Raw genomic sequence first — 72,089 nt, 5'->3', positions numbered from 1 at the left:
AATATAAGCACAAGCATTTTTTACAAGGCAGTAGTCGGAAGTCTTATATCAGTAAGCGAAAATAAATATTCAATTACGTACTACATTAATAATTACGATTTAAGTGTAACTTGGAGAATGATCAACAATGCATTCATTGCTCTGGGTTTCAATCTCTGAAGACTACTTCTTCCTCCTCCTCTCCCACACCTCCTTCTATGAACATGACGGTCGTATATGAGAAGCTACATGGGCGTTCCCAAGGAATGTCTGTTACATCTTGTAAATTGTTATGTATTCAGTAAGGTAAAGAAATTCTGCGAGGAAAAATACCGATTATTCGGTGTCCGTAACATCTACTGGAATTGAAGAGAAGTTAAATAATAATAATAATAATAATAATAATAATAATAATAATAATAATAATAATAATAATAATAATAATCATCATCATCATCATCATCATCATCAACTGTTTACCCTCCAGGTTCGGGTTTTCCCTCGGACTTAGCGAGGGATCCTACCTCTACCGCCTCAAGGGCAGTGTCCTGGAGCTTCAGACTCTTGGTCGGGTGATACAACTGGGGAGTATGACCAGTACCTCGCCCAGGCGGCCTCACCTGCTATGCTGAACAGGGGCCTTGTGGAGAGATGGGAAGATTGGAAGGGATAGGCAAGGAAGAGGGAAGGAAGCGGCCGTGGCCTTAAGTTAGGTACCATCCCGGCATTCGCCTGGAGGAGAAGTGGGAAACCACGGAAAACCACTTCCAGGATGGCTGAGGTGGGAATCGAACCCACCTCTACTCAGTTGACCTCCCGAGGCTGAGTGGACCCCGTTCCAGCCCTCGTACCACTTTTCAAATTTCGTGGCAGAGCCGCGAATCGAACCCGGGCCTCCGGGGATGGCAGCTAATCACGCTAACCACTACACCACAGAGGCGGACATAATAATAATAATAATAATAATAATAATAATAATAATAATAATAATAATAATAATAATAATAATAATAATAATAATAATGACCACCTCTGTGGTGTAGTGGTTAGCACAATTATCTGCCACCCCTGGAGGCCAGAGTTCGATTCCCGGCTCTGCCGCAAAATATGAAATGTGGTACGAGGGCTGGAACGGGTTCCACTCAGCCTCGGGAGGTCAACTGAGTAGAGGGGCTTTCGATTCCCACCTCAACCATCTTCGAAGTGGTTTTCCGTCGTTTCCCACTAATTCTCCAGGCAAATCCCGGGATGGTACTTAAGGCCACGGCCACTTCCTTCCCTACTCCTTGTCAATCCCTTCCAATCTTCCTATCCCCTTACAAGGCCTCCATTCAGCATAGCGGATGAGGCCGCCTGGGGAGGCACTGGTCCTCCTCTCCAGCTGTATTCCCCGACCCAAAATCTCACGCTCCAGGACACTGCCCTGGAGGCGGTAGAGATGGTATCCCTCGCTGTGTCCGAAGGAAAAAACCAACCCTGTAGGGTAAACAGATTAATAATAATAATAATAATAATAATAATAATAATAATAATAAATTTAGTATGGATATTTCTCTTGTAAGACAGACTCGTGTTACTGTAGTAGAGGATAGTGCTGTGTGGTGTGAGTTGCAGGGATGTTAGGGACAGCACAAACACCCAGTCTCCGAACCAGGGAATTCACCGTTTAAGGTTAAAATTTCCGACCCTAAATTGAACCTGGGGCTCTCTCAAACGAAGAACACTAAGCTGACCCTTCAGCCAAAGGTTTTTGTATCCGTCTCTTGGCACAGGCCAGCGCAAAGTGTAGCTTCCACCGAAGTCCCAGTCTCATCCATGGCTGTGACAATATGGAAGCTGCTGGGGTATGGGTGGTGCTGGGTAATGATATTTGGGGCACAACTAGTGTCCGAGTGTTATGAAAGGTGTTGTTCATAGGATCAGTCGTGCTGCAGTGGCACCTTCTGGTCCAGTGAGGAAAGCAATGGCAAACTACCTCACTCCTCATCTTGCCTAGTACGCCTCATTTGGGCTCTGCCATTGGTTTTTGTAGTTTCCCTATAACTGCATAGCCTTTGGTGATGCTATTTGAGGATCCAACCAGCCTCTGGGCTGATGACCTTACAGACAGACAGCCGAAAATAGTGCAACAGGTAAGTTATTCATCGTCAGTTTCCGACATAGTAGGTTCGATCCTAGCTGAGGCCGATGATACCTGAAAATAATTAAATCTTACAACTCCATGTCTTTGGCCTTAGGCATTGTTAAGAAATCTTCCAGCTCAACATTCAGTCTCTTAGATCGGGCGAGTTGGCCGTGCGGTTAGGGGCGCGCAGCTGTGAGCTTGCATCCCGGAGATAGTGGGTTCGAGCTCCATTGTCGGCAGCCCTGAAGATGGCTTTCCGTGGTTTTCCATTTTCACACCAGGCAAATGCTGGGGATGTGCCGTAATTAAGGCTACGGTCGCTTCCTTCCCACTCCTATGCTTTTCCCCTACGATCGTCGCCATAAGACCTATCTGTGTCGGTGCGACGTAAAGCAAATTGTGAAAGAATCATTTGAAACAAAAGGGATCTTGAAAATTATTTTTATTATTACTATTTTCAGACCATTGTTGGTTATGAGTGGTCACTGTAAGTGATGCTTACACTGTATAAGAAACAATCTCTAACCATTGCAAAACAAATCTTTCACATAACTCGACCACTAAAGCAAGCATATTTCTAGTTTTACTGCCTGATCATAACCACAGGATCTACAGTTTTACGTGGAATACGAACCATAGAGAAATGTTTTGTTTAACTTCAAAACACTCAATTGCATTGGTTGGAAATAGAATCGCAGCCTCCTTTGCGAGAAGCTAGTGGCAATGCCAATCGGCTGGAACGCTCCACTGTTTTTCCTTTTGACATCGCTAGGGTACCACCATACCTCCCTCCCCCCCCCCCGAGCGTGAGTACTAATTCCACTCCCCCGTCAGTCAACACTCGTGTATCGTATGTTGTACCTGACGAAGTAGAACTGTGCCTAAAACAAGCAAAATTAAGGAGCAAGGTACTCATCTGACATATTTACCTTCACCTGCAGTCACTCCCATAAACATTCGGCCACTGATAAAATCAGCAAAAAAGTAATGACAATAACGCAGCCATGAGCAGAATGTGAAACCAAATGTGTCGAACTAATGGAACTACATGTGGTTGCTTATGCCGAAGCGGAATCACGGAGCATTGATGTACAGTATGCTGTAAAAGAAAGGTCATTGCGCACATGGGTGAAATGACACGCCTCAAATATATTCGGTCACCCGGAAAGGCTGGGATTTCCGTTGTGTTCATCGACAGAGATAGGGCGGATTGCGTTGCAAAACGTTCAGTTTAGTAGTGTGGTGCCGCAGACACGCCCTGCCAAAGTCATTTGCTGCAGTGTATCAAATGGGGTGCAAAAGACAACACAATACCACGTTTGAAGAACGCCAGCTCGTGATATTACATCATGCTCGAGGTAAATCGCATAGAAAGATATCGCAGATGCATAACATAAACAGAATAATGGTTGGAGGTATAATCAGACAATTCAAAAATGAAGACAGAATTGATTCACTTCCCCAGACAGGCAGATCAAGATGGGTAACAGAACGAAAGGAGCGGTTTGTGCTTCGGAATGTGAAAAGAAATCCGAACATTAGTGCTCCGAAACTGGCAGCAGCTGTTTTAGAGGAGTGTGGAAAGAAAGTGGGTACTGAAACAGTGCGAAGAGCACTGCGAAGGAACGAATTCTCTGGGAGAAGAGCTAGGAGGAAACCATTCACTAGTGCGATAAATAAAAAGAAGCGGCTAGAGTTCACAAAAACCTACGTAAGCAAATCCAGTGCTTGGTCGGAGGATGTGTTATTTGTTGATGAGTCAAAGTTCAACGTCTTCGGGCCGATAGAAAGCAATTGGTGTGACAGAAACGTCACGAGAAACTGAAAACAGCAATTTACAAGCAACTATAAAATATGGTGGAGGAAGTCCAATGGTGTGGGGGTGTGTAGCATCGAACGGGGTTGGTGCACTGAGTTTCGCTGAGCTATCCTCAAAAAATGATTTGCGACAGTCTGCGGAACAACTTAGTATACAGCGTACTTTCAAGTTCTACCAGGATAACGACCCCAAGCACAAGTCGTAACTTGTCAGGGATTGGCTGCTGTACAACTGCCCGAAGATTTTGGAGACTCCACTACAATCGCCCGACCTAAACCCCATCGAGAATGTGTGGAGACAAATGAAAGAAGCTATGCAATTGCGGCCGCCAAGTTCTCTCACAGACTTGAAGAGGAGACTGTTACAAGAATGGGCGGCATTAAGCCCTGATTATGTTACGAAAGAAAGTTATCGCCAGTATGGCGAATCGACTGGAATAGATCCTAAAACATCAAGGTGGACCTACAAAGTACTGAGTGTGTAACAGTGTTGTGAATTATACGAGTTTATGTTGCCTTTTGTATAGTGGCCGAATATTTTTGAGGCGGCACTGGAATGATTACTTTTATTTAATTTACGACAGATGGCGTACTAATGACTGTCAGAAGAGTTCGACTTACATCACAATATTTGTAGACCGTGTTATTATGTTTTCCTACACTTTTCGTTGAATTATACATTATTATTATAGTGTAAGAATAATTACCAAATAAAAGTGTATGTCTCGTCTAGAGAAGACATGTACTTGATCTTTGAACAGTGATACAAATTCTTTTCGTACAATGAATTTTGGCAACACAAAGTTGAACCCGGAACTTCAATTTCCTGTCAGGCTTACAGATTAAATTTTCTAATTGTCACATCATGTTATAAGAAGAAATTTTATACTTTTCACAAGTTACAAGCATATAATCAACATTTTCCGACTAAATATTGAACTTGAACCTCAAGTTCCTTTTGATCAAAAGAGAGCTATCTTAAAAAACGGTATGCAGTGATTCAAGAAATGGTGTTATACTTTTAATTAATTTGTAACTTAGTGTTACGTTAATTCATTTAAATTAAGTCATATGTTCATTTCTATTGTGTATTGCTTTGTATGTTTTTTTATATGTCAATGTCTGTTTTTCTAAGTTTTTTGGCTGAAGATGACGCAGAAAAATAATTGTTGAAACTAATTCCACTAATTAATTAAAATGTTGTAATTTAAATATTATAGCATTGTTTTGTATTGAAAAGGCGGACCTATTAGTTTGTTCTTATTTCAAATAAAAATGTGTCAACAATCAGAGTAACTGAATATTTATGGGAGTATCTGTACATTACCTTTGACAAACATCAGTTTTGTCCTTGATACATCATTATAGGTAGCTCACTGTTGTCGAATATCCAAGAGATTAAACGATGAATCACAATAACATTCTCACACACTTCATTAAAGTCACGAATAAATTATCTTGTAACTGGTCTTGAAGAGAGCTCGTTCACGGTGTACTTACTGTAAAGGGTCAAGTAATAGAGGTCTGACCTCCGTGAAAGGTAAACTCGTAACCTTATACAGACCATGAATGAACTTCACCATAAAATGAATGTGGATTTTCCACTTAACATCTGTTTCACTTGGCTTGAAATACAATTAATAGTGAACATTCATGCTAATGACTTCTTATTTGAAGCACCTAACACTGTTTAATTGGCCTAGTGGTCCCCACTGAAGATTATGATAATGATGATAATTTTATTGTTTTAAGAGGTCTAACATCTAATTCATCGGCCTGTTTGTGATTACTGCTTCTAAAATTGAAAATTAAGCTAAATTAACTATGTAAAACGGTATAAAGACCGCCTCTGTGATGTAGTGGTTAGTGTGATTAGCTGCCACCTCCCGAAGCCCGGGTTCGATTCCTGGCTCTGTCACGAAATTTGAAAAGTGGTACGATAGCTGGAACGGGGTCCACTCAGCCTAGGGAGGTCAACTGGGTAGAGGGGTTCGATTCCCTCCTCAGCCATCCTCGAAGTGGTTTTCCGTGGTTTCCTCATTTCTTCTCCAAGCAAATGCCCGGATGGTAACTAACTTAAGGCCACGGCCGCTTCCTTCCCTCTTCCTTGTCTATCCCTTCCAATCTTCCCATCAACCTCATGAGAACCCTGTTCAGCATAGCAGGTGAGGCCGCTGGGCGAGGTACTGGTCCTCCTTCCCAGCTCACCCCCGACCGAAAGTCTCAACCTCCAGGACACTACCCTTGAGGCGGTAGAGATGGGGGTCCCTTGTTAAGTCCGAGGGTAAACGGATTAAGAAAGAAAGAAAGAAAGAAAGAAAGAAAGAAAGAAAGAAAGAAAGAAAGAAAGAAAGAAAGAAAGTAATAATAGTAATCACATCATTGGTTTTATGTCTTACTTATTATTTTTACACTCTGAGCCGGAATGTAGTCCCTTAGAAACCGTGTATGTCCGTTTTAGCCCATACCATTACCTATGACAATATGAGACATTTTAGTTAAATCGTACATTTGAACATAATATACATCTCAAATAACTCGTGAAGCGTTGAAGATATGGACATTCTCTTTTCACGTTCAGTAATGTTACCAAGGGACTCAGAATCGAACTCGCAGTAGCCTCGTTTTGTAGGGTGTTAGTATCTGCTGAGATACGGATACTAACTTGAAAATTAGAAAGAAACTGTTTTTCATACCTAACTTTAAACTTTAAAAAGTGAACGCTGTGGTAATTTTGAAAATCCGAGAAGCAGCCTACTTCTCGACAAAATGGAATATATTCAAACGTGCTTCATTTGCCAGGCGTGGGCCACGCAGCCAAAAGACGCGCTTCGTATGAAGGAAGCCTGAGCTGTTGACATACAGATTTCCTTCACTTTCTTCTGCCAACTAAGTATTAGCTCTACTGTGTCCATAATGGTGGGAGTGGAAGTAAGGTAGGGTAAGGGCAGGTGCGGTAGGGTGGCCAGTTCCTTTCCGCTCCTCTATTCCCTTACTTCCCCCCCACCAACAGCGCGTGGCAAACGCATCCAAACCTTGACCACGCCCAGTCTTGCTTAACTTCGGAGATCTCACGGGATTCGGTGTTTCAACACGGCTACGGCCGTTGGCGGAGTGGAAGTGATTAATGTTTGAAGAGGAAGTAACCTACAACTAGGCACCACCCCATCTCACACTAATGAGAAGGGAAGAAGACAAGAGTTTCGACTCTTCAAAGAATGATAGCAAAAGAGGGCGTGAAAATAAAATACTCCCTACGCCTCGCAAACCTAAATACGGTCGGGGTCGGAAAAGAACTTGAGCTAACCAACGCACGTCGGATAGGAATGGAAACCCATCGCATACCGTATCCGTCTTTCCTTTCCGTATTACCTACGACAATATGAGAACTGTTAAATCCTACATTTGTTATACTATATTTATATGCAGTAGAGATAATAACTAGCTGTCAGATGAAAATGAAGGAGGTCTGTATATCAACAGCTCATGTATCATATATAGCGTGTCTTTTGGTAGATACAGTAGTTTGTGATTCAATCGAACAGTGAGAACCAACGCTGGCAAATTATTCACGTTTGAATACATTCCATTATCTCCAGAAGCATTTGTCCGGTTTTCAAAATAATCATAGCGCTGAGTATGTAATGTTCGTAAGTTTAAGGCCAAGTGTAGAAAACAGTACAGTTTCGTTTAAGAAAGTTGAAACTGTTGTCTTAGAATATATTGATTCCCTGGGAACGTACTGCAGAGCTGACGATGAGTCCTTCGGAAACATTACTGAAAGTGAACAGGTTAATGATCTCAATGTAATGTTCTAAAACACAGAAAAGTACTAGAAAAAAAATGATGATGAAATGTTGGAAAAGAAACGAAGTTTGTACGTTGACCAATTGTAAACCAGGTGAAATACTACATAACCCCACGACAAGATCATTATTATTGTTATCATTATTATTATTATTATTATTATTATTATTATTATTATTATTATCTGATTCAATTAAAGGGAATTTCAAGTGTCAGAAAAGTATGACTATGAAAGCATGAGTAAGTTTCAGGGTACGTATGTACGGCGTTCCCTTGTGTAAGACCTCACATTTGAATTTCAACAAAAACCAATTTGGCAGCATTATAAAATGGGAGGTGTTCTGACTTAAAATCCAAATGCTTGTAATCTTCTTTTTTTAAAGAAGGATGAATACTATGTACAGTAAGTAGTACTGGGTTTCGGAATATATAATATATTTAAAATTGATATAAAATACTGTATATAGCCTATTTGATAGGCCAAAACTTTAAGCCTGAATATTTGTGCAACTGATAAGAATAGCGTGTGTTACTTTATAATTAATGACAAAAAACGAGATGAATGAATATCAATCTAAGTAAAGTGATTAATGCAACTTTTGAAAAGCTACTGTATATACTTGTGAAACAAGAGGTCCATTACATCAATCTAAGGGAATTCAATTTGGATAATTGTACGTTCAAATTCTGAAAGAACTTTTCCTCACATAGATCGGCAGTACTTTGATTTGCTAACAGTAGTATACTTCTTTGGACGTATGAGTTAAACAAGAAAAGATCGTCTTAAAAACATTACGAGTTAACATCAGCATTTTGTCTGAAAGTGAACTGCTAATTAAAGTATTCGAACATCGCACATTCGATTTCTGAAAGGAACTAAGTAACATAATAAAAAGTAAAATAGAAAATTGATTTTGTTTAACAAACACAATACACGGTAGCTTAAATTTGAGAAGCATACTGAAAAGAAAAATTAAAACGAAATAAATTTAAGGACTCCCCGCACTAAATATGCATACCTGACAGAGTTTGAATGTACAGAAATGATATCTATGAATAAATTGAAATAAATAATAAATAAAATGTAGAAAGAGAAGGACAAATGGCAAGAAAATTACCAAAATATTGCTTACTTGCTCATGGAACATTTGACTTACGAGAGATGACCACCATCAACCCAGAGAAGACCGGTCTAATTCGCTATAGATACACGGACACCTAAACACCACACAGAATGAACTACAATGAAAACTACCCGTTGGGAATGTCGTTGCACAGATTTTCATGTAATGCCCAAGATGACAGAAAGTTCAGGCGGAGCACAGTTCAGGTATAGTCCGCACACTTTATGTTGGTGCATTTGTGTACGGGGTTGAGGAGTAAGGAGGGAGGTGACCCGGTATCGATAGTGCTACCAACCGAAGGAAAATGAAATCTGAATTGAATCGAGAATATGATCGATCGATACGAAGTTTCTAAACCGTTATCATCTTAAGCCAACAACTATGTCACATACACATTATATAACATTATAAAACATTTCTGGATGCGAATCTTGTTCCTAGCATGAATTCTATACTTTGGCTTTGTTGTGTAAACAACAACAGTACTAGTACGTAAAGTGTACGCCAGATGTCGCACAACGATGCGTAAGCGATTCATAGTTTGTGTTTCAAAGGTTGCCAGTACGAATCTCGAAGATCGCCGAGGTCGACCGATTCAGTACTAGGGTGTAAATGCACCAACATAAAGTGTGCGGATAATATGAAGGCTGGAGCTCGCTACGTGTGCAAGCTGGTGCACGAATGGCTCATTCACTCCACTATTCAAACGCCGGTAAACAACATGACGCTGCTATTTACGCGTTTACAAAGGGCCTGGATTATAAGACCAATAAATACATCTTCGAAATGCTGTAATTACTGGTAAACGTAGAACTCCAAGGAATAAAATGCATTTTTGTGGATCAAGGGACTTGCTGATATTCAACACAACGAAACAGTAGGCCTCCCAGCCAAACAGTGTACAGTATGGCAGAAACTCACTCCGAACAATCCTATACAGAATTCCTCCCTATTATCCGTAAGAAAGCTCACGAGAAGTGGTCGACCGAATGGACTACAAAGGTTCAAAGGACTATATTATGTTACACTTCAAACCAATATACTTACAAAACCATGGTTCTCGAGCATCGATCTCAGCAGACATCAGCTTACATCACTAATAGGCATGAGATGCCAAACATCTTCATCGTATTAAAGTGGTGGGATCCCCCAGGTGTGAACATGATCCTCCGTGTGTTACAGATTTGTATTTCTTTGTACAAAGTACAGTGCCGCACGAGCAGTGTTGTTCAAATAACTGATAGAAATCGAAACTCAATTTCCTGCAAGCCTAGCTGTATTGCTTTCACCTTTCAGCCATAGTGTATGCTAAATTTTAACTGAATTTTTCAAAAATAACAATAATAATTTATTTTCGGGTATATGACATATGTGTTCACATATTGTCAGTGGGTTCGAATCCCACTGTCGGCAGCCCTGAAGATGGTTTTCCGTGATTTCCCATTTTCACACCAGGCAAATGCTGGGACTGTACCTTAATTAGGGCCACGGATGCTTCCTTCCCACTCCTAGCTCTTTCCTATCCCATCGTCACCATTGTGTCGATGCGACGTAAAGCAACTAGAAAAATAAAAGACTAATGAATCGATATCTCAATATAGAGTATATCCCGAGTCAAACGAAGACGGCAACTAAAATTATCATTATTTATTTCTGAATTTCCACACCTCAGTCTAAATTTTAAAACAGTTTAAGAAATGTTTCTGAACGGTGTAAGCCGTCAACTCTGAGAATACAACCAGGGCCTAATTGTTCATCTTTGAATCTCAGATATTAAGTTTTTGGTAAACGAGCTTCCTATATGACGCAGTTGATTTAAGAAAATCAAGTTAGATTTCGATACGAGCTCATTGATAGTACCCTGGTTTTTATTCAGCTTTTAGCCCCAGTAGGCACACAGCTAGGAAATTATTATTTTCCCACTCCCACGACTTTCTCAGCATATTGTTTGAATTCTTGACCGGATCCATTGCCTCTCGTATCAAACAGCTTCTTAGTTGATATCTCGCAGCTGGATGAACCACGCTCCAGCGCTATGAAATCCGTCGACAGGACGGGAATCGAAACTGCGATTTCCGGGTTAGACGTAGGCACGGTGCCCTTACACTACTTGAATGGCTTAATTCAATAAAGATGGGTTGAAATCCCAATTCTCAAGGCATCCTCAAAATGGTTTTGGGTAGTTTTCCACTTCAAATCTTAGTGAATGCCGGAATGCTATCTAACATCAGACCATGGCCAACCTAAGAAATCCCGATTCCCAGAGGCTCAAAACTTGGGAGCATGGATTAGCGACCAGGGGTTCCCTAGCTGAGCTTGCACTTATTTGTGTCAGACTCCTCGCTTTCTTCATTCACGTCCATCACCTCTTGGTTAAATCTTCTTCTTTTCCGACCCAGACGCTATTAACTTCGCGAGGCATAGCCAATCTTTCATCTTCATGCCCTTCATGGCCTTCCCTTACGCGAAATCCTCGAAATCTGGGAGGGTATCGGCCGTACCCTAAATAAAGTACCGAGCTCGATAGCTGCAGTCGCTTAATTGCGGCCAGTATCCAGTATTCGGGAGATCGTGGGTTCGAACCCCACTGTCGGCAGCCCTGAAGATGGTTTTCCGTGGTTTCCCATTTTCACACCAGGCAAATGCTGGGGCTGTACCTTAATTAAGGCCACGGCCGCTTCCTTCCCACTCCTAGCCCTTCCCTGTGCCATCGTCGCCATAAGACCTATCTGTGTCGGTGCGACGTAAAGCAAAAAAAAAAAAAAAAAAAGAAATAACAACTAAATAAAGTATTTAAAGGATGCTATATCCCATTATTATCCAGTTCCGTCTCCAAGGCTGAATGGTCGGCGTAGTGACCTTCGCTTCGTAGAGCTTCGGGTTTGATTTCCGGCCGGGTCGGGAATTTTAATCTTAAATGCGATCCACTCTCATCGGCGGGGTGGGGTCTGCCTTACAAGAGTTATACCAGGCTAGCAATAGCGGCACGATATTATATTATTTACATTATCCAGTTTTCTAGAGCTGATTTTATGTTGTAAAAACCTTCATATTAAACACTTTCAGCTCGTAAACATACGGCTAAGTGCAGTACATCCCGTGTTAATCTGGTATTGGTTGAGTAGTCTGACATTTTTTCCAGTTCTTCTATATATTATTGAGAATAACTGACTTGATTCTGGACGGTAAGATCAGTAGAAGCAGACAAAAGCGGCGATGGTTAGACACAGTTTTAAATTATCTATTGATAAGAAGCGTGTAACGAAATGAGGCAGCAGAGCTAGATGGAAACAGAGGCTTGCAGACTGAACACTGAAAGGCCTAACATTCTATAATGAAGATGTATACATATTATTATTATTATTATTATTATTATTATTATTATTATTATTATTATTATTGTTTTCGAATGGGTCTACTATGGACCACGTTAAGCATCATTCATTTACTGTTCTTCCTCTTTCGATCGGCCCAGTACTTCTTCATCCTTTCGGAGTGGGCTTCTTTACGTTCTCGTGACCAGTTGTTGCCGGTCCGTTTTTTTGCTATTTTGATCTTGGAATCCCTTAATTTTGTTGATGATTTTTCTGTATTCCTGTCTGTTGTATACTACCTGCTGTGATACATTATTTTCTTCCATATCCTCCTTGACCCCTTTAAGCCAGCTAGTTTGTGTCTTCCTGTTCTCCATGTATTCCAGAATTCGCTTGACTGTTCTCTCTGGTGGCATTCTTTTAATGTGTCCGTAGAAGCAGAGTCTTCTCTTCTTGAAGGATGTTGTGATTTTTTCGGTCCTTTTGTATAGTTCCTCATTTGGTCGCAGTCTAAATTCTTGACCAACTTTCCTGGGCCCTAGTATCTTCCTCAAGATCTTCCTTTCTGTCTTTTCAATGTTTTTTAGTAAGACCTTCCTGTTATTATTATTATTATTATTATTATTATTATTATTATTATTATTCGGTCTAGAAAGCCAAGAATAACAGCCGAGAGGATTCATCGTGCTGACCACACGACACCTCGTAATCTGCAGGCCTTCGGGCTGAGCAGCGGTCACTTAGTAGTCCAAGGCCCTTCAAGGGCTGTAGTGCCGTGGGGTTTGGTTTGGTTTGGATATTATTATTATTATTATTATTATTATTATTATTATTATTATTATTATTATTATTATTATTATTATTATTATTAGAGCCTACCTCCATCCTGATTCTATACACCTTCGCTATTCTGGCTAGGTCTCAAACCTGCTGGGCTAATCATCTCGGTATGAAACAGTGAGCACTCATGTCTTGTAAGCATACAATTCATTAGCGATGTTCTGCAGAGTGAGAGCGTATTTTCTCGTCTCATTTGCCTTCTCTCTATCACTAAGTACAGCTTGAAGAGAGTATAGGTTCTCACAAATTCCATCTAACCTTGGACCACAGGGAATTTAAACCCAGGAACCTTTTACGTCTCAACTGAGCTACTGAAGGTTGTAGACATAGCCTGTAGGCTTCCTCACGCTTTACCGTTCTGACTCGGCTGCAAACCATCTATCTACTCCTCCGAAGAGATTCAAGTCATGGCCAGACCATCCATAGCTGCTTTTCCTTTCATTTTATTCATTCACTCCAGACAGATGCTTAAATTTTCAAGACAGTTTTTTCATTAATGACCACTCTATGAATAAAAACATGCTATCAAATAAACTAACCAAAGAAAACTTCATATGCTCACGAAATTTAATTATTTCCTTATCTAAATGGCTTGAAAAAAGTGTGAGTTCTCATTTTGATGTTCTGTATGGTTATGGTCTTTATACTATTGGGTGTAGTTATAAATAATTGACGTTTGTATTGGAAAAATCTGGTAGCAATGGTATGAATAATGTTATTTTGCTTGACGTCCCAATAACTACTTTACGGGTTTTGGAAACGCCGAGATGCCGGAATTTAGTCCCGCAGTAGTTCTTTTACGTACCAGTAAATCTACCGACACGAGGATGACGTATTTGAGCACCTTCAGATACCACCGAACTGAGTCAGGATCGAATCTGGCAAGTTGAGGTCAGAAGGCCAGCGCCTCAACCGTCTGAGCCACTCAGCCCGGCTGGAAGCAAAGGAGGAGGATGCTGAAAATAAACAGGACAGAAAAAAGGTCAAATGAAAGAGTCCAGAAAGGGAGTTGATCACCACAATAGAAAAGAGGAAAACCAAATTCCTTGGCCAGACACTACGTTGTAAGAAATTCCTCATGATCATGTTGGAAGGAAATGTTCTGGGGAAGAAGGGAGAGGAAGAAGTATCTGTATTCCGTGACGGACAGACTGAATTTCAAGACATATGCTGATCTGAAACGCTCAGCAGAGGAGAGACAAAAGTGGTTGCAGCGATAAGGCATTGCCTTCAAGACATGAATGAATTAGAAAAACTACCTTAGTTAACGTCTAGGACAAAAATGAATAAATAAATAATTTTAAAGAAATACAATTTAGAAATTGGGTGGAAATAGTTAATAAGTTTAATTGTAATGTTTAATTTAGTAATAGATAAACAAATAGTACATAATAATAATAATAATAATAATAATAATAATAATAATAATAATAATAATAATAATAATCGTATGGCCTCAGCTACCGTGTGCAGACATTTAAATTTGACGCCATCTGGCTGTCTGCTCGTAAATTTCGACGTTTTGTTTTACTCTAGACCTACTAGATGGTAGACCGAGTAAACCTAAACTCTCCTGGGCGTCTGTGGCTGAGATTTAATTCATTTTGTCGGGTAAACACCAAATGTGTCATCAGAGATCTTTTAGGTGGCCACATCGTGCGGCATGGAGTGTTGAATGGACTTTTATTCCGCCCTTCAAAAATCCGACTACTTCTGCTGGGTTTGAACCCGCTATCATGGGATCCGGATTGACACTCTACCACTGATCCACAGAGGCAAGAAATGCATGTATCAAAACACATTTTGGAGTACAATAAATTATTACTCCCTCCCCAATTTCAGGTGATCCGAAAGTGGGGGGTGGAAGTATTGTAGTCTATTCTAAACACTACCTTGTCCTTTTGATATATTGTATTTACGGTACACTGTTCCAGGTGATTCCAAGTTCCTGCTACACACTTACAGGGCTTGTAGAGAGAACCTAGCAGTTATATCTGGAAAGGCACCGCCTCCGTGCTACGAGGAATCGAATCAAAATCTACTTGCACAAGAGATCCAGTACACACCAGGTATTTCTGAGAGACTGCACCAGAACATGCTTCGCAGATATAGTGTGCACACTGAAGTTGGCGGTCGCCTCGTCGAGCATCTCTTGTAATGTAGACGAAGTGAGAAATTGAAAGAGTGTGGAAACAGTGGACCGAATAGAACAGGAGTGCATCGAAATTTCAGCTGTGGATGCCGAACTATGAGAACATGAGAGTATTGCAGACATGGCAGTGACGGTTCGGACAGCACAAAGGTGGAGCAATGTAAAAGGTGTGGCATAGCCTCCTTCCATGTTCGTCGACGTCTGCTTCGGAAAGAACGGCTGCACGCACTTCTTTACGGTCGGTTAACAATTGCGCGACAAACTCCTGCTACATCGAGCGAGTTCACTGCCCGGTTACGATCACATAGCTCTGAGTTTGAATTGGGAAGATGATGGATTCGAATACCAGCATCGGCAGCCCTGAATATGGTTTTCCGTGGTACCCCATCTTTACACCAAAATTCTGGGGCTGTACTTTTATTAAGGCCTGTACCGCTGACTTCTTAAATCCAAGACCTTCCTTGCGTCGCTGAAAACTTTCTGCGGATTAGTGTGACGGGAACACCATATAGAGAAATACTTGGTGACACACTGCACGTCACGATAAAAGAAAGTTACCGTACTAATTGTCTTACTTAATAGGAGGCTCTGTCTCCGTGGCTCAGGCGGCCGCTCGTCGGCTTCTCATCGCTGGGTTCCGTGGTTCAAATCCCGGTCAGTCCATGTGAGATTTGTGCCGGACAAATCGGAGGCGGGACAGGATTTTCTCCGGGTACTCCGGTTTTCCCTGTCATATTTCATTCCAGCAACACTCTCCAATATCATTTCATCTGTCAGTCCTTAATTATTGCCCCAGAGGAGTGCGGCAGGCTTCGGCAGCCGTTACAATTCCTACCCTCGCCGCTAGATGGGGTCCTTCACTCATTCCATTCCTGACCCGGTCGAATTACTGGAAACAGGCTGTGAATTTTCATTTTTTTAATAAGAGGCTCTGTATTAACGTTATTTAGTAACATTTATTTGTTTCATTTTCTGGACATAGGATCAACAGGAAATTAGCTACAACAATAGATTGTGTAATTCACTCCGCGATTAATAGTGCAAAACATTAACATTATTAGAGCCCTTGCTGGTGGGACCTAGTGTTTACAGTGCACGATGTCTTCTGGTAGAGGCTCTGTATTAACGTTATTTAGTAACATTTATTTAATAGATTGTGTAATTCACTCTGCGATTAACAGTGCAAAACATTAATATTATTAGAGCCCTTGCTGGTGGGACCTAGTGTTTACAGTGCACAATGTCTTCTGGTATGGGCTAGAGAATGTTATTACTTCCATTGACGTGTCTCAGTCTCATCCTTGGCTTTGACAATAAGAAAGTGACCGGGGTACGAGCGATGCTAGTAATGCCATTCCTTATGCAGCCAGCCCCTGTTATGAATGATGCGAAAATATCGCTCATTGGGTCAGTTGGTGCATGCATTTCAGTGGGCTTGGCAGGTTGATATCCAATAGCAACTTCTGGGTCGGTGAGGAAAGCAACGAGAACTACCTCACTCTTCATTTCCCTAGTATGGCTCTTCAGTGACGCCTAGGCTGTCTATGATAGCTTTTGGTGGAGCTGTGGAGGATCGAATCAGCCTTCGGGCTGAAAACCCAACACACATACAACATTATTTTTAAATATTTTAAGTATTTTGAATATGTCCTAAATCAATTATTTATTACTGTCAAAATTAGAATACAGTAGACTATATAAATTATCTGAAGGAACAATGATGACTTTGTCTTAAAATATGGAGGAATTAAAAACATTTTTATTGCCCCATATCATAAACATAAGCCACAATAAAATAATGATAATAATATCTGTAAATTAAATGCATTAACACTATTACATATTTTCTGAATATTATATATTTCACTGATATTTACTACATTTTCATGTAAACATTTCGTACTTTGATATGACACAAAAATCAGGGCCCTACTGATAAGAACGGTAGTGATCAGCTCTACAGTTGCCGGATTCAAATTCAGAACTCTATAACTCGTAAATCAGGCAAGTTGGTGGTTTATGTCAACAGGATTTTGCTCCACGATGGAGCATTTGGTCGCGATTTTATTTTCTCCCTGTACGTCTAGCGTGATAAAGTTAGTTGAGGCCGTCAGATAAATAATTTTGCGACTGAATTATGCATACCAAGGCGACAGCCGTTGCCACGATAGGTACGTACACCGCTGTCACGGTCCATGACAGCTCCTGGGTACAAAAACTCACCCTAGTTTCTCCGGAACTATTCATCAGAGCTCGCGGCCTTGATATATAATAAGTCAGCTCATTAGTTTATTGATCTCATCAAGATAATACCTCTAATACCACTGATCGTCCTCGCATCAGTGCGTTTTTAACGTGCTGTTTGTATGCGTGTTCATCTGCGCATTAAATGGTATTACGAGAAGAGAAAATATACTGGCATATTTTTATATGTCGTGATAGATCACTGAAGCTATAATCAAGAATACTTATTACTACTCTTAAAATAGTTCGCTTCTCGTAAGTGCGATGCTTTGCGAACTTCAAGGAAATTCTGCTGGTCTTGTAGACCAAGTTGTAGACGAAGGCATTGATTATTCAAAACTCATTGTTCGCGAGGATAAATTGTTTCACTAAGCTTTCAGTATTATCGGACGCTTCTTAATTCACCCTGCGGCTATACATCGGGGTTACTAATTTGTTCGGTCATGTCGAGAGTTAAATGTATTAACTGCCCATCTAATTGCCTCGGATTTGAGGCCGTGAAGGTTTCAAACCTTGGTATATATAATTTCGTGTGGCTATTACTAGCCGAGTGCAGCCCTTATAAGGCAGACCCTCCGATGAGGGTGGGCGGCATCTGCCATGTGTAGGTAACTGCGTGTTATTGTGGTGGAGAATAATGTTATGTGTGGTGTGCGAGTTGCAGGGATGTCGGGGACAGCACAAACACCCAGCCCCCGGGCCATTGGAATTAACCAATGAAGGTTAAAATCCCCAACCCGGCCGGGAATCGACGCTGACCATTCAGCCAACGAGTCGGACTCAAACCTTGGTATGAAAGGAATGTGTTTCACTAAGCGTTGCTTGGGCAATTGAATTTTTAGGGGCCGTGATAGCCGAGTGGCATAGTCATTAACTTCTCACCAGTCCAGTCGCGGTTCGAGTCCCAGCTAATGTATTTGGGAGTTTCGAAGTAAAATGACATATTACTGTGGTTCAGATTCCACGTAAACTCGTGGTACTGCGGCCGTGATCACAGTATCAACAGTCACTCAAAAATATGTTTGTGCGAATTAATTTAAATTTATCAGCTACAATTTGTTATGGAGAATAACGAACCAATTTATGTAGCGTATACATTTCTTTTTGCTTGCATTCGGGTGATAGTGGGTTCGAACCCCACCGTCGGCAGCCTTGAAGATGGTTTCCCGTGGTTGCTCATTTTCACACCAGAAAAATACTGGGGCTCTACCTTAATAGACCACGCTCGGTTCCTTGACACTCCTAGCCCTTTTCTGTCCCATCGTCGCCAAAAGACCTATCTGTGTCGGCCTAAAGCAACTTTAAACAAAACATTTCTTCCTTGTTGCTTGATCTTTCCCCCAAAATTTTCGGTCGGTACCAGAAGCAATGCTATCTCCTTATAGGCCATGAAGGCCCTTAATCTCGGCAGTAACTGGAGAGTCGTTATCTCTATTCCCGGTCATCATTTTCCCCCTAGAGTTGGTTTAGGCAGAGAGGGTCGGTAATACATGTGTATGAATTCAAGTTTTACTGCCGGATGCCCTACCTGATGTTCGGGGATGTATTCATTATTGCGTGTTTCTGTGATAGTTGGTAGTGTGGTGCTTGAAAGAGAAGATGCCGATTAAGACAAGCACAACAACCAAATATCCGAGCTAGAGGAAACCATACGCAGTTAAAATCCCCGACCCGGCCGGAAATCGAAGCCGTGGCCCTCTAAACCAACGGTTACTACACTCACCATTCAGCCAAGGAGCCTAACGTTTAATTTACTACTACTACTATTAATACTAATAACACAATACTTCACAATATTGCAATTGCTTTTTTATTATTCACTGTACCTGATTTTTTTTTGCATGTTGCTTTATGTCGCACCGACACAGATAGGTCTTATGGCGATGATGAGACAGGAAAGGGCTAGGAGTGGGAAGGAAGCGTCCGTGGCCTTAATTAAGTACAGCCCCAGCATTGACTTGGTGTGAAAATGGGAAACCAAGGAAGACAATCTTCAGGGATGCCGACAGTAGGGTTCGAACCCACTATCTTCCGAATACTGGATACTGGCTGCACTTGAGCGACTGCAGATATCGAGCTCGGTACTGTACCTTTTAAAAGAAGAGACACTATACATGCATCCCTCCTACTGCAGCTTTTCTCGTACCCTGGTGGGGTTGCGGGTTTAATCTGGCAACCAGCGCGTGTGTGAAAATGGGGTCCTACCTAATATGAATTTTGCATCGAACTGTTTGTATGTTGCTGCTTTGGTGGTTGATGTGCAACATATTGTGTGGAATTCATTCAAACAAGCACACAGGCCTACACCTACTCGAAATATACCTAGTCTCCGAGCGGAGAAACCAACCAGGCGCGACTAAAATCCTCAGCCTGTGCGAGAAACGAACCCAGAATCCCCCAAACTGAAGGTCGCTATGCTCAGCATCCAGCCAAAGAGATCTACGGGTACTATACATGCTACTGACATGAGTCATTTTCTAGTGTTAATTAATACGTTGGAAAATCCGCAGTGGATGTCATATCCAAGACCGTCCGAGTGATATGCCAGGTGCCCAAGATTTGCAGTTGAGAGGATGCAAGTTAACAGTTTTAAGACTGTCGCGCCATGTATTAGGAAAATGACCCATCGAGCTCGATAGCTGCAGTCGCTTAAGTGCGGCCAGTATCAAGTACTCGGGAGATAGTAGGTTCGAACCCCACTGTCGGCAGCCCTGAAGATGGTTTTCCGTGGTTTCTCATTTTCACACCAAGCAAATGGGGGGGCTGTACCTTAATTAAGGCCACGGCCGCTTCCTTCCCACTCCTAGCCCTTCCTTGTCCGATCGTTGCCCTAAGACCTATCTGTGTCGGTGCGACGTAAAGCAACTAGCAAAAAAAAAAAAAAAAAAAAAAAAAAAAAGACTACTGCACATCATTACCATAGCCTTGTCCGACTCGTGGGCTCAATGGTCAGCGTACTGGCCTTCGGCTCAGAGGGTCCCGGGTTCGATTCCCGGTCGGGTCGGGTATTTTAATCTTAATTGGTTAATTCCAATCGCCCGGGGGGCTGGGTGTTTGTGCTGTCCCCAACATCCCTGCAACTCACGCACCACACATAGCACTATCCTCCACCACAATAACACGCAGTTACCTAGACATGGCAGATGCCGCCCACCCTCATCGGAGGGTCTGCCTTACAATGGTTGCACTCGGTTAGAAATAGCCACACGAAATTATTATTATTACCATAGCCTTTGTGATTACTTTCTTGTCTCTCCAAATTGCCTTACATTTCAAATGACAAATTGGTGTACTTAGATTATTTTTCTGTGCGTGTTGCCTGTGCGTTGTGCCAACTAGAGGGTGAAATATCACTGATATGGAAGGTTTGTTATAATTTAAATGTTAGACAGCCTTAATTATTTATAAGACGTTAGGTATTGATTCTTATTCTTCTTCTGCCACTTTTTCCACAAGTGTGGGATCGCGGGTATGAACTGTGTCGCACGTGTGGATTTGACTCTGATTTACGGCCGGATGCTCTTCCTGACGCCAACCCTACGTGGGGGGCAGTAATCACTATTGCGTGTTTCTGTGGTGGTTGGTAATATTGTGTGTTGTCTGAATATGGAGAGGGACAAACACAAACACCCAGTCCTCGAGCCAGAATTATCAATCAGAAGCGATTAAAATCCCCGACCCGGCCTGGAATCGAACCCGGGACTCTCTAAACCGAAGGTCTCAACGCTGACCATTCAGACAATGGGTCGAACACGTAACATCTTGATTATTTATAGTAATTCATTGTTTTTGCTAGCTGTGTAGTGGGACCGGGCGAGTTGGCTGTGCGGTTAGGAGCGCGCAGCTGTGAGCTCGCATCCGGGAAATAGTGGGTTCGAACCCCACTGTCGGCAGCCCTGAACATGGTTTTCCGTGGTTTCCCATTTTCACACCAGGCAAATGCTGGGGCTGTACCTTAATTAAGGCCACGGCCGCTTCCTTCCCATTCCTAGGCCTTTCCTGTCCCATCGTCGCCATAAGACCTATCTGTGTCGGTGCGACGTAAAGCAAATAGCAAGAAAAGCGGTTTAGTGTTGATAGTTTTGCGTTCAACTAACTATATTTAACATTGAAAAGGCTAGTGAATTCAGTGTTTTGGTATACTTGAACTTTATTGACTGCAAACAGGCTTTCGGTACCTTCAAATGGAGCCATCTTTGGAAAATTTTGGATGATAAGTGTTTGCCACTCCATCTGATCTATCTCCTCAAGTCTCCGTATATTAAAATTCAGCCATTGTGAAGATTCAAAATAAACAGTCCTAACAGTATGAAAGAAGGCTGGAGTTCGTCAAGAATATAGGCCCTATCTGTCACCACTACCGTCTATGGTTAATACACAATGCGAACTGCACTAGATGACTGCAAATAATAATAATAATAATAATAATAATAATAATAATAATAATAATAATAATAATAATAATAATAATAATAATAATAATAATAATAATAATAATCGTATGGCCTCAGCTACCGTGTCCAGACATTTCAATTTGACGCCATCTGGCTGTCTGCTCATCAATTTCGACGTTCCGTTTTACTCTAGGCCCACTAGATGGCAGACCGAGTAAACCGAAACTCTCTTGGGCGTCTATGGCTGAGATTTAATGAATTTTGTCGAGTAAGCACCAACTGTGTCACCAGAGAACTTTTACATGCCGACATCGTACGACATGGAGTGTCGAATGGACTTTTTTCCGCCCTTCAAAAATCCGACTACCTGTGCGAAAAGGGATTTTTCATTGGGTGGTGCAAGATCAACAACTTAAGATTTTCCGAGAGCACCACCTTGATAACATCATCTGAAGAGGACTTGACAGAGCTCATCAAGAAAGTGGAGAAAGTAGCGCTAAAATCTAGATTACATTTGAATCGACAGAGAACGAATGGCATGGTTGTTGATCGTAAGAGTAACAACAACAGTCCACATATCCAGCAGATTAGAGGGTGTAAAGTTGTAAACCAATACCTGTACCTCGACCGAGTGAGTTGACCCTGCGGTTAGGGGCGCGCAAATCTGATCTTGCATTTGGGAGATAGTGAGTTCGAACCCCGCTGTTGGCAGCTCTGAAGATGGTTTTCACACCAGGCAAATGCTGGGGCTGTGCCTTAATTAAGGCCACGGCCGCTCTTGTCCTTTTACTATCCAATCGTTGCCATAAGACATACCTGTCGGTGCGACGTAAAGAATTGTAAAATAACATTAAAAAACAAGTGAATCTACGCTCCTTATTATCCGCTTCTGGTGGTTGCACATATTAAATACAACGAGGGATCGAAATAGCAAAGATAGCAATGAAATGAATGGCCTATGGCTTTTAGTGCCGGAAGTGTCCGAGGACATATTCGGTTCGCCAGAGGCAGGTCTTTTGATTTGACACCCGTAGGCGACCTGCGCGTCGTGATGAGGATGAAACGATGATGAATGCGACACATACACCCAGCCCCCGTGCCAGCGAAATTAACCAATTAAGGTTAAAATTCCAGATCCTGACGGGAATCGAACCCGGGACCCTTGTGACCAAAGGCCAGCACGCTAACCATTCAGCCATGGAGCCGGACAAAGGTAGAATGATACGTCTGCAGAAGATTTGGAAAGATGATAACATTACCATCCATGCTACAAGGAAGCTTCTTAGATCTCCATACTTCTTGTACTCCTCTTATGTGATGCTGGGACGTGGACCATCCTACAACGCGATCCTGCACGACTAGAAGGTTTTGATATGTGGTATTGGAGGAAAATGCTAACAAGTCCTTTGGCAGCTCGTTGAATATCTCTATTCTGAACCAGCTTCAAATAAGAGTTCGTCTGTCGTGCAAAGTCTCTCAGCGGATCGTACGCTATTTTGAACATGTAATGGGCCGAGAAAATAGCCTTTAAAAGTTGTTTGTTGAGGGTAAGGTCGAAGGAACCAGAGGTGGTGGTGGTGGTGGTGGTGCTGATTATTGTTTAAAGAGAAAGTACTAAAACTAGGCAACCATCCTCTAACAGTAAACAGAGGAAGAATATGGAAGGTGTCCGACACTTCCAAAATGTAGGTATCGGCCAGAGAAAGACAAGGACCATGAAGGGCGTACAAATGAAAGAATCCCTAGGTCTAGAATGCTGTAGGCTAATAACGTCGGGTCTGAAAAGAACAAGAGTTGGCCAAGGGAGTTGGAATAGGATAGATGAAAGTGAAGAGTCTGGAACGAGTAGCCTAAGGGTCCCAAGTTAAGAGCCTCTGGGCCTTATTTAGTCACCTCTTATGGCAGACAGGGGATACCGTGGATGTAATCTGCTACACCCACAGGGGGCTCCAAGGAACCAGTCCGCGAGGACGAGTGCCAACACGATTCACGATATGGTGAATGGTACCTTACAGGTTTCTCTCTGAGTAGCCATGCTGAAGGTTTTGGACAGAGAAGAATGACGGAGCATGGTCCATCAGCTAGCTGGATGAATCACGATAGCCAGTACGCATCAGGCACGCGGCAAAACGATCAAGAAATGTCTTTTCTGGAGACGCCGAGAGCCGAAATCTTGTTCAGCAAGAATTCTTGTACGTGCTGGTAAATCTACCGAAATCACCTCCAAATGTTACTGGACTGAACCGGGATCGAACCTGTCAACCTAGACTTAGAAGGCTACCACTCTGCCCTCTGAACTACTCAACTGGGCTGTTCATGGATTAATGTCGCTTTAACTGAGGTTTTCGGTGTCAAGGAGGTAGCAAAAGCTTAAGCTGGGAAGGAGGCGGTTATGGTTTTAATTAAGCTACATCCCCAGCATTTATAACAATGTGTTTTCATCTGTGGTCTTGCTGCTTCTAGAACACGGCGTAACTATTTTGCGAGGGCGAGTCAAAGGGAAATATTTTACATGTATTTTATTGAGTGGAAATGGTACACAGCTGTATCAGTTTTCTACGTAGTCCCCGTTACGTTCAATAAAGTCCTCCAGCGCCTACAAAAATGCAGGGGTTCCTCTGGAGAAAAAAATATCATTTAGTTGTCTGAGTAGCTACTAATCCACTGCCTTCATCCTTCATCTTCATTCGAACAGAACCTTGTCCTAGTGTCTCCTTGAGTTGACCAATCATGTGTAATCACTAGGGGCGAAATCTGGTGAATATGGTGGATGTGGAAGACACTCAAATAAGAGATCTTTCATCTGCCGATCTGATAGTATAGAGTCAAGCATTGTCATGTTCCCGCTGTGGGATGAATTTCAATAGGTTTCACAACTTCACTATTAAAAAAAAACAACAACGTAGAGATGTTATTCCATGGCTGAAAGTGGGGGGGGGGGGGGGGAGCCGTTCTCGCACTGATACGTGAATCATGTTTGCATGTCTACACGATGCTGCCACCTATAGGATACTACTTGGAGCCTAAGTATAAGCACTACCAACAGACAGAACCGTGGAGTAATATTTCGTATTTTTATTACAGTTTAAAGTTTTCGTCTGACTCCCGCACGCTACAATGCTCACCCTCATGGACTGGGAAACTTCCTCTAAGTTTACATCGCATACTCCCGATAAATGTTGTGGTATAATCATGTGTAAAAATCCAGGATCATTTTCCCTAGATGATCCCAGTTGGACCGAAGACAGAACAACAACGTGTAAAAAAATTTGGCGATGGCTGGTCATTATTGTAACGGCCGCAGTGTTTTAAGGGTTTCGTAGACTTACTTATTAGAAATAAAAGACAAATATGTGCATAATAAAGTTACTTATTGTAAATTGTTTTCTCTGTTTCAGTTTATCAATTCTATTCCTTCATCATTCACTGTTCTCGTTTCAGCTCTTTCCTTTGCACGTTTTTTGCCGAATCCGAATCAAATTTTTGTTTTCCACTATTAAATTTGTTATTCTATACAACTGACCACGATGTATTCACAACGACAGCTGACCTCCAGCTGAGCGCACGAGTCAACACAGCGCCATCTTATAACAGACTATGTGTGTGACGTCACATAGCACAAATTTTGCCATAATATGAAACGCTATTTCACGAACACTACGTTTTAGATTTTCGTTATTTTATATTTATTTATTTATTTATTTATTTATTTATTTATTTATTTATTTATTTATTTATTTATTTATTTATTTATTTATTTGCAACAGGTAGCGTCCTCTTTTATCTTTCAATTGAGACATTAAACATAATCGTAAGTTAAATGGTCTCGGCGAAATACGCGTTCTACCCAAACATTAACCCTCAATTCACCACCTGAAAACCAGTTACATACATACCTACCCTGAGTCCCACGGACTCACTTTTTGAAAATATCAAAATAAAAATGTAAATGAAAACGTCGTTAACTTGATAGTAATTTTTATTGTTAATGCACTTATTTACGTATGGAATAATACTGAAATATTTAAAAGTAATGAGATATTTTCCTAATGTACCCTTGTGTTATCAACCTATCACTCCTACACACTAATGTTTTCAAAAAGCATGATATTTTAGAAACTTCTAAAGCTACAAATGTCAACAGCATCTTATATAAAACAACTATTACTGCTTTAATCAACACAAACAAAATATTGCATGTTATCCTATGAAAATCAAGAACCAGCAAGTGTTCAACTACTTCTCTGTAACATAACATTTGCATATTTTCTTCGATCAAAACAAGCATACAGTTTTCAAACACGAGCAGCAAAGATAGGCAGTCTTTGTTCTTTTCTTATAATTACATAAATAGCAGTACTTTCTCTCACTTCTGGGTAAGTTTTGCTCTACTTCTGGTTGTTCACTGTCTGCAGGAATAAAAAAAATTGACGATTGACGACACCATTGAGCGAATCTGACGTGGCAAATTGGTGTTATATAAACGTGTCATCAAATTATTCTTGTTGAGATTTGTAGCAACAGCTTTCAAAATCTGCAGTCTGGTAAGCTTAGGTACATTTGATTGTCTTTCATAATCTAATTCTACAATTCTGAAGAATACAGCCAAAGGCCATCGAGTCGTTCGGCGATTGCATGAGTAAACTGAGCTTTTCTGGTCAAGAGTATCAACGCCTCCTTTGCAACTGTTGTAGTGGTCAGTGATCGTAAGTTTCCCAAAAAAAAAAAAAAAAAAAAAAAAAAAAAAAAAAATCAAACTTACGTCGTCATCGTGTTGCATATGTTGTATAGAAGAGTACAATATCACTGCTCGATTTTTCCATGGAACAAAACTAACCACTGTACAATCTTTAAAAGCCAAGTGTCTTAAAATTTTTCTTTTCACGTACCCGTTGTCGAGGAACCTAAGTCTACGTGTATAAAGGTGTCATTTCTTCATTCCTTGAGGCGGCTAAAGCATCTCGTTCCTTTTATATTAAAAATAAAGCTTGGTCAGACACTCGTATTTCCTTTACTTGACTACTGTGACATTGTACTTACTGAACTAACAGAAGCTACAACGAGCATAAAATACATGTGTCAGATGTATTTATAAGCTACGACATGGTGCGCATGTAACTCCTGCTTACTAAGCTGGCTAAAATTGCAAGAGAGAAGGAATCTACGTACAGTCATACAAGTATGTAACCTGTTAACTATATACCTGGCATCCAGGTTTCATCCTCTTTCATCAGATCATAACCGCATTACACGTTCACGTTCAACTGCTACCCACACCATTCCTTTACACCGAACTGCTTTGTACAGCCATTCTTTCACTGTCGTTGGCTCTAAATTACGGAACTGTCTCCCAGGAGGTATCAGAACATCAAAAGTGCTTGCCATGGTCATTTCCTGGAGAATATCAAGTAACATATTCCAGCTGTTACTGGAATGAATGAATGAATGTAATGTGTTCGTACGTGCTTCAGAATGAATTTTTTTTGTCACAAATTTACCAAGTAATGAAATAAAATATAACAATCTTCCTTTCTGCCTCCGTTCACTCTTAGTTAATAGGTTTGTATTTGCATTTGTAGTCCTCCTCTGTGGTGTAGTGGTTAGTGTGATTAGCTGTCATCCCCGGAGGCCCAGGCTCGATTCACCGCCACGGAATTGGAAACATGGTTCGAGGACTGGAACGGGGTCCACTCAGCCTCGGGAGGTCAACTGAGTAGAGATGGTTCGATTCCCTCCTCAGCTATCCTCGAAGTGCTTTTCCGTGGTTTCCCACTTCTCCACCAGGCATATGCCGCGATGGTACCTAACTTAAGGCCAACAGCCGCTTCCTCCCCTCTTCCTTGTCTGTCCCTTCCAATCTTCCCACCCCCCACAAGGCCCCCTATTCAGCATAGCAGGTGAGGCCACCTTATCGAGGTACTGGTCCTCCTCCACAGTTATACTCCGACCCGAAATATAACTGCCCTTGAGGCGGTAGTAGTGGGATCCCTCCCTGAGTCCGAAAGCCAACCCTGGACGGTAAAAGGATTAGGAAAGAAGGACAGATTTGCATTTGTAGTACATTTCATATTGTGTTGTTAAATATATAATTTTGCCACTACCGAGCATGGTATGCAGCAAAGCTGTCTGATTGAACATGACCAAGCCGTGGCAGTCCATCATCATCATCATCATCTGTTTACCCTCCAGGGTCGGCTTTTCCCTCGGACACAGCGAGGGATCCCACCTCTACCGCCTCAAGGGCAGTGTCCTGGAGCTTCAGACTCTTGGTCGGGATACAACTGGGGAGAATGACCAGTACCTCGCCCAGGCGGCCTCACCTGCTATGCTGAACAGGGGCCTTGTGGAGGGATGGGAAGATTGGAAGGGATCGGCAAGGATGAGGGAAGGAAGCGGCCGTGGCCTTATGTTAGGTACCATCCCGGCATTCGCCTGGAGGAGAAGTGGGAAACCACGGAAAACCACTTCCAGGATGGCTGAGGTGGGAATCAAACCCACCTCTACTTAGTTGACCTCCCGAGGCTGAGTAGACCCCGTTCCAGCCCTCATACCACTTTTCAAATTTCGTGGCAGAGCCGGGAATCGAACCCGGGCCTCCGGGGGTGGCAGCTAATCACGCTAACCACTACACCACAGAGGCGGACCGTGGCAGTCCACTGTATTTTTACTTGACAGATGTGGGCTCGTGTAGAAAAAAAAAGCAAAAGCTTTCTTATTTGTACGTTCATGTTTATTTCCTTGACAATGGGCACTCAATTGTAGACATATTTAAATGTTCAACTCAAAAAGTAATGTCAGTTTGACAGGTAGTAAGATTTCAGTGATAGCTACCTCTTATCAGCGGAAGAATACGTCCTTCCGACAGAAATGAAGTAGATGATATTAGATGTAACAATAATAATTATTGTATATGGAGGATGTGTTTAGCTGAGTGGCTTAGTTAGTAAGGCTGAGGTTCGAATCCTGGTCGATTCTGTGTTGACATTATCTTGGAATCCCATTAGAATGGTGCATTCTGAGCATCAACCGATTTTTATACTGGCAATTCATTCGCGTATATACGTATACCAGAACAACACGAGAGTGAAACAGGCTACTGGGATGTGCCGTACTAAGTAGCTCAGGCGGTATAGCACTGACTTTCTGAGCTGAATTTGGCAGTTCGATCCCGAGACAATCCGGTGATATTTGAATGTGCCATCCTCGTGTCAGTAGATTTTCTATCACTTAAAATGTCGGGCCAATGACCTACATGTTAGGTCCCTTTAAACAATAATCATCAATATAACTTAAACAATTTCATGCGCGAAAAATCTCTGTCACCTCGGCGTCTCCGAAAATTCTAAATGTAGTTAGCGGGACTTAGAAAAAAATAACGATATTATTACCAATTCGTGAGCACAGTAAGCAAATTTAAAATGTATACCTAGGTTCCAAGTGTAAGAAAGTGGTTAGGTTCGTGTCTTCGCACTTAGAGATTAATCCGGTACTTATTTCTGTCGCAGACTGAGCTATGTCTCTCTTCAGAAGTGGTAGTCCCGTTTCTGAATTTCTCGCCTTTCCGGGAAGGAACTGACCTCACATACTTTCTGTCGAAAGGAGTACCTACTCCTCCTTTTTCATGATCCTTTTTCCCATTTTATTAGGGTCAGCAACTGATATAGACTTGGCCCATTTTATGGTCGGATGCCCTTCCTGACGACAACCTTGTGTCGAGGGATGCATTTACTATGTTTAATTTTCTTTACAAGTTACTTTACGTTGCATCGACATAGATATGTCTTATGACGACGATAAGATAGGAAAGGGCTAGAAGGGAGAAGGAAGCGGCCGTGGCCTTAATTAAGGTGCCTGGTGTGGAAATAGGAAACCGCGGGAAACCATCTTCAGGCCTGCCGACAGTAAGGTTCGAACCCGCTATCTCCTGAATGCAAGCTCACAGCTGCGCGCCGCTAACCGCATGGCTAACTCGTTCGGTGTATTCACTATTGCTTCTTTCTCTGGTATTTGGAAGTGTGGTGTGTTCTTTGTAGATTAAGAGATGCGTATTAAGATGAACGTAAATACTCAATTCCGCAGCCATAGGACTTAACCGTAAGTAGTTCGTATCCGCGGCCCGGCCAACGATCGAACCCGAGGCCCGCCGAACCGATGACCAGTACGCTGACCATTAAGCCAAGGAACCGGACACGAAATAAGCACCCTCAGATAGGCAATAAAAGCTCACGATTATTAACTATCTTGCCCCAAATCACAAAATTGTAACAGTAAGAAATTGAATGGCTGTACTAAATAAAAAGGGGAACAACACGGATGATACAGTACGTCAGGTCAAGTTCGTCTGTATTAATTATTCATTGTTTCCCCGTGAGTGGCTCCATATTTACCGTACTATTGTCTGAGTCACGCATGGTCTATCGTTAAACATTGTAATCAGTTTTTAAATCAAGTCAACATCCTGCATGCGAGCATAGTAATATTCCATCCAAGTTCGCAAGAGCGCCGGGAAAGAAAAAAATAACTGGTAGGAGGAGAAAGGTGTCGCTTTGTCGACCACAAGTCCAGAACTACTTGCTAAAGGTCATCTCTGGAATTCCAACTACTCTGTTACTTAGACCAGACCATCCCTTTGTGACCATGCTTCAATTTGTTGTCCTTGTCTAACACACGCAGGAATACCCACTCCTTGAACGTGATTACTGGACACACCTCCTCTCCTTCTTTTTTCCTGCAAAGAAGATCAAGGTGAGTGGTCTTCTTCTCTGTTGCACTCGCTGGAGTGGGGCGTTCCTCCTTCTCTGTCTTGCCACAGGGTGTCGTAGCTTTCTTCGCAGGTGGAGGCGACTCGAAGTGGGTATATAAAGACGGCGCGGGGCTGACATGGCATCACATCACCACTCTTCAGCTTCAGTGCCGGAACAAACCACCAAGTCGTCGCCATGAAACTGGTAAATACAATCCACAGCTTGATTCTCTCCAGCTTCACTACTGATGTGACTAGTGTTAACCTAACCAGGATTTAAACATTTAAAATCTATCTTATAATTGCATTTCCTAGTTAACACACGTTAGTTCGAACAGTATGTGAGAGAACTTTGTATATTCCACAGCGGTTTGTCTTTTCATTAATTGGAAATATTCTTTTTAATATTTCCAGAATATTTAAAAGAATAGATTAACTTTTAGCACTCTAAAAATACTTGCAACTAACTTTATTTTTAAAATATTCTTCTCTTTCAACAGGTAATTTCAAATTTGAATTATGTTCATGAAAATTGTTATCATGAAGAAAATTTAAATTTTTAGTAGGCCCTATATTCAGAATAAGAAGCTGTGCATACATTTTTTGGAGTTAAATATTTTAATTAACTTTATTTAAATTCTAAACATTGCCAAAATGTTCTTCAATTTTAAATAATATTTCAAATTTGAATTGTTTTCATTAAAACTGTAATCAATAGAAAAATTGAATTTTTTGTATATTCGAAATATGAAGCCGTAGTTTACATATTTTAAACCAACTTTATTTTAATTACTAACCTTTAAATAATCTTCACTTTCAAGAGACAATTTCAAATTTGTATTATTTTCAAGAAAAATGTTATCATTAAGAAAATTCAAATTTATGTTATATTAGAAATAAGAAGAGACTACTGATAAACTTTTAGTACTACTTTCAACTAACTTTACTTAAATGACAAAAAAAATCAAATTTTTAATTATTTTAATTAAAACTGATATCATTAAGAAAATCTATTCAGTCTGTCTGTGAGTCTATAATCCGTTTTCAATATTTTAGCATTCTTAAGGCAAAATACTTGGAATAACATTCTATAACTTCTAAAGTGCTTCAATAATAGCTCATTTCAACTGCTTATTTCAAATTTGAGTTAAATTATGCCAATTTTTATTCAAATTCCATTTTCAATATGTGAAACATTTTCTCTTACTGGACACAGGCTTCTTGAAACGTTCTTTCGTTCAATATTACATGAATGGAAAGTAAAACGAACAGTTTCACGTGACCGTTGATATCGTCATCATAGATATGGAGCCTCCAAATTTACGTGGAATGTGAACCACAAGAACGTTTTTTTTGTATTTTAAATATACTACCTATGTTAGCCGAGATTCGAACTAAGACCGCATGCCCCACTAAATATTAGATGATTCCACGAATTAATTAACAGCCTACCAGATTATCAAGGAAAGGAAAAGGAAAGGTTTAATACTTATATGTATCTCAACTAGTACAGAAATGTGATAATGATTGGTAAAATGTTAAATCATTCTAATAATAAATAGATGCATTCCGGGTTAACTTTCGGGCTTGTTTATTGGTACAGTGTCAGGCTCCATAGCTAAATGGTTAGCGTGCAGGCCTTTGGTCATCCCGGGTTCGATTCCAGGCAGGGTCGGGAAATTTAACCATCATTAGTTAATTTCGCTGACACGCGGGCTGGGTGTATGTGTCGTCTTCATCAACATTTCATCCTCATCACGATGCGCAGGTCACCTATGGGAGTCAAATCAAAAGACCTGCATTTGGCGAGCCGAACATGTCCTCGGACACTCCCGGCACTAAAAGCCATACGCCATTTCATTTTCACGGGTACAGTGTGAATTAGAATTTTGAATTCTTTATAGGCCTATAGTCTACTATCGGAAAATGTGTTGGCTCGTACTCAAATATAACCACCAAGAATTCTCTCATGCTCTCATGTATTCATCTTAACAATTTTATCTTTACAATTCGTTTTATCTCGTTGTTGAATTATCCTTCAGTTCCAGAATAAGGCAATGGAGATATTGCTAATCTAAAACTCTTAGTGTTTAATTTTTCTCAGTGTTTATAATAATTATGTTATTAATTTTGCGTCTCACTAACTTTCTGTGGTTTTCCAAGACGCTGATGTGGCGCAATTTTGACGCACGGGAGTTCTTTACGTGCCGGAAAAATCCACCGACGCATGGCGGGCGTATTTAAACATGTACAAATACTACCACACAGTCGAGAACGAACTCGTAAACTTCGTCTCAGGTCAGGGTTCTGTCAGAGGCATACAGATTGGCCACATAATAATTAATAATACAGTAAATACGAAGTTAATTATGGTAATAACGACTCTCACGAAATGTCAGTGAAATGTTGAGTTGCAACTCATCCATCAGCCTATAACTAATTGGTAGAACACGATTGCCATTGCATTCATTCGCAAACAGTGGGAGATATTCCGCTGTGGTGGTCAGGTCTACAGACCATGCACACGCAATGTTTCTAAAATAAACACACCTCAGCTCATTTGTATTCTGAGTCGATGTTCAAGTAAGATCACGTCCAATGGTTACTTCTTTGAATATATTCAAATAAACTTGTTTAAAATATTTCAACGCAAACAGGTGATATCAAAATCCTGTGGAGAAGACGACGTAAAAAACCCACAGTTGAAGGGTGACGCAAGCGCTGATGCACTGTCACTAACCAGATGACGCTACGCTGAAGTATGAATGTAAGGAGAAGTGAGTAGGCAACCAACCGACCTTTCGTAATACTTAAATCTGTGTCCAGCTTACTGTAGCTGGTTCGTATTCTTTCATCCCCTTTCAGTCCGATTCGTTGGCTGAACGGTCAGCGTACTGGCCTTCGGTTCAGAGGGTCCCGGGTTCGATTCCCGGCCGGGTCGGGGATTTTAACCTTAATTGGTTAATTCCAATGGCACGGGGGCTGGGTGTATGTGTTGTCTTCATCATCATTTCATCCTCATCACGACGCGCAGGTCACCTACGGGTGTCAAATAGAAAGACCTGCACCTGGCGAGCCGAACCCGTCCTGGGATATCCCGGCACTAAAAGCCATACGACATTTCATCCCCTTTCATATTTTCTATCCGATTTCTCTTTATCAGCACATGTACTACTCTAATACTGACGCTGTTAGCATGGGAAAAACTAAATAGTATCTCAAAAGCTCTCTATTTCACCTGAACCATATAAGCTTCTGTAACATAAAAATGGCATGATTTCATATTTTACATACCATTTTAGTTATTTCAGTGACCACCTCCGCACTGTAATAGTGCTATTAGCTGCCGTCCTCGGAGGCTCGCGTTCGATTCCCAGAAATTTAATATTGGCTGGAGGGGTGTATATGCAACTCACCTCCATTGGGCGTGTGTCTGAAAAGAACTGCACCATTTCGGGGCGAGGACTAGTTAATTTTTTATTATTGCAATACTTCCATTAAAATGTATGTGTTTTGGAAATTTATTAATTTAGATACATTTTTGGCGACGATAGCTAGGAAAGATCTACGACTGGGAAGGTAGCAACTATAGCTTTAATTAAGGTCCAGCACTGGCTTTTGCTTGGAGTGAAAATACGAAACCAATAAAAAAAAATCCATGGCGCCGGCTGTTGCCCAGTCAGATGGTCCGGAGGCATTGGAGAGTCACGTGGTCAGAGTAACGACATCCTCAGCTTGAATTCCACGACCGCGTACACTGTCTTTCGTATCACACAGCTCCTCCGCTTGACGAGGAAGAGCGAACTCTATTGCAGCCCTCAGACCGGAGTTAAAATCCCTGGACAGGCCGGAAATCGGATCTGGAGCCGTTAAGTACGAGGTAGGCACGCCACATTCACACCGCGGTGCTGGCTAAACCAGCTCGATTTCCTACTTCACTCTTTCAACCGAACGTAATTACCGTTTCAGGACATGCTCAGGAGCCAGTGTGTTCAATTGTCTGCGCGTGACAGACAATAGTCTTGCAAAACATCTTCTCCAATAATAATATTGGATTTGCGTCCCATTAATTACTTTATGAAATATGCATATCGTTCTTAAAAAAGATGTATTTTGAAACTGGTTTTGGCAGTGTGTTGTATTTAAATGGACAAACTTAAACACATCCAGTTCCTGATCTTTAGGAATAAACCAGACACGGTGAAATTCCCGGTCGGGACACTCTGAACTGATGGCTACTTTGCTGACTATTCGCGCAAGAAACCGGGCTGAGAATTGGGACTTGATGATTGTCTCCCAAGTGCCTTACAAGAAACAGCAGTTATAATTTTTCTGTCTTGTTTCTTCAACTGCAGGTTATACACCAAACAGTCTGTTTCGCTCTCAGAGTCGACATCGCCTGTCCTTCTAATATCAGTCTTCGTACATTTCTTCCTCCTCTTGGTTGGTAACTGAGGGTTTTTCTGGATGTTCAGTTGGCATTTATTCGTGTTATATGAAGATACTAATCTTGCTTCTGTTCATATAACGTGTCTGTAAGGCTGAAGACCTGTAATTGTTAACGGATATGTTAATTTCTCTGTTGGTATAAGAAAGGTGAACCCCAAACACCGAAGGAATATTTCGCTTGATTCAATTTCCCTCCTGCCTGTTCGCTATTATGACCACTTTTCGCAACTCTACTTCATGAGGGAACTGCTAATGCTTTATACATTACTTTTATTAATCATTGTGATTGATTTTGCTGGCAATACCTGGTGTTTATAGTGCACCATGTCTTCTGGTATGGACTAAATCAATAATTTGATTACTTTCATTGGTATGTCTCAGTCTTATCCTTGGCTTTGACAATATGAAAGTGACTGAAGTATGAGTGATTCCTTATGCAGCCAGTCCCTGTTATGAATGGTGTGAAGATGCTGATAGGGTCGGTTGCTGCATGCATTTCAATGGACTTGGCAGACTGATATATGATTACAACTTCTGCCTCAGTGAGGAAAGCAACGGGAAACTACATGAGAAACTACATCACTCCTCATTCCCCAGTACGCCTCTTCCGTGATGTCTGCTAATGGTGGAGCTGTTGAGGATCCAACCAGCCTTCAGGCCGAGGACTGAACGTACAATCACTGTGAGCCTGGCATAAAAAGAAACGTGTTGCCAGAGGCTCTTTATTTCACTACCTCTTATCCGAATGCGGGCACTTGCTCTCTGATGCATGTTAGTGGAGCAGCCGGAGGAAACATTCTGTCACACACGAGTCCAATATTTCAGTTCGTAACATCACTTTCTCGTAAAGACATCAAGGGCACTCCCGGCGTGGCCTAATAAAAAAGTATTTAGTTCATATAACGTGTCCACAACCAGTTAAAGATGACAACACATATTTCAAGTCAAGTACAGGCTTAGTCTCGCTTTCTAGTGTATTCCTGGCCAAGTTTATAGACTTGTAATTGTTACTCTTTGCGCCTGTCTCTTAGAAACTCTCTGTCATAGCTCAAACGACGAGAACATCACAGTCAATACATCCAAGTTCCACAGATTTCAAGTTTGAGTCTAGGCACTAAAAAAACCATTATTCTAAGTGCCATTTTTCCTTGGGTATACACACACTCGTATGCTCCTCAAGAGTTCCCTAAAACACTACGTCCGCTGAGCTGAATGGCTCAGATGGTAGAGCACCTTTCTGATACAAAGGCTTCCATCCTGACTCAGTACATTGGCATTTGGAAGGTGCTTAAATATGCAGGTTTCTTGTGTATAGACTTACTTGGACTAAAGAGAAACACTTGTGATGAAAAAAATGTGGATTCTTGACGCCTCCGAAGACCATGAAAAGTACTTAGTGAGACGTTAAACCAATAACAGTATTGATAGGTGAATCCTCAAAACATGCCATGCTACAAGATTCGTTTCTGTAAATTTATCGTTCTGTTGTTTATTTTTAGTGCCCAGACACGTCGTGGCATCAAACTAATACTTTTTTCTTTTTTACGATTTGCTTTACGTCGCACCGACAAAGACAGGTCTTATGGCGACGATGAGACAGGAAAGATCAAGAAGTGAGGAGGAAGTGGCCGCGGCCTTACTTAAGGTACAGCCCTAGCGTTTGCCTGACGTGAAAATAGGAAACCACGGAAAACCATCTTCAGGGCTGCCGACAGTGGTGTTCGAACACACTATCTCCCGAATGAAAGCTCACAGATGCGCGCTCCTAACCGCACGGCCAATTCTCCCGGTTCTAATACCTTTGTATTTCAGTACTGTAGTTAAAAGGCAATGACATAGATACTAACTAGTCGTATTATGCGAGGACAAGTGGTAAGTCCTTGTGGGCATTATTATGGAGAAGAGAATGGATTTGGTACTCATTTCTGTTACAGGCTGAGTAACTCCCAGAAGTGAATGTACCATTTATATATTTTCCGACTTCCCAACAGAGAATCAAACTCTCTCACTTCTAGACTAGACAGGAGTGGCGCTTTGATAATGACTCAAGATATTCCAGTGTATTAATTTTGGCATAAGTAACAGTTGTACGTATTACACATCTAAGAAGCTTTCTAGTTCAACATACAAAATCGTGGACGACGCTGCTAGCTTCAGTCATTTTTGTCTGAAACATAGCTGATATATTAAACAAATAGAAATGAACTTTCTAAGGTGAATTATATAGAACTTCAGAGTTCGATCATGTGAATCAATGTGCTTTGAAACATTTGTAACAACGAGATCATATATAAGTCTCTACCTTGGGGAAAAAACTTTACTCATGAAAGTAGCAATCTAGTAGTTTTACATATCTTTTGATTTCCTGAGCATAGTTCTACAGGCTCTCCGGTTTTAAGTTGAATCGAAACGTAGAGAGATGAATTTTCACTACAAAAATTGGACGTGCTTTGGTTGAGATTTGAACCACAGTTGCCGTGATGAAACTAGTAACGGTATCGCTCAGCTATCACGCCCCCATACACAGATTTAAGAGAGTACTTCAGGCGGTATTGCTAATTGAAGATGCTTGAGACGGTTATCTGTCTCGTGAACCACAGTCAGGAGAGTTGTGAAACCAGATTCCCAGCGTTATGCAATCAGATCCACCCACTAGAGGTGGTCACTTGTCCAGCAGCTGGCTCGAAATGTCGTCTATCAGTTTTAGTGTCTCGTATTGTGTAATCTTCAGCAGCCCTTCCCGCGAACAAGGAACAACTCATTCCTACGTGTACGATCGTAACTCTTCTCTGACTTTACCTTGATCTCTGCTCTGCTTGACCTCGCCGCCCTCTTCTCCACATCTGGGAGCAAGCGTGATAAATTCACTAACTTTATTCTGGTTTGTATTAGGCTTTGTCTTCTTTCTTGGCTTTTTTGTGGTCTTCTTGTGCTGAAAGAAGATACTGCATAATGCTTTTATACGGTGTTATAAAGTAACACACTTAGAATTTTTCTATAACTGCTACAATTATTGAAAACGGTTGAATAAATACAATTGGTAATTCATGTATAGATAACTTTTTAATGTATTTATTCCAGATGTATAACTGAACCTGGGTAGGTCGGATTACATTCTTTATGGATCCTCACGATCCCTTCCTTTGTCTGTAAACATATCTAAGATATTCTCGTGAAGACCGAGAATTAATTTTTTTTAATACTTCGGCCCTGAATGTGATACATAAGTTAATTCCTGCTGACGAAATTTATTCCCATGAATTACCCTGGAACTCATTTTTAGTGTAGGCTAAGTAAACTTCAGGGTCATGTGCCTATTCAAAAGCGGAAATCCCGTTTCTAATGTTTCTATTTCCTGGCGAGGAATAAATCGAACATGCCTCTACCACTCGAGCTAGGTAGCCCCTAACATAGGAGAAATATTACAGAAATATCTAATTCATTTACACTTCCAATAAAAATTAATAGAATGCATAATTGCAATATGAGCTTTCTTCAGCTTGTCGCCAGAGAATCTTTAGGGTCGCTGAAGCCACCTGGCTCATTTCGAGTTTTTCCCGCGAGTTTAAGACGGCATGCTCTTTCTAACACCACAAGATTTTTGTGATGAAAATTTCTACCCGAGATCGATCGAGAATCGAACCTCGGTCATCCGGATGGAAAACCAGTATCGTGTGCCGTATTTGAACACAAAATAGTTTTTCTTCACTTCGCACGAACCGTCTTTTACTTTTGAGAAAGATGGCTTGCAAGCGCCTGATTGTTTCTTCTTTTTTTTTCCTTCTAATTTTAAGCGTTGGTCATTCCTACAGAATTTAGTTTTGCGAATCACACGTTGCGCAAATAGTTGCTGTTTACGAGTAATAATCTACCTTTACTTTAAAAAAATCTAAATTCCCTCATTTTATCAGTGAGTACTGCTCTTAAGAACTTGCAAGCTAGAGAAAGTTAAATGTTACGGTAACTTCTTGCCAGTTGACTTTTCTCACTTTGGTGTATTTCTCAGGAATAATATTTCGGTATAATTGACTTGTGCTGAGAAATTTAGTTGAAGTTTCTGTCATTATTATCTGTCATTTTGTAGGTACGCTGTCCAGAGCAGAAGTCTGAGCAAACTCTGAGATATGAAATATCATCATCATCATCATCATCATCATCATCTGTTTACCCTCCAGGTTCGGCTTTTCCCTCGGACTCGGCGAGGGATCCCACCTCTACCGCCTCAAGGGCAGTGTCCTGGAGCTTCAGACTTTTGGTCGGGGGATACAACTGGGGAGAATGACCAGTACCTCTTCCAGGCGGCCTCACCTGCTAAGCTGAACAGGGGCCTTGTGGAGGGATGGGAAGATTGGAAGGGATAGGCAAGGAGGAGGGAAGGAAGCGGCCGTGGCCTTAAGTTAGGTACCATCCCGGCATTCGCCTGGAGGAGAAGTGGGAAACCACGGAAAACCACTTCCAGGATGGCTGAGGTGGGAATCGAACCCACCTCTACTCAGTTGACCTCACGAGGCTGAGTGGACCCCGTTCCAGCCCTCGTACCACTTTTCAAATTTCGTGGCAGAGCCGGGAATCGAACCCGGACCTCCGGGGGTGGCAGCTAATCACGCTAACCACTACACCACAGAGGCGGACGATATGAAATATGTCTCTTGAAAATCTATCATTCAAACGGACGCCGATGAGAAATAAATGATACTTGTTTCATGTTTGAAAGTCAGTCACAAGTTACAGTGCCCTGCCAACCCTTTAGAAAAAACAGGTTGAATGGCGTTATTTTGAACACCGGATATTGTGTTCATACGTTGATTTTCTCAAGTTTCGAATTATAATCTGCACAATATTAGCCTTCCATTTCCACGATGATTAGTGTGGTTGATGACACATTTCCATAAAAATACCCGCCCACTTTGTGACTTACTAAGACGCTGAATAAGCAATTATCGATCAGACACAGAACTTTTCTCGTAGCGAATCTTTTCTTGCACACCTTTTGAGGACGGGGAATTACGTCGTCAGGTAGAAAATGAGTGTGACAGTCTTTCTTACAGCAAGGTTGCAAATTACAGGAGAGATGTGGATTTCACTGCAACAACTAGTTACTTCATGGCGCCTAGTAAAATTGTAAAAGTAAACTTGTATCCTCGTGGTGGTGGTGGTAGTGGTACTCAGGCACACTTTAACGATTTTCCATCCCTCCTGCCCATCTTAAAACTCCGGATGTACCGGAAATCGAACCCAGGCCACTAAAGATAGCAGCTAATAGTGTTAACCGTTACACTGCAGAGCGGAAAATAACAACATTGTTATCTAATTGAACTGTAAGTAGTCCAGATGAAACGTAAGGTGTGAATGGCTGATACTTCACTACTGCTAACGTGGTGCTTGTTGTTTTTTTTAGGGGTTTGACATCTTCTTCTTCTTCTTCCTGGTCTTTTCTCATTTACCTGGATTCGACACTTTGTATAGAATTATTCCAGTTTTACGACTGGATGCCTTTCCTAACGCTAATCCAATATGGAGGGAAGCGTTTCTGTGGTGGTTTCTAATGAACTGTATTGTATGTAAATGTATATGAAGACGAACACCAGCAACCAGCCCCCGAGCCTCAGGAATTAACCAGACAAAGTTAAAATCCTCGTCCCGGCCGGGAATCTAACCCGGGGCCTTCTGAAGCGAAAGTCACTACGTTCAGCCAAGGAACCAACGGGCTGTTAACACCATGGTCATCAACATCGTGTAATTTCTGTGTATATGTGCCTGGTGACATGTGTTACTTCTGTCCGACTCCGTAACTGAAAAGTTAGCGTCACGACCTTCGGTTCAGAGGAAGTAATTTAATAACTTCGGCTTTTTAGTCGGCAACACGTTTGCAGAATATGTCGTCGATTCTCGTTCTCACCCAGGCGCACAGCATTTTATATCACTTGGACCTGTTCCAATTCTCTCCGACGTCTTGGCTGAATGGTCAGCTTTGAGGCTTTCGGTTCAGAGGATACCGGATTCGACTTCCGGCCGGGGATGTTAATCATGGCTCGGGGATTGGGTGTTCGTGTTTGCCCTATCATTTTTCTTTTCGTATTTAGACAGCACACCGCACTACAACCACCACACGAACACGTAGTAGTGATTACGTCCCTCCGCATAGGATTGGCGTCAGGAAGAGTATCCGTCCGTAAAACAGGGCCAAATCAGCATGTGCGACACAGTTCGAACCCGCGACCCCACAGACGTGGGAGAAGCGGTAGATATTGTACAGTATATTATTTTAATAATAATGAATTAAATATTCTGCGAGCATTTTTACATTTCTTAATCGAAGAGCTAGGTGCTGCCTAGCCGATGCGGAAAAGGTGTGCCCGGCTCATCCAGAAGGATTTGAGTTCGATTCCTCCGTCAGGTCAAAGAATTAGAAACGAGATCCACTTCTGGAGAGGCACGTATCCCTGAGGTTCATTCAGCAAATTGATTGCTCGATAGAATAAGAGCTAGTTCGCTCACTACGTGACCATCAACACCAGAAATCTAGTTACTGTATTGTACACACAGTCGCGTTTAACTTGAGTTTTATAATCCTGAGTTCCTGAATATCCATACGCCACGCCCGAATTCAATATTTCATTGAACGTTTTTGAATATAAGGTTAGAAAATCCGCTAATCCATTTCACTACTTTACAGACTTGACAGTATATGTGACTGAATATATCGAAAATATACTCTAATTAGCAATGAGGGGGTTTCTTCTCTGACGGGAGGCTAAATACCGCCTCTCAGACAGATCGATTTTCCGACACATCGGTAGCTTATTTCTCGGAAACAGACGAGTAAAAATGCATAGTTTTCACCCTGATACTCTCATTTGCTCGCCCACAAAAAGAACCAACAACATATGAATACTTTTAAAAGAATTCACGACTTCTGTTTACATGCAAATTGTTATGACCCAGCACTGTGTATGTATTCAAAAGAAATAGTTAAAATTATTCCCTGACATGAAGTGCACCATAATTACAATTCAGTCACTCAGTAATTTAGTCGAAATTGATATAATATAACTTAAAAAAAGATTTCATTTCAAGAAATGCAACATAACAATAATAATAATTACAACCCAGTGACATACAAATTCACGGATAAGTCATATAGGTATTTCCAATATCTTAGCACTACTATTTACAGTAGTTGAGGGATGCAACGATTTACTACTAGTTTAAAATCGCATAGATCTATACAAAACTATTATATCCGTAGTGTAAAGGTTATCGCTTTTAGCTTCTGTACTCGTGGGAGGGGGTGGGGGAGGATCCGGGTTCAATTGCTGGTACTGCCAGAAATCTTATTCAGTCTTTTCTTGAAACATCTTCCATTTTTGAGAAAATTCTTTAGGACTGATACAGATAATGCGTGCCTATGATCAACTCCTCTATTTTCAAACACACACACATATCTATATATATATAAAGTAGCTTGTCCTGACTGACTGACTGATTCATCATCGCCGAGCCAAAACTACTGGACATAAAGAAATGAAATTTTGGAGATATATTCATATTAAGATGTAGGTGCTCGCTAAGAGAGGATTTTTGGATATTCCGTCGCTAAGTGGGTGAAAAGGGGGGTGAAATTTTAAAATTAGTGTGTCTATATCTCAAAACTTTAAAAGTTTACAGATGTGAAAATTTGTATTTAGAATCTCCTTTAAAAATAAGGAAACACGTATTTTTTTTGTTTTCAGAAAATCCCAATAGGAGGGGTGAAAAGGGGTGAAAATGAGGAAAATGGGTTGAATGCCCTTAATCAGTATACCAGTACTTATATCTCAGAAACTGAAGATATTACAGACCTGAAAATTGGTACTTTTGATCTCTTTTAAAAATAAAGAAACACGTATTTTTTTGTTTTTGGAAAATCCAATTAATGGGGGGGTGAAAAGGGGGTGATTTTTTAAAATGAGTGTATCTATATCTCAAAACTGTTACAGTTTATAGATGTAAAAATTGGTATTTAGAATCTCCTTTAAAAATAAAGAAACACGTATTTTTTTGTTTTCGGAAAATCGTAATAGGAGGGGTGAAAAGGGGTGAAAAAGGGGTTGAATGCCTTTGATGAGGCTACATATATTTCAGAAACTGAAGATATTACAGACCTGAAAATTGGTGTTTGGGATCTCCTTTAAAAATAAAGAAACACGTACTTTTTTGTTTTTGGAAAATCCAATTAATGGGGGGGGGGTGAAAAGGGGGTGATTTTTTAAAATGAGTGTATCTATATCTCAAAACTGTTACAGTTTATAGATGTAAAAATTGGTATTTAGAATCTCCTTTAAAAATAAAGAAACACGCATTCTTTTGTTTTCGGAAAATCCCAATAGGAAGGGTGTAAAAGGGTGAATAATGGGTTGAATGCCTTTAATGAGGCTACATATATTTCAGAACCTGAAGATATTACAGACCTGAAAATTGGTATTTGGGATCTACTTTAAATGTAAAGAAACATGTATTTTTTCGTTTTTGGAAAATCCAAATATTGAGGGGTGAAAAGGGGGGTGAATTTTTTAAAATGAATGTGTCTACATCGAAAAACATTAAAATTTACAGATGTAAAAATTGGTAGTTAAAATCTCCTCTAAAAATAAAGAAACACGTATTTTTTGTTTCCTGTAAATCCCAATAGGAGGGGATTAAAAGGTTAAAAAATGGGTTGAATGCCTTTAATGAGGATACATGTATCTCAGAAACGGAAGATATTACAGAACTGAAAATTTGTATATGGGATCTCCTTTAAAAATAAAGAAACACGTATTTTTTTAGTTTTTGGAAATCCTATTAATGGCGGTTAAACAGAAGTGACAAATTGGGGTGAATTTTTTGAAAGATTATCTTGGAAACGTAAAATGTTACAGACGTAAAAAGTGGGTGTTTGGAATCTCCTGTAAATGTAAAGGAACATAGGTGATTTGTTTTTGGAAACTCCACTTAAGGGGAACCCAAAAGGGGTGAAATTTTAAAATGAGAATTTTTACAGTATATCTAAAAAACTTAACATGTTACAGAAGTGAAAAATGGTATTTGTATCTCTATTAAACATAAAGAAACGTGTATTTTTAATTTTCGGAAATACCACTTGGGTGGAGGGGGGGGGGTGAAAGTGACTGAAAATGGTGTTGAATTCTTTTAATTAGGCTACTGATATCTTAAAAATGAAGATGTTACAGACGTGAAATTTGATATTTGCAATCTGCTTTAAAAGTAAAGAAACACGTATTCTCGGAAAATCCAATGAAGCGGGGGGAGGGGGTGAAAGAATTGAAAAATTAATTGACTTTAATTGTATGAGAATATATACATCTAATAAAAACTAAAGTTGTTACAGACGTGAAAATTCGTATTTGGTTCTCCTTTAAAAACAAAGAAAAACGCGTTTTGGGGGGGGGAAAGCATCTTGGGGGGCGGGAGTGTAAAGGAGTTGAATTCCTTTCATGAGGACACATAAATCTAAAAGTGAAGAAGTTAGAGTCGTGGTAATTGGTATTTAGAAGATCCTTCACTATTAAAGAAACAAGTATTTTTTTGCGGGAAAATTCACTTGGGGGGGGGGGGAGTAGTTTGAAATGAAGTGACAAAAGTAAATTATATTTATGGGGATACTTATATCTCAAAACTGAAGGTAATAGACGTGAACATTGGTGTTTGGAATCTCCCTTAAACATAAAGAAACACGCCTTCTTTTAATTTTTTTTTGGGGGGGGGGGGTTGGCAGTAAAAACTGACGGCGGTGGGGTGTAAAAGGAGGTGAGGCCAATTGATTTTACTGTTCTTAATGTACTTATACGGATCCTCCGTTGCTCAGGCGGCAGCGCGCCGGCTTCTCACAGCTGGGTTCCGTGGTTCAAATCCCGGTCACTCCATGTGACATTCGTGCTGGACAAAACGGAGGCGGGACAGGTTTTTCTCCGGATACTCCGGTTTTCCCTGTCATCATTCATCCGAGCAACACATAATAGTAATAATAATAATAAGAAGAAGAATAACATTAATAATAATAATAATAATAATAATAATAATAATAATAATGTTCCGGACCGTCGTCAAATATGCGGACCGCGCTGGAAACGGCTCCTGGACGGGTAATGACTAAGAATGCAGTCCGGCCGCGGGTTCATTGCCGCCAAGGCGCCCAATATGACACTACGCCGGATCTCCTGAAGGATTTTATCCAGATTAAAAATGATTATAGGAAAATACGGTATGGCAAAGATTTACGGACCCAACTGACCGGGAAGAATGCCTGAGCCTAGCCCGGGAAGTACGAAATCGATTGCTGGAAAGGAAGATTGAAAAATGGGAGGAAACCAGCCGTAATCTAATAGAAAACGAGTCAGATCAGGAATTTTGGTGGATTCTCGCTGAAAACGTGTCAAATCGCGAATTTCGGCGGATTATATATCTAAAACAATAAGCATTCAATTATAAATTTCAGTATAATACCGTAGCGAAGCACGGGTATATTGCTAGTATATATATATATCTCATATTTTTTGCTGCATACCTTCCATTTTACGTGAATGATCGGTTCTATTTATGTTCAATTGTGTGATGTTGCTATTTATTCAAACATCTCCATTATTTTACAAGCCTTGTTATCTTACGTGTTTCAGTTTTTGTGCCTGTCTGCTCTCGTCGTGGCTGCCATCGCCCGACCCCAGTTCGCCCAGTACTACAACCAGCCCAGCTACAAGCAGCAGGTACCCATCCTGGCTTATAGCAACGAGGTCAACCCTGACGGCTCCTACGCATACAAGTAAGTAAACTGCCCTTAATATGACAAGTTCAAACATATTAATCATTGTTACGGTATGGTGGAACTGATCCAAACATTTTCTAACTAGAGGAAAGTCATAAATAATCAAAAACCTTTGTTTTAATCATTTACTGTGCCCGGAATATAAAAAGCACTTATTTTTCACAAAACTTTTTATTATAATAAGGATTTTACACCTGGTGTTATAAGATAAAGAATATACAATTAAAAGTACAAACCGATCTAGGCTTGTAGGTGACATGTCTGTGTGTACCGGTACCACTTGGATTGTCTTGGGTCACGTGTGTAGTATTGCAGGGTAGATTTCCAGCTCATCTGTCGCTCGTCTTCTTCATCAGCTGACTAATCATCTGTCATGTAATGTTCACTGCCTTCCACACTGTCTTCAAAATCAGATACGTCATATCTTCTTCTTCCTAAGCCGTCGTCTCCAAATGGAGGTAGACGATCCACACGGCCAGCTCCGATCTTGACGTTGCAGCCATGCCTTGTGGATTTATTGGCATATTTCTTAGGATCTTTAATACAGTGGTTTACCGTTTCCTTCTGCATCCTAATGCCGTTGACCAAACTGGTTCCTCCGCCTTTAGGAACAATTTCTTGTCCCCAGGATAATAGAGTGCCCTTACTCATACCTGCTCATCCACTCTCAAAGAGACTGTTGGCACTTGGTATAGGGGATCGCCTTATACCGGGAGATAATCGGTCCCTTCATTCGTTAGCCGCATGAATGTAAAATATAATGTTTATATGCAGTCGTTGCCCCCTCTCTCCCAAGGGGAGGTGAATGTCAGAATTTCACCGTCATTGAAACGAGGCCAAATGGCATTTCCTTCTTTCTCCGGTTCTTTGGAGAGGTACGTCATATCATTGTACCATTTTTATCTAAAGGTGAAAGAATGGTGTACTCACCGAATACTATTGTATACTTTCTCTTGGACTATCCGCCAAATTCACTAGAAATGTCAATTTATTATTAGAAAAACGTTCACTAATAAAACATATTATGCAAAGAAATAAGAAAGAGAATCGTAAAAGAAAACACCCACCTGATAAAGAAGTACAGCATTAGCGGTACGGAGTGGGTCAAACAGGGCTAGGTCTCGAACTTTATATTGATTAAAAATAATGGAAAACAATGCAGTTATGTCCTTCGAAATTAGCGGGTATTCAAACGTATCCACTCCATGGACTTGGCTTTCGACACGATAAAACTTCGCATCTTAGTCTTCAGACACATTCAAGAACTCATTTTTCCACTTTCTCCAGCTGATTTCCTCATTCTTTAAATAGGGCACTAGTGCAATTTGTGACGATGTATACAGTTCAGTGTGGATCTGCGGTGGTTGGTAGTGCGAAAAAGCTGTTACGTTTGCTAAGAACGCAACCACCCAGACGCGGCCGTACACATACCACCCGGCCCGACGTTGATTCGAAGCCGGTACCTGCTGAACTGGAGAGCTTTGCGCTGACCTTTCAGCTAAAGGGAACGTGGGACGTCTCGTACGGAAGCGCAACCTACCATACTTCCGCACTCCAGCTGTTTGCCAGATCATGTTGATTACACCGGTTCTATTCTGATCACCGAAGATCCTTTATCGAATTACTTTAGTGGAGGTTGATAATACCAAAACCACCACCATCACAACCACCAACAAATGTTATACAATTATAAATTAATTTACGATGAACTTCAATGCAAGGCAAAGGCAAAGTCATCTCCTTACATGTTTTCAAGACCCTAATAAGAGTGGAACATGAAGGCTTCAACTACTCGTAACCTCAGGTTACCTTCATGTCAGGCTGCACTTTTGGTGCAGGTTGGGTGAACCTCATGGCAATGTGCCTGTTCAGAAATGGAAATATCGTTTTAAATTTATTTTTCGATTCTTTCCTTCAACGTCCTTCCAGGTGCACAGAACACGCCTTTCCCATTTCGGATTGGCAGCTCCTGATGAACCTTAATCTTCTTCTTCTCCTTTTTCTCTTCTGCCGATTTAGCACACCATGGCAGAGTAGCGAGTGCCAAATGTGTCTTAAATGTGAACATGGCCCAGTTTTCCGAATTGTTTCCCTTCCTGACGCCAAGCCTATATGAAGGTGTGTATTTATTATTACGTGTTTCTGTGGTAGTTGGTAGTATGGTGTGCTGTATTGTGTGCGATTGAGGAGGTGAGTATTGAGAAAAACACAAAACCCCGTTCCCCGTGATAGAGCAATTAACCATACGTGGTCAGGATAAAACCTAGGACCCTCTAAAATGAAGACCAATACGCAGACCCTTCAACCAAACACCCGGAAACCTGAAGAACTGTAATAATACATGGGCATTTGACATTATGTTTGTATGACAATCCACTGTGTTAATAATATTTTTATTGAACTCTGTGGCATTCTTTCTTTCCAGTTACCAGACTGGAGATGGTATCAATGCCCAGGAGTCTGGCTACTTGAAGAACGCTGGCGCTGGTCCCGAACGAGAGGCTCAGACTGTCCAGGGATCCTTTTCATACACCGCTCCTGACGGTACCCCAATCACTCTCACCTACACTGCCGATGAGAATGGTTTCAGACCTCAGGGTGCTCACCTTCCCACTCCTCCCCCTATTCCTGAGGCCATTGCCAAGTCCCTCAACCTTGTAAGTCAGCCTCAGCAGCCATACAACCAGTACAACCAGTACAGCCAGAACCAATACCGTCCCGGCAACTACCGCGGATTCTAAGACGACGACACAGCTTGCTCTCCAAAGCGGACCCTCTTCATCAGCTTCCCACCACTTGTTGAAGACAGTGAAGATCTCATGGTTAAATTACCATTAACAGGTGTCTATTCCACACGTGACTAATGCAGTGTTTGAAATCTGCGAGAAGTATTACATTTTCTAATAAACTTCTGGGATTTCTCTCTGTCAAAAATAAATTGATTGCGTAAAATTCGATCGTGCAACGACAGAGCAGTTTCTTTATCCTGAACATGCAATGAGTTACTTTGTGGTAAGTTAGTCCGGGGGGAAGTTTACTGAGATAATTTTCAACAAAATTATTCATTATTCATTTTGGTGCCATTTATAGGTCAGAAATAAATGTCCTGTATATTTACTTCTTCATCAAATGACGCGAAGGCTCCGCTTTGGAACGTCTAACAACTCATCCCTTCTCTGTTTGATTCCCTTCGACATGGGAGCAAATGAGTAGGGCTGATGGTAAAGTGAACTTCGCTTGTAATAACGATTTATCGTCATTATCGAGACAAATGGCCAGAAACTGGACGATGGTGGCAGCAAACAGGCAATGCTTCTGCTGAACTCCGCTATGTCTTCAGGTGACCCCGCGCGTGTATTGTTGATCATTCTCTTCTATTTATGTTGATTAGTCTTATCTTCTGTGATTACTTAGATACTTCCGTTTACAAGAAAGAAAATGTTATAAATAAAAATAAAAAAACATGGAGCAATGCATTGTAATATGTATATGTACAACGTTAATTTCTAATAAAATGGATAAATGCCAAACTAACTGGTTTTCATAATTTATTTTCCTATACAGGTTGTCCCAAAAGTCAATTTTCCCATTCGTAACAATGAAACCTTGTAATAAGATATACTTTCAACAAACAGTATGGCAGATGCAAGTTAAAAGAAACATCGTTTTCAGTCTGAATAGTTACAAAAATGACCAAATATAACCAAATCAAGCAGTACCTCAGAGCAAGTTGGAAAATGAATGGCTTTTAGTGGCGGGAGTGTCCGAAGACACGTTTGGCTCGCCAGGTGCAGGTCTTTCGATTTGACTCCCGTGGGCGTCCTCCGCGTCATGATCAGGATGAAATGATGAATACGACACATACACCTAGTCCCCGTGCCAGAGAAATTAACCAATGATGGTTAAAATTCCCGACCCTGCCGGGAATCGAACCCGGAACCCCTGTGACCAAAGGGCTGCACGCTAAACATTTAGCCATGGAGCCGGACAGAGCAAGCTGAAATAACTGAAATTCACTTTCCTGAGCATATTTTACATGAAAGTAAAGCAAACGACAATGAAATTTATTTAATTGCGTTGATACAGATTGTCCCCATGTGGGTGGGGACAGTAGAATAACACCCACGGTATCTCCTGCCTGTCGTAAGAGGCGACTAAAATGGGCCCCAGGGGCTCTGTACTTGAAAAAAGTGGGTTGGCGACCACGGGGCCCTTAGCTGAATCCTAACATTGCTTCCACTTACCTGTGCCAGGCTCCTCACTTTCATCTATGCTATCCGACCTCTCTTAGTCAACTCTCGCTCTTTTCAGAACCCGACGGTATTACGTATGGAGGCCTAGGGAGTCTTTCATTCTCAGGCCCTTCGTGGCCCTTGTCTTCCTTTTGGCCGATACCTTCATTTTTCGAAGTGTCGGACCCCTTCAATTTTTTCTCTTTGATTAGTGTTATATAGAGGATGGTTGCCTAGTTGTACTTCCTCTTAAAACAATAATCACCACCACCACTGATACAGATTGTGTTCAAAATGTCTACTATCACGTCGCACGCACTGTTAAACACGTTTCTGACGATTATTGAACATGATGATGCAAAAAAGGTTGTAAAGACACAAAAAATCGTGTCACCTTCTCGTGTAATTCGGGATTATTTGCAGATGAATCATGTCTCTTGAGCACTGATCCCTTAAACATAGCTAAAATGTAAACCGCTAGTTTCGTAGAGCGGAAGGAATGCGGGAATAGAATTCCACCAAAGTGGTGGTGGTGGTTATTATTGTTCTGTGAGGCAACCATTCTCTATTAACACTAATCAGAGGGAAGAAAGTGGAAGGAATCGAACACTTGGAAAAATGAAGCTATCAGCCAAAGAAGGACTAGGACTACGAAGGGCGTGCAAATGAAAGACTCCCTATGCCTCGACACCTCATAACGACAGGGTCGGAAAAGAACAAGAGTTGACCAAAGAAGGTGGGTAGGATAGATGAAAGTGAGGAGCCTGTTAGGAGTAAGTGGAAACAATGTTAGGACTCAGCTTGGGCCCAGTGGTCGCCAACCCACAATCCCAAGTTAAGAGTCCCTGGGTCCCCTTTTAGTCGCCTCTTACGGCAGGGAGAGTATACCGTGGATGCCATTCTACCGCCCCCACCCACAGAAGGAAGTTCCATCAGAAATTAGACGATTTGTAAAGTGTCGTTGCAGAAGAGTATGGGACTCCCCCGTCGTGTAGGCTGTAGTTCCGTCTTGCTGCATTCATTGTTGTTGGAAGAGTAAGTTTCTGGCGCCACAACAAAAGGCACAAATTTCACACAAATGGAGTAATAATTAGGTCTCGGTAGACTACCTGGTCCTCTGTTTTCGGAGAAAAAAGGTGAAAAAAAGGGCTCAATATTCCCTGACCGGATGCGGCGCACCATATCCTAACGCGCGTACTGTTTAATGGTTTCTGTATAACATCGGACCGTTCAAATCCAAAAAGAAAAAAACGAGTTTTTTGCGAGTTTATGCAGCCATCAATGTGTGTATGGTTTTGATCTGAAGACTATACGTTGCAGAAAAAAATTGAATGCCCATACGGCATGGAAATACTCGGCTGCAATACCGTAATCGGCCTCGCTCACCCCTTTCTGGTTAGACGCTGAGCAAGCTGAATTCTGTATGCAAATCCACCCTGCTATTTAAACATCCCCCGAACACACCAATCACTCAAACCGATGTTGGGAACTGTAACTACAAAAACGCTTATTGTGAGCTGTCTGCTGGAGACAGACATATACTTCCCGTTACGTCTTTGCATATTTAGTCAATATCAAAATATCATTTCTTTGCCGTTTTTGTTCGATGTCCATTCGTTTGGGAATGCAAGGACTTTAAAGGGTCAAATAATACTTTGCTGACTTATTATTTTCTTCCGTGCACCTCGTTTTTTGAATTATTGCTTTTATATATGGGATAGTATTTAGTTTCACAAAGCTACTCAAATTTGATTGAAATATCTCATGTCGTTTCGATTTACGGTACAACAAACTCACAGGCAAATATCGCTCCAAGAGATCGTTGAACAGCTATTGTTATGACAGAGCTAATGGAGGTTGCGGTGGTATTGTTTTAAGAGGAAGCACGACTGGGCTACAATTTCCTATTAAGACCAATTAGAAGGGAACTGAAAGTGGTCCGACATTTCGGTGATTTTTTCTATTTGCTTTACGTCGCACCGACACAGATAGGTCTTATGGCGACGTTGGGATAGGAAAGGCCTAGGAGTGGGAAAGAAGCGAACCCATTATCTGTGGGATGCAAGTACACAGCTGCGCGCCCCTAAGCACACGGCCAACTCGCCCGGTATTTCGGTGAATAAATATCTCGGCAAAAGAAAGGGAAAATTCACGAAGGGCGTGAAAATGAAAGACTCCCTAGGCCTCGAATGCTCTAATATCGCCGGGGTTGGAAAAGAACAAGAGTTGACCAATAGAGGTCGGATAGGATAGATGAATGTAGGAGCCTGGCAGAAGTGCAGTATGTAGAAATACCGTCAAACTCAACTAGGGAAACCGCTATTGCCAACCCACGCTTCAAAGTTGAGAGCCCCTTATCTCACTGTTAGTCACCTCTTACGACAGGTACGGTATACCGTGGATATATTGTACAATCCCCCACCTACGGGGGTCCAGATCCTAGGGAACTCTATCTTACGTCATACCCTTCCTCAAGATTATATCACACTAGGATGCCATGGCAGTGACTACAACGCGTCCAGCAGCCTGAAGAGACACCACATAAACTGCTAAACAGTCTGCTAGCTTTGACGCCAGTCGAGCGAACAGCACTTTCAAAATGGATTCTTTCTTCTTTTTCTAACGCTTTTCCCACACCTGTGTGGAAACGGGTGCGAATTATCGTACATGTAGATTTGGCCCTGTTTTACGGCTGGATGATCTTCCTGACGCCAACCCTATGTGGAGGGATGTAATCACTATTGCGTGTTTTTGTGGTGGTTGGTAGTGTAGAGTGTCGTCTGAATATGAAGGGGAAAGTGTTGGGGCAAACAAAAACACCCAGTCCCCGGGCCAGAAGAATTAATCAGACGCGATGAAAATCACCGACCCGGACGGAAATCGAACCCGGGACCCTCTGAACCGAAGGCCTCAACGCTGACCATTCAGCCAATCAGTCGGACTAGTTTCAAAATGGATTATAGCAATAAATAAAAGGAAACAGAAACTGTGAGTAAATTCCTTCGTAGCGAGCCGTCCTATTTGCAAAATTTGCTCAGATGTAATGCAAATATCATTAAAAGTTCCTTGGATATTTGCATTTTTCCATAGGATCGTTTGACGAATGTTTGTATGACTATAGGTAAAACTGATTTGACAACGCAAGAAACCGTTCTTCGAAAGTCCATCAATACGGAAGAGGAGCTGCTCGTTCCATTAGGGTTTGTATTGTCTTCGATATTCCAGCAATATTTTAATTATATTTTACTATATCCCAGTAATATTTATAGATTTTCATTGTCAATGCTGTGTTTATGAAAACTAGTGTCTATGAAATAAAAGAAAATGTTATTATGTAAACAAGAATGAGGCCTTGGCAGCGATGCCAGTAACCACTTGGCAGTTTTGTTAGTAAGGATGCTAAATTAGAAGCGCTGCCAGACGGATGCCTGGTGCGGTTTATGACTACTAAATGAATACACTACGTTTGCCTGAGGTGCTGGCAGCTGCGTAATGGCGTGCCATTTGCATCCTAGTGCGATATCACTATCTGTTACCGTAGAACTCGAACCGTTTTGAATAGAACACTACTGTCTTGATCATTCACGCCTTCTTCTTCTTTTGCTTCTTGGCTGTTTCCCAATCTACTAGATGTGGATTACGCCCAATTTTACGGCCTTTATTGATACTAACCCTACACGAAGGAATGAATTCATCATTTCTTGTTTCTGTGGTGGAACGATGTGTTGTATGTCAGTGAACATATCCACTGAGACACACACGAACACCCAGACTCCGAGCAAGAGGAATTTACCAGACGTGGCTAAAATTCTCATCTCTGCCGTGAACCGAATCAAGGGCCTTTTGAACTGAAGACCACAATGCTGAGTATTCAACCAAAGAGCTGGACTTCGACCATACTCACCTATTATTAGTGAAAATAATTTCTTCTCCCATTCGATGTATTCTAATAAATACTGTGTGGCATTTATACGGGTCTCGCTTTTCTTCTACCGGAATATGCCTCTGGTGTGTTGTAAGAGATTCATTTAATTATCTTTTTGATGAAGGATTTTTTATATCAATTTCCCCCCCCCCCAAAAAAAAAGAAGGAAATATATGAGTGACTCCCACTGAGATGAAAGTATCGTATAAACAAGTGGAAGAAGTACAAAGTCTTAAGTAGGTAGGTAAATTTTAAATCATTTTTTTTGCTAGGGCTTTACGTCGCACCGACACAGATAGGTCTTATGGCGACGATGGGATAGGAAAGGCCTAGGAGTTGGAAGGAAGAGGCCGTGGCCTTAATTAAGGTACAGCCCCAGCATTTGCCTGGTGTGAAAATGGGAAACCACGGAAAACCATCTTCAGGGTTGCCGATAGTGGGATTCGAACCTACTATCTCCCGGATGCAAGCTCACAGCCGTGCGCCTCTACGCACACGGCCAACTAGCCCGGTAAATTTTAAATCAATAGGACTGAAAAAACATCAAGGTCCACACGAGGAGAAAAGTGGTGTTCTGTTAGTCATTGGATCATCAAATTGCTTCAAAGAATACGGCACTTCTTGAGTAGATTTCGCGAACTGAGAATATTTTATGGTAGTAGAAATGTTAGTAATTATTATTGTTGTTTGTAGGGGAAAGGTTATCTCCTTAGCATTAACGAAAAAAAAAAAAAAAAAAGAGGTGAGAGTGATTCGGCTATAGAAGAGACAGGGCCATAAAAGACGGACAAGTAGGGAATCTATGGTATCTGTTTTACAACGCACCAAAATAGGTCTTATGGCGACGATGGTATAGGGCAGAGTTAAGACCATGAAGGAAGCGACCGTGGGCTTAATGAAGGTGCAGCTCCAGAATGTTTCTGTTGTGAAAATGGCATACCACGGAAAACCATCCTCAGGGCTGCTCACAGCTATGTGCCGCAAACCGCATGGCCAGCTCACACAGTACTTAAGGAATATATAGTCGAGGCAAACGTAATGCCATCGCGGTGGGTTGACTTTACGGAGAGAGGGCGGATAAAATAAACGTGACATTGAAGAACCTAACACAAGTATGTAGGAGCAATGGCAAATTCAGATAGAACCCGTGATCGCCTCACCGTGTCTCACAAAGTGTAAAGCTCTAGCGGCAGGGTATGAGGGGAGAAGAGAACGAAAGATGGGACAAGATTCAAGAATTCAAGATTCAAAATTCTAGTACCGTATCCGTCATCGGACGTTGACGTTCATTCTGACTATCACAGTTTAAAATTTTCTATTGCAGATCTACTTCTAAGGGTTAATTATAAACACTTCACATCGCCATAGACTACAGAACAACGCAGTTCGTCTGACAAAAACACACACACACAGCAGGTATATGAGGTTGATGATATTGCAAAACTCAGAATTTTCCTTTTCTTCTTCTGATTCCGTTTCTCCAAACCTTCGTGGGCTCGAAGCTGTATCGCAAATATAGATATGGCCCCGTTTTATGGACAGAAACCCCTCCCGACTCCAACCCTATGTGGGGGGATGGATTCACTACTGCGAGTTTCTGTGGTGGTTAGTAGTGTGGTGTGTTGTATGTATATGAAGAGGACAGTTCTTCTTTCTTCTTTTGCTATCGCATTTTTCCAAACCTATGGGGTCGCGGGTGCGAACTGCGTCGCACATGTGGATTTGGCCCTGTTTTACGGACGGATGCCCTTCCTGACGCCAGCCCTCTATGGAGGGATGTAATCACTATTACGTGTTTCTGTGGTGGTTCGTAGTGTGGTATGTTGTCTGAATATGAGGAGGAGAGTGTTGGGACGGACATATACACCCAGTCCCCAAGCCAGAAGAATTAATCAGAAGCAATTAAAATCACCGACCCGGCCGGGAATCGAACCCGGTACCCTCTGAACCGAAGGCCAGTACGCTGTCCTTCCAGGCAACGAGTCGGACTATATGAAGAGGACAGTGTTGGAACAAAAACAAACGTCCCCGAGTCATTGCAATTAACCGCGCACAATTAAAATTCCCAATCAGGCCAGGAATCAAACCGAAGGTTTCGACACTGACCATTTAGCCAATGAGCCAAACTTTTCAAGCCTCTAAATGAAACGGAACGTGGCTATTCTGGTATGTTTTCGTTAAGGAAGGTTTTCGGTGTGCAAAGGGTTGTGTTTTAAAGCCGTACTGTATTACTGTAAAAAGCGAAATGAAAAAAGTTTTACTATCTGAAACGACTTACATATGGTTGCAGTCTCTCCTAGTTTCTAGTGCCTTATGTTTAGAAGTAATTTCAACTATTTCGCAAAAATATAGTACGAAACGGACTTAAGAAATAACTGTAATTAGCAGTACTAGTACTCCACTAATTGTTTGCCAGCTCAAACGTGATAATGAACCGTAACTAGAACCACCGACTCCTCATCTGAATGGTCAGCATTGAGGCCTTCGGTTCAGAGGGTCCCGAGTTCGATTCCCGGTGGGGTCGTGGTTTTAATCGTGTCTGATTAATTCTTCTGACTCAAGGACTGGGTGTTTGTGTTTGTCCCAACACTGTCCTCTTCATATTCAGATAACACTCCACACTACCATCCACCACAGAAACACTCCTCCATATAGGGTTGGCGTCAGGAAGGGCATCCGGCCGTAAAACAGGACCAAATCACATGTGCGACGCAGTTCGCACCCGCGACCCCATGCGTGTGGGAAAAGCGGTAGAATAATAGTAATAATAATAATAACTACCTTAACTAGAACCCGATCCAAATAAATGAGCTGTGCGATGCGCAAGGTGCGGGTGAAGGAGGGGGAGGATGTCCTCGCTGTCCAGTGCGGGACAACTGCTGCGTTACGGGCGGTGCATGGTGTGATGCTTCGTTGTAGAGGTCTGACGGTCTTGACGCTGAGCTGACGATGCAATGCACTCGCAATGGGCGACAGAACAAAAGAGAAATCTCCTCGCTAGTCATAATAATTACATCACTGTAACTAACTTAGGCCGTGTGGGAGCTACATTTCTTTCAAGACCACTTTCATCAGTTTATTCATTAACTCTTGCAGCTGCTCTATGAATCACTTTCAGATATCACTTGCAAGACCAAACATACCACTTAGTTGTTATCTCATAAGCTCACTGGGTTATAAATAAAAGTTTAATTGTATTCTTCTGCTCTGTATTTAGAAGGCTATGAAGTTTAATGACATATGCATCATCCAGAGAAGCGCCACACGTCAAAGCATGGAGTTAATCCACGGCATCCCAGATTTTCGTGATGTTGTTAATGAAAATGCTATATCCATGGCTAAAGTAAATCTTTTATGAGTTTAATATTATCTGGATGAAAGAGAGGGCAATGAAAATATTTTTTGTAACATAATTTAATATTTAAAATTATTTTTACTTGTTGACGGAGTCGAGCCTGGACTATGACAAAAGCCACCGTAAAACGATTAGTAGCATTTGAAATGTTCGGACAAACAATCGTCTCGCTATTCCTTGCAGGCACCAACAAAACTGGGGAGTTTTCGTTGCAATGGAATGCACCCTTTCCTACTTCCAGACTTAATCGTGTACGGGAGTTTTGAAGAAAACTGCATGCACCCTTGCCTTCTGCCAGTCAAATCGGGAATTATTCATTACAATGGTAGGTCCTCCTTACTAATGCTATGTATACAGGAGTTGTAGAAGGACCCGTTTCCTGCTGCCAGCCAAGTCGTTACGGGGAGTATTGATTACATATTGATTACAATAGCAGACGCCTTCCTGCTGACAGTTACTATCGATTTGTAGAGTATTAATTATAATGGCAGACACGCCCCTTCTTGATCGCTACAAATCGACTTCAATGAATATTTATAGAGATCGACAGATATGCATGTTTACATACTGCAGATCTTCATTTACAGATTCACTGCTGCTAAATAGTACGTTATATCGACAAACGGATTGCACCATAAGACTCCTCTTTCAGCGGCCTAATGGCTGATCCTATGACATTTTCTCGTAAGTCCTCTACAGTATTTATGAGTTGGATTGAGTTAGAAACTTTGAATAGGGAGAAATTTGGGTAAGGTTTTCACACACTGCATTACTTTTCGGATAATTATGTGACAGCTAGAAAAATAGAATTTGGCTCATATATGGCTACTGGAAGGACGAATGTTCATGCCGAATATGATGATTCCTATAAGTGCGCCAAACTATTAATTATACGTGTAAAAATTGCAAAAATTACTTGCAATCGATAAACGCAGATTGTGCCATTCATTTTGTGATACAACTTACCGTTTAGCCACGAAATACATCGAAACGAAGGTCTGCACCGTCATTAAAATTGCCTCTATATTTCGATATCTTCCGGGGGTAAAAATGAAAAATTTCAACATCTTGGAATTTTTCCATCGTTTACGGACTAAAACCTATAATTTTGCCAAATTACAATGTTCTAGCTCGTCTGGCAGATTGTGCCGCCGTCTTTATTTTGGGGAGAGGGGTAAAAATGAGGACTTTCAGGAAACGAAAGCTAATATATATGCAGATGGAAACGGATAACTATAATCATTTCGCCAAAATAGTCAATGTACAGACACACGGTCGTTACGATTTTATTTATATAGGCCTAGACAAGTATCATAAGTACTTCAACCCCTATTTCACTTCTTTTCAAGCACTCCTTAAGTGGATTTTCCGAACACAAAATATATGCGTGTTTCTTTATTTTTAAAGGAGATTCTAAATACCAATTTTCAGTCTGTAACATTTTCAGATGCCTTTGCTGGCGGGACCTAGTGTTTACACTGCACTAAGTCTTTTGGTATGGGCTAGAGCTATTTTTTTTACTTTCATTGATCTGTCTCTGTCTTATCCTTGGCTTTGACAAAATGAAAGTGACTGAGGTATGAGCGATGCAGGTAATGCCATTCCTAGCGCAGCCAGTCCCTGCTATGAATGGTGTGAAACTGTTGCTCATAGGGTCGGTTGGTGCATGCATTTCAGTGGGCTTGGCAGACTGATATGTAATAGCAACGTCTGGCTCGGTGAGGAAAGCAACGGGAAACTTCCTCACTCCTCATTTCCCTAGTACGCCTCTTCAGTGATGCCTAGACCATCTATGACAGCTCATGGCGGAACTGTTGAGGATCCAACCAGCCTTCGGGCTGATGACTAAACATACATACATACATACAACATCTTCAGTTTTTGAGATATAGGTATCCTCATAAAAGTTATTCAACCCCTTTTTCACCATTTTTCACTCGCGTATGTCTCGTATGGGCGTTTATTACAACCAGTCAGAGTTAGCCTTTTATATCTAGAGTTATCAGAATAGGTATGTTTTAATACTTCTGTATTGCCCACTATGGAAGCCAAAATACAGTATTAGGTAGTCTGAAATCTTAGTCCTCTATAATAAACGTGTATGCTTTAGCACAAACGAAGGAACTGTATGATTTCTGCTCAGAATTACTCATTGTGCTATGCTGTGGACAGCCTAGGTAACAACGGCCGGCATGCAGCGATGTTCTGATGTCCTAACTTATCATCTTACCTGTTGTCCACCTCCGAAGCGTAACCGTTAGCACTATTACCTGCCGTCGTCGAGGTCCCGGTGCTGTCAGAATGACAGGAGGGCTCGTATGTGGTATGATGATCATAATCGTATGGCCTCAGCTACCGTGCGCAGACATTTCGATTTGACGCCATCTGGCTGTCTGCTCGTCAATTTCGACGTTCCGTTTTACTCTAGGCCCACTAGATGGCAGGCCGAGTAAACCGGATCTCTCTTGGGCGTCTATGGCTGAGATTTAATGAATTTTGTCGGGTAAATACCAAATGTATCACCAGAGATCTTTTACATGCCGACATCCTACAACATGGAGTGTCGAATGGACTTTTTTGCGCCCTTCAAAAATCCGACTACCTCTGCCGGGTTTGAACCCGCTATCTTGGGATCCGGAGGCCGACACTCTACCACTGATCCACAGAGGTTAAAATGGTACACGCAGCTCACCTCCATTGGGGGTGTGCCTGAAAAGAGCTGCACTACCTCAGGACTAAGACACGAGTATACCTACTATCGTACCTGGTTTCACTCCAAACGATGTCTTCGACACCACGTTCCATTTAAATCAAATTAATATTTTCATGTACATAAATATAATTTTACGGCAGAATTACTGTTACCATTAAGTTTATGTTATCCTGATTGATCTTCCTGCCAAGTTTCATTGCAATTGGTCAGGTTTAACCCAAACATTTATTTTGTAAATATAAGATAATAAAATGGATCCTCAATGAAGAGAGGGTCTGCTATGTTTAATAATACGCCCTTAGCGATTCATTGACGGATCAACAAACTAACTGTTGTTTGCAAGCCGTGTCACTTTTTTTTTTTTTTTTTTTTTTTGCTAGTTGTTTTACGTCGCACCGACACAGATAGGTCTTATGGCGACGATGGGATAGGGAAGGGCTAGGAGTGGGAAGGAAGCGGCCGTGGCCTTAGTTAAAGTACAGCCCCAGCATTTGCCTGGTGTGAAAATGGGAAACCACGGAAAACCATCTTCAGGGCTGCCGACAGTGGGATTCGAACCCACTATCTCCCGAATACTGGACACTGGCCGCAATTAAGCGACTGCAGCTATCGAGCTCGGTATGTCACTTTCTAAGTCGGTTCAGGTGATACAAGGGGATGAATTAACCATGCACTTTCCACATACCTAAAAAAAAAAGAAAACACGGTAAAGAACACACATCTTTTGCTTCGAGCGTGAATGTTTCACCGCAAGTACGGTATATGTTACAGAAATGTATAATTATCTATATAAATAAAATTGTAGGGGGTCCGCTGTCTGTAATTTCTTTTGTTTTGCCAATTTTTCAGATATTCATCCGTTTTAGGTCAACTCAAGACCGAATCGGTAGTTTTTACGTTTCGTGTCTGTTTGTTTGTCTGTTTGTCTGTTTGTCTGTTTGTCTGTCTGTTTGTCTGTTCCACCATCACGTCGAAACGGCTGGATAGATCTCAACCAAACTTCATATTTAGAGTATACTCATCCCGGGGAAGGTTTCGATATGCATATTGTTTTAAAATCTTTGAATACACGGGGGGTTTATAGGAAAACCAGAATGGTTTTTCCACCATCACGTCGAAACGGCTGGATAGATCTCAACCAAACTACATATTTAGAGTATACTCATCCCGGGGACGGTTTCGATATGCATATCATTTTAAAATCTTTGAATACACGATGGGTTTATAGGAAAACCAGAATGGTTTCTCCACCATCACGTCGAAACGGCTGGATAGATCACAACCAAACTTCATATTTAGAGTACACTCATCCCGCGGAAGGATTCGATATGCATATCATTTTAAAATGTTTGAATAGACGGGGGGTTTATAGGAAAACCTGAATGGTTTTTCCACCATCACTTCGAAACGGCTAGATAGATCTCAACTAAACTTCATATTTAGAGTATGCTCCTCCCGGGGAAGGTTTCTGTATGCATATTATTTTAAAATATTTGAACAGAATGGTTTTCCTCCATTTTCTCTTATACTATTGATTTTCTGTAAACTTAGTTTACCGTACGTGAAACGTCTCTTCATTATAAACAACTTTCGTTATGTTCATAATTTACCTTACTCTTCACATGACGGAGAAATTTACAATTTTCCGCTGGTATCATGCTCTGCATAGAGTGACCGACAGATCGACAACGAACCTACAGGTTACCATGGCAACGTCTCTGACTGCATGCCAGCAGGGAAGTATATTGCCATTTTCCTCATCATGCTTTTAAATTCGTGGTTGTTCCTCGGGTAGAAGGCAAGAGAGGCGTCAATCGGCCTATCTGCGGGATATTGGCGGAATATCGTTGGATGTTATAACCGCCCTCGAATAGATTAGGTAATAACACCATTAGTCATCTTCTTATTATTTGTTTACCTAGGAATCACTGGATCTAAATTTCTCCTCTGTTACCGCTTTATTATATCCATAACACACACTAGCATAATTTATTGAGGGGATTTGATTTTCCAATACGTCAACTTGGCATTTACATATTTGTCGTTATCCGGCTGTCCTCAGTTATAATCCATTTTCTATTACTTTCAACTTTCTTAACTGTATTATTTTCTTCCTTAATTACGCGGTATGTACGCGAGTGCTACAAACTACTGGATGTATTTCCACCAAGACTCATATTTAGAATACACCTGTCCTTGATAGGTTTTAGGGAAAATATTGTTTCAAAATCCCTGAACTGACTGGGGGTTTATACGAAACCGAAACAGTAATTTTGCACTTCCACAAAATATACACAACCAACGTTAATTTAAATCTACCTGTCTTGGTAGAAATTAATTTATAACCTTTTTTTCTCATGTGCATCATTTCGATACGAGGATTAATAAGGGAGATATCATTAACGGACCGTTTTTCTGTACAAGTCCCATCGGACTTAACTCACGAGCGGGTGCGCGTAAAGCGTATTCCTTACAACTTGAACACTACTGAAGACATTCGAACCAAAATTTATATTTAGCATCCACCTGTCCAAAGGTAGGTTTTAAACGTAAATAACATTTCATGTTCCGGAATGGACTGGCGGTTTATAGGGAACCGAAATGGTGATTTTACTCTTCCACAATATATACAGAACAAGACCAACCTAACTGGAAATCGACCAAACGTGATGGAATTCCACCTCTAAACCTTTTTCTTCATGTGCATTTTTCATAAATGGTCACTTTTGCAGGTTAAGTCCAGCGGACATAGCCCAAAAGGTGTTTTACATGGAGCACATTCCTTATCTATATAAATCAAATCGTAACGACTGTGTGCCTCTACACTGACTATTTCGGCGAAATTTTCGTACAGCATTCCGTTATGAGGGGTAATAATGATCATCTCCATAATTTTTGGTTTAGTTTCCTGAAAGTCCTAATTTTTATCCGCCTCGCCCAAAATCCAGATTGCGGCATAATCTGCCAGAAGAAAAAGAAGATAATTGAAATTTGACAAAATTATACGTTTTCGCCTGTAACGAACGGAATACATCCCAGATCATTACATTTTTCACTTTTTATCCCCGAAGAATATCGAAATATACAGGCAATTTTAATGATGGTGCAGACCTTCGGAAATTCCTATCACATAACGGATTGCACAATCTCCGTTCAATTTGGAATGATCTACAACCTTGGTCTTTTGACTTTTGCCGTATCTGTATCCCATTTACGTTTGATTTTTCTCTATTAATCGATGTTAAGTCAATTTGGAATTTTCACATGCATAATTCATACTTTCAGTTACATATATGAAATACAGAATCATCATACTCTTCACGAAAATTGGCCCACCCAGTAGGCATATGTGAGCCAAATGCTATGTATGTAGCTGTCACATAATTATCCGAAAGGTAATGTAATGTGAGATAATCTTACCAAACCTTTACCTTGTTCCAGGTTTCTAACTCAATCTGACCCAAGAATAGATGACATATCATAGGACCAGCCATTTAGGGCACTAAATCCGGCGTGTCTTATGGTATAATCCTTTGTCGATATGACGTACGTTTAGTAGCAGTTAATCTGTAAATGAAGGTCTTCAATATTGTAAACACGCATATACTTTCGTATGTCGATCTATATATATTCACTGATGTCGATTTTTAGCTATCGAGAAAGGGTGGGTCTGATATTGTAATCAGTACTCCCCACACCGACTTTGACTGGCAGTAGGAAAGGGTTCCTTCTCCAACTCATGTGTAACTGTCATTAGTAAGGAAGGCCTACAATTGTAATGAATAGTTCCCTTCTCGATTTGACTTGCAGAAGGCAAGTGAGCATGCAGTTTTGTTTATAACTCCCCTACCCGATTGTGTTTGGCAGTAGGCAAGGGTGCCCGCCATTATAAAGAAATGTCCTCATCTAAAATGTGACTGGCATTAGGCATAGTGGCCCGCTATTTTGATGGAAACTCACCAACTTGGTGTGACTGGCAGTAAGGTAGCTGGAAGTAGGAAAATGGACCTGGCATTATAATGATAACTGCACAACTCAACTTCGAGTGATAATAGGGTAATTGCCTGCCATTATAATAAAAACTCCTCAACTGTAATCTGTCTGGAAGTAGGAAAGGGGGCTGCCATTTTAACGATACTCCCCAAATCGATTCTGTCCGCGTAGTAGGCAATGGGGCCTGCAATTATAATGTAAACTTCCCAACTCGATTGTGAATGGCAGTAGACAAGTGAGCCTGCCGTTATATCACAAATACATAACAAACTTTTTACATTGGAAACAACGTACGGGGACCTCCCCATGCTCTTTCTCGGATAACGCTAAGAGACATGAAATTTTAAAACAATCTTATTTACTGCATGTACACTATTTACGTCGATATTCGAATACAATGTAGAATACCGTAGCGAAGCACGGGTACATTCGCTAGTTATTATAATATTCATATGGCTAGCGAGCGTCGTGTCCACAGCTAAAATGCACTTAGGTGGGCACAGTAGCTCAGATGGTAGAGCGCTAACCTTCTCAGCTCAAGTTGGCGGGTTCGACCTCGACTCAGTCCAATGGTATTTGAATGTGCTCAAATATGCCAGTTTCGCTTCGGTAGAATTACGTAGTGAAACATGGACGATAACTAGCTCAGAAAGAAAGAGAATAGAAGCTTTTGAAATGTGGTGTTATAGAAGAATGCTGAAGGTGAGATGGATAGATCGAATCACGAATGAAGAGATACTGAATCGAATTGGTGAGAGGGGATCGATTTGGCTAAACTTGACGGGAAGAAGAGATAGAATGATAGGACACATCTTAAGACACCCAGGACTTGTTCAGTTGGTTTTTGAAGGAAGTGTAGGTGGCAAGAACGGTAGGGGTAGACCAAGGTATGAATATGACAAACAGATTAGAGCAGATGTAGGATGCAATAGTTACGTAGAAATGAAAAGGTTAGCACAGGATAGGGTGGCATGGAGAGCTGCATCAAACCAGTCTATGGACTGATGACTCAAACAACAACAACAACTTTTGCGGGACAAAATTCCGGCACTTCGGTGTCTTCTAAAATGTGAAAAGTAGTGAATAAGACATAAAGAAGAATAATAATGTTAATAATATTAATAATACTTATTTTTTCAATTCGCTTTACGTCGCACCGACGCAGGTAGGTCTTTTGGAGACGATGGGAGAGAAAAGTGCTAGGAGTCGGAAAGAAGCGGCCGTGGCCTTAAGATACATTTGCCTCGTATGAAAATGGGAAACCACGGAAAACTATTTTGAGGGCTGCCAACAGTGGGGTTCGAACCCACTATCTCCCGAGTGCATGTTAATAGCCATGTGATCCAAACCACGCGGCCACTTGCTTGGTCAATAACATATTATTATTATTATTATTATTATTATTATTATTATTATTATTATTATTATTTCGTTATGCCCAACTAAGGAGCGCGATTGAACTTATTTAGCTGATGGCGCTGCCTTTTTCTTCCCCCAAATCTCTTCATCTTCTTGCTGTGGCTTTTCTTGCGATCTTGTGACCAAGTTTTGTTGGTGGTAGCGCTTGGATGATGTTTAAAGCGGTGACTGTCGACGAATTTTCTGAACTTAGATCTGTCTAACACAATGTCATCTGTGCTGCTTAATTCCTGAAGATCTTTTCCAACTTCGAGCAGCCAATTGTTTTTTACTTTCATTGATAGGGCCAGGTTCAGAATTCTTTTGGTCAAACTCTGATTACTCATTCTGAGAATATGTTCATAAAATTTCAAACGTCTTTTCCTAAATGTGTCTGAGATTTTCTCTGAGTATTGGTACAGGTCATGAGATTTCCGTACCATCAAAATTCCCCCCTGTACAGACTGGTCCAAAAATTGTCCTTAAGATTTTTACTTCTTGCTTTTTTACACCTTTAATCAATGATCTGCCCCCAATAATCAGTGTTTCAGATGAACACAGTGCTTCAAGCTTGATTACAGTTTTATAATATCTTAATTTTGCATTTCGGAATATAGATTTTTTTATTATATCTGCTCCAAGTGAGTCTGCATGCTTTTTGTATTTTAGAGACCCTTTCTTTGTTTTCTTCACGATTGAGTCCTGAAGGTTGGATGGCTTCTCCCAGGTATTTGAATTTAGACAATTAATATTATTATTATTATTATTATTATTATTATTATTATTATTATTATTATTATTATTATTATTATTATTATTATTAAACATGGTTACAAATCAGTGTATTTTTGAACCCCTTTATTAAAATTTGATATTTGGAGGACTAAATAACGCGCAGGAAAGGTTTGTCTGAACATACTTAACTCAACACCTATACTAATATTATAAGGAGGAAAAATTTGTTTGTTTGTAACGAATAGACTCAAAAACTACTGAACCGATTTTAAAAATTTCTTCACCTATAGAAAGCTACATTGCCAGGGAGTAACATGGAATGTATATTTTCAAAACAATTAGAAGTGGGGGGCGCGGGGTGGGGGATATAAAAATAATAGGCTAATATAGGCAAAATATCGAATTTGTCGTATAAGGACGAGGCAAAGCTCAATTTAATCCTCTTGACGCCAAGAACAAAACTCGGGCCCGAAAACCGTGTTTTAAGGCCGTAAAACCAACCGTTACGGACATATTGGCACCACACTGTCCCTGCTCTAGGAATCTAGAAATGAACTGCCGTAACCATGGCAACACCAGTTCCAGGATTCTAGAGCAGCGAGATTATGCATGTACGTTTGGGCATAGCTGCCAACCAAAATTGGTACACATAAAACTTACTATCTGGAAAAAGTATACTGTTGTGTAAGGCACTCATAGGACTCCTTTGGGCGGGGATGGAAAAAGGGCGCAGTATAAAAGTCTTATCTTACTATATATAAAAATGGATGTAGTGTGTGTGTGTAAATGACATCTCCTCCTAAACCACCGGAGCATTCAACCAAACTTGGTACACGTATTACTTACTATCGGGAGACGAGCGCTGTGGGGGTAAGCCATCCCTAGCGCTCTTAAGGGAGGGGGTTCAGGGGGGTTAGTTATAAAAATAATCGAGAATAGTGTAGAATTCACAGTTTTCGGGGTCTCTGAGTTGAAAAGTAATACTCCAGAATTTTTTAAAGTCCAAGTTCAGTCCCCTTTTAGGTGGGGAGTGAATGGGGGGTGAGATATAGAAATAATTAAAAACAGTTTCGAATCCATAGATTTCAGGGTCTCTGAGATGAATAGTAATACTCCGAATTTTTTACAGGTCCAAGTGGGGGGGGGGCGAAGGGGTGGGATATAAAAAGAATCGAAAAACTATATAAAATATTTTCTTCTTCTTCTCCTTCTTCTGCTTCTTACTATATATAAAAAGTGCGTGGGTGTGTGGGTGTGTAAATGACACATCTCCTCCTAAACCACTGAAGCAATTTCACCAAACTTGGTACACTTATCAATTAGTATCAGGAGACAAACCGCTTGGGGTAAGACACCCCTAGCACCCTTATGGAAGGGGACAAGGGGGGTATAAAATAATCTAGAATAGTATCGAATCCATAGTTTTCGTGGTCGCTGAAATGAATAGTGACACTCCGAAATTTTTAAAGTTCCTGTTCCGCCTCATTTAGGGTGAGGGTGAGGGAGGAGTGAGATATAAAAATATTCGAAAACAGTGTCGAATCTACAGTTTTCAGGGTCACTGAGATGAATGGTGATAATCCAGATTTTTTATCTCTTAGGGGTTGGGGGCGAGAGGGGGATAGTCTCATTGACAGTTGAAATCCTGTACATCGTATCTATAGTGCGACGGCTAAATACATATAGTTATCACTTATTAATTTTTGACAGGATCAAATAGTTCCCAGTCGATTCGAGCTTCCGTAAAGACGACGTTTTACTCGAAAATTAAATAATCTAAAACTTGAAATCAAACACAACTAAATAATCCTTAAACTACATTATAGATCGTAACATATCAATCTGCAAGTCAAAAAGTAATTCTATAAAAATTCACTTCCCACATAACTAACTGGTAATGCAAATCTTAAAGGGAAATATTCAGAAACTATCCGGGCAACGCCGGGTACTACAGCTAGTACTTCTGTATATATAAAATAAGAGTTTTGTGTGTTCATTGCTCAGAAATTGAAAAGAATTGTATTTCTGTTTCGGTCATGTCCACAGTAACGAGGCAATCCATCTTTTACTTTTCCGTAATTTATCTCTGTCTGTCTCTCTGTCCGTCTATCTATCTGTCTATATGTGTGTATATACGCGCATCACGAGAAAACGACAGAATAGAATGTAATGAAAATCGGTATGCAAAGTCGGGGAATAAGTCGCTACAATCTAAGCCATAAATAATTTTATTCACGCTGATATAAATGGTAGTTTAGGGAACGCCTAAAATTTAATTTTCAAATATTTATGTTATTAGTGCTCCTATCTTAATAAAAATTGATATACAAAGTCGGGGAAAAAGTCGCTACAATCTGCGCTATAAATAATTGTATTCATGCTGAATGAAATGATAGTTTAGGGGAAGGCCTAAAATTTAATTATTAAATATTTACGTCATTAATGGTCCTATCTCATTGAAAACTGGTATTCAAAGGCGGATAATGAGCCACTATAATATAGGCTATAAATAATTTTATTTATGCTGAATAAAATAGTACCGGTAGTTTAAGGGAAGGCCTAAAATTTAATTCTCAAATATATTATTAATGGTCGTATCGATAAATGCTACATAATCAAAGTTATATAGAATTAAATTTCCGACCATTTATGTTTTGTACATTTTTATCGCATCGGCTATGATAACGCAGATATTAATGAATTTGCATTTTTGTTGCTAAATCCATATCGACGCCGAGCCACGAGCAAATGGGTTAACAGAATTTAATGAAAATCGGTATATAGAGTCGGGGAATAAGCAACTACAGTCTGAACTATATGAATATGGTAGTTTAGGGGAAGACGCCTGACATTTAATTTTTAAATAACTATGTTATTGGTTCTATCGAAAAGTACTACATAACGGAAGTTATAGATAATACAATTTCCGATCATTTATGTGTTATTCAGTTTTACCGTACCGATTATGATAAGAGTGGTATTTCAAAATCGGAAGAAAACTAAATGTGAAGGCCTACAATATCGCAACCTCATAAAATTGATCAACAATAACATTACATTGACCAGTTGGTCTTGCATTGACCATTGTTTGTTGGGATACTCTTTGTCTCTTATGCTGTCACTCATCTCCGATAGATGGGATTACTGATGCGTACCGAGTATAACAGCCTGCCTGAATATTGGCGCGAAATAGTTGGGGAGTTCGATAACTTTCTTCTTTAGCATGTCATTCCTCTGGTTCATACATTTTCTGATACTGCGGGTACCTAACACACTGGTTCATCATAGTATTCCAGCTATTGGCCGAGGCTCACTTATGACCTGGTCTAGAATTACAATTTCGGCCTATTCCAAATTATAGCTCACAGTTCACGATATAACTCAAAATTTAACCGTGAAAAGAGGTGGTTCTTAAGAAAAGCTTCTTCCTCTTCACTTTTATTAAATTCTGCATTCATTTTATGCCACATTAGCAGCGAAGAGGAGGTTTCTTCTCTGGTTTGAAGAAATTTGCCTCCAAATTAGATAGACTTCCCCCTGCCACTGTAGTGAATTAAGATTTTCCGACTTTTCGGGTACTCCTATTAAACAGTTGAGTGAAAGGGAATAGTCTTTGCCCTGGGACTGTACACTACTTGCTCCCCCTACTATTCCACAAACCCACCCCTCCCCCAGAAATTAAAGAGTGTTCACGGCTCACGGCTGTCTGCGGTCTGGTCATTCCAGCTCTGGAACTTTGGACTGTTAGATCGGCAGCGTAGTACTGTTCGTTAAAAGTGAGAAAATGTGTAGTTTTTCGTTTGATCGACTATTTCATTTGATAGCTTTGCTTTCAATAACGACATTCCTACTGGCGTCATTGTAATCACCTATCTTGATTTCAGTTAGGAAAACCACTAAGACCGATGTAAAAAGGCAGGGGATAGTGAGTGTCTGCCATTATAATGAAAACCCCCCAACGTGTTTGTGACTGGTGGTAGGCAAGAGGACCTACCATTACAATGAATATTCCCTAACCCAGTCTTCGCGTAAGAAAAGAAGTTTGATGACTTCCCTGTCGCCTTTCTAGGGTAACATTAAGAGCTATGCAATGTAACACAATCTTATTCACAACGTGTACACTACCTAACCTAGAATTCTGTATACAATGTAGAATCTTGTAGCGAAGCGCGGGTACATCAAATAAAGCTTGGTAAGTATAAGCTCATAAATGAAACTTAAAATAAAGGAAGCCACACACACTGTTCTTAAACTTTTGGGAAGAGCTGTAGAAGAAAGTGGTCCTCGGCCTCAAAAATCTAATATTTTGTGATGATGGAGAATTTTAAGTGTCTGTTGGTAACTCAACCGTTATTTTCAGGACCTTCAGTGTTACAAAGAATCTGAAACACATGGCTTGATTTTCACTTCAAAAACCTCACGCGAATTGACCACGATTCGTACCACAGCCACCTCGTTCAAAAGTCAGTGATGTGTCTCGGCTAATAAGTACATGAGTCAGATGAGAGTAAGAGTCGACAAATCGAGATCGGGTACGAACGAGGAATCATGGTCCTCACTCTGTATTCCGTTGTGAGCTCCTAGGAGGAGCCGCTGAAGAGGGGGCATTTACTAGAAAGACTGATTAAAACTTATCCGGGTTCAAAGGACACCCTACAGCATTTGCCACGGTTTATTGCAGAAAAGCCTCCGTGGATTAAACGGCAGTGCGTCGGCCTCTCACCACTGGATACCGTGGTTCAAATCCCGGTCACTCCATGTAAGATTTGTGCTGGAAAAAGCAGAGGCGGGACTGGTTTTTCTCCGGGTACTCCAGTTTTCCCTGTCATCCTTCATTCCAGCAACACTCTCCATTATCATTTCATAGCATCTATCAGTCATTAATTAATCGCCTCGGGAGTGGCGACCCCGTTGTACTAACAGCCTATATATGGTTCATTCATTACATCCCTGACCCGGTCAAAGACTGGAAAACAGGTTGTAGGTTTTCATTGTTCATATTGCAGAAAGGCGGACGTCGCATCATGATGGAAACAACGCCAGGAAGGAGAAGAAGAAGAAGATGAAGAATTCCCAGGGTACAGCCAACATTAGAAGCTGCACAGAATGAGAACGAAAGTATTTATGCTGAAACAAAAGGAAACGCTTAGTCAGGAGAGTGAAGAGTTCTTGTTTGGCAGCTTGTACTCCCAGTGAGGACAATGAGGTCCCCATCGCACGAGTGACTTGTCACGCTTGACAAATCTTCCGCGATTAAACTGTGAAGACGTCAGGTGGTTGTCCTACAAAAACTACTCCATGACATTCGCAATTCACTATCACGACAATGACCTTCATCAAGACGAGAGTCGGTGTCAAAAGACTTCGCAAGCGGAAGGCTCCTTAAAAGTCACTGCCACTGCCACTGAAGTAAATTATACAGCTCGCTATGCAGTAAATCTCTGCTGTTTCGGTGGTCCGCTGACGAAATCTTGCCTGCAGTGCTGCGTAATCTGAAGATCATAATTCACGATCAGTACCACAAGAGTCATAGTACGAAGAATATAACCATCGCGCGCGTTGGCCGTGCGGTTTATGTCCCGTAGCTGTGAGCTTGCATTCGGCAGATAGTGGGGTTGAATCCTACAGTCGGCAGCCCTGAAGATGGTTTTCCGTGGTATCCCATTTTCACACCGGACAATTGCTGCGGCTATATCTTAATTAAAACCACGGGCGCTACCTTTCCAAACCTTACATCGCCGAAAATCTTCGATGTGTTAGTGTGATGTTAGACCACTAGCAAAAGCTAAAAGTAAATTATATATATATCGCTCATTCAATACAAGAACGTCATAACTCGAAAACAGCCTGTTTTGAGTTGCGTATAAGATTTTATTGGTATTTCCTTAGGATCCAGCATTTCAGCACAACCAAACCCTGCCATACTCGTGCTACCACCTCATACTTTC

General features: G+C 41.1%; 1 protein-coding gene across 1 annotated transcript; it reads left to right on the top strand.

The window, feature by feature from the left end:
• The first annotated feature begins 30,636 nt into the window (after positions 1–30,636).
• Positions 30,637–49,324, top strand: LOC136868387 (endocuticle structural glycoprotein SgAbd-2). The gene is made up of 3 exons (XM_067144771.2): positions 30,637–30,745; positions 45,645–45,787; positions 48,216–49,324. Exons 1-3 carry the CDS (start codon positions 30,737–30,739, stop codon positions 48,529–48,531), a joined length of 468 nt encoding a protein of 155 aa, XP_067000872.2. The 5' UTR covers positions 30,637–30,736; the 3' UTR covers positions 48,532–49,324.
• The last annotated feature ends 22,765 nt before the right edge of the window (positions 49,325–72,089 follow it).

Source organism: Anabrus simplex, chromosome 1 (genome assembly GCF_040414725.1).
Source record: "Anabrus simplex isolate iqAnaSimp1 chromosome 1, ASM4041472v1, whole genome shotgun sequence".
Classification (NCBI taxonomy): domain Eukaryota; kingdom Metazoa; phylum Arthropoda; class Insecta; order Orthoptera; family Tettigoniidae; genus Anabrus; species Anabrus simplex.
This window is presented reverse-complemented; position numbering and strand designations above follow the sequence as displayed.

Excerpts from the sequence above, each read along its gene's own strand:
- LOC136868387 (XM_067144771.2), top strand. Across the intron at positions 45,788-48,215 it reads GACGGCTCCTACGCATACAA|TTACCAGACTGGAGATGGTA; the intron begins GTAAGTAAACTG and ends CTTTCTTTCCAG.